This window comes from Asterias amurensis, chromosome 14 (assembly GCF_032118995.1).
Source record: "Asterias amurensis chromosome 14, ASM3211899v1".
Lineage (NCBI taxonomy): Eukaryota > Metazoa > Echinodermata > Asteroidea > Forcipulatida > Asteriidae > Asterias > Asterias amurensis.
The window spans coordinates 17,470,335-17,530,298 of NC_092661.1; the positions used below are offsets into that span (position 1 = coordinate 17,470,335).

The 59,964-nt window shown below is 38.8% G+C and overlaps 1 protein-coding gene across 1 annotated transcript; it reads right to left on the minus strand.

Annotated features, from left to right (window-relative positions):
• Positions 1-372: 372 nt before the first annotated feature.
• LOC139947069 (uncharacterized) lies at positions 373-57,770 on the minus strand. Its single transcript, XM_071944903.1, is given in 8 exon segments — positions 373-3,455; positions 3,457-3,839; positions 4,338-4,572; positions 4,574-5,565; positions 6,850-7,498; positions 26,053-26,181; positions 28,111-28,250; positions 57,336-57,770. Coding segments are annotated over 8 exon segments (5,184 nt in total). The 5' UTR covers positions 57,607-57,770; the 3' UTR covers positions 373-1,070.
• Between the last annotated feature and the right edge of the window lie 2,194 nt (positions 57,771-59,964).

Genomic DNA, 59,964 nt, shown 5'->3' on the forward strand with positions numbered 1-59,964 from the left:
CTAAGAAAACAGCGATGGGTGACAGGTTTGTATGTTTAAAGCCTGGGCAACTAGAGCGACTAGTGTCGCAGTGGCGACTGTTGGTTGTTTAGTCGAGTCGAAACTAATGTTTTTTTGCAACTGGTTAATACGTTGTTACATGCTAAAATAATTTTTGAGTCACTGAGACGGAAATTATTTTGTGACTTGTTTTACCTCATTTCTCAAAAACTACAGCACCTCAGTAAGTAATATTTGAAGGGAAGCTTTCTACTATCATTATCTTCAAACTGCGTAAGTCTAATGAAAATATGTGGACATTTTGAAGAAGTACCTGAATCTTTAACTGACAATTATGACATAAAGAGTGAGGTTGTCCAACTACTTGTACCATAGGTTCTAGAAAAAAAGACTTGCTTTACTCAATAGAGGCATTCTCTTAAATTTTGTATTTTGTTTTTATCCATTAATATAAAAGAAAGTGTTGCTAATGGCTCCCAAATGTTGTCTCTGTATTTAAATAAATATTCACATATGCATTAAAACTCTTAAAATATATCCTAGAGGGATTGCTGTATTCTCCAAAAAGGCGAAATGACAAAATTTGAATACTTAAAATTCTACTACATGAAAAAAAAACAATAAAAAGTAATACATCATTAAAAAATACGAAATTATGCAAGAATGGGATCATGTAGAATAAAAACAACTTTTTGAATCCCTCTTGCAAAAAAACAAAAAACAAAAAATACACACAAATAGTAACACCAGACAAATAGTAAAACTACACCAAAAAGTAATATTAATAATATAAAAAGTAACACCCATTTCAGACAGGTGCGCCAGCGTCGCGCTGAACCAATGAGATTAGGAGCGACTCCAGGTTGACCCAAATCAATTTTGATTTCAGACAGGCAAACTTAACAAAACAATTACATTGGCTCAGCTCATGACAAGATCGATGCCTGAAACCACGGCGCTCCAGAGTCGTTCATACTTTATTCAGACTTTGGTTCGCCGTTATTCTGGAGCGCCTGTCTGAAACAGGTATTACATAACTTAAAAATGTAATCTATTCACCCATGATCAATCTACTCCCACGCAGCTCCGTCGTGCTCATTCTCGCCATCCACCACAGAATGAACCACTGCCATACTCTTGAGGGCGGTCTTCATGCTGTCCAGCAAGGACCCCAGGCCGCTCTTTCCGGCGGTGGTCAGCGAAGGCATGGACGAGGCACTCAGCTTTCGGTGTTCCTGGCTAGTCTCCAGCTCTGACACGGCTTCTTGCCTGGAGTCTCTCCTTGCTCCCCTCCTCCTGATGTCCTCCATCAGGTCATTGCGAGATAGGACGGAGTCAGAAGCCGACTCTGTCAGATGCCGCGGCTTGGTGTTTAGAATCCCTGGACCGTTCTTAGGTGGTGGTGTTTTGCTCTTAAGCTCACTGGGTTTGGTGACTTTCTTGGATGTACTTGCCTGTGAGTCAACCGAATTGTTACTATTTACATTGTTGGATGCTTCTGCGGTACAAAGCATTCCTGAACTGTTTGACATACTTTCATTCTTTGGTCTTTCATGCGGAGAATCAGGAGCTGTTTTAGCTGCTGATCTTTTCTGTTCTCTGTTTGCTTCTGGATTTGCCAACTTGTCAGCACAGGGAACAACTGACAAATCCCCATTTGAAAGCCTTGTCGGGCCTGATGATGCTTTACTCGAGTCGCCATCAGAAACTGCATCTGAGAAATCCAGCTTAAATTTGACTCCTTGATCTTGTCTACTGAGGCTTCCGCTTGGACTTGTTGCTGGACTGCTTCTCATGTTCCGGTTCTGAGCTTGCAGCTCCTCGTACGGTAGACCCAGATCCCCAGTGACGGAGTTAGTAGCAGGATTGGCCATAGCTGTCCTCAAGTCCTTCAAAGTGACAATTGTCCGAGATGGTGCACTTCCTTGTTTAGGTGCTTCCTGTTTGTTACTTGTGCTCATGGACCCTGAGTAAAGCAACTGCGCATTGTTCTGAACACGGTGAGGTCTGGGCTGAACATTGAGGGCACTACAGGCTGACTGCCCTCTCCTTGACCCTGAGTGTTGCTGGAGAAGCATCTTGAAATCGTCCATTGGGGTTTGTGGCTTTCCAGACACGAGGCATATTTTGACGGGTGTATGCTCAACGTCTACCATATCAGAGAAAGTGATACTCCTAACAGAGTTCAAAGAGCTGACGGAATCTGTTGGACTCATAGCCAAGCTGGTGTGCCTGCCTAAAGACCAATGCTTCGTCCCGTTGCTTTTGGCCTCGTTCAGGGATGTCTCTCCCTTCCGCCTCACTTTTAGGATTGAACTCTTTGGTCTTTTGTTTGGGTCATAGACGTAGCTGTCGTCCATGAGCATCGAGGGGACATGACTGAAGGAATTCCCACACATCTCTGTGTCATAGAACGAATGATAAGCTATGCTGTTCCTAGAGAAGGGGGTGGAATTTGGCAACCATATGTTAGCGTCCTCAGACTTGGACGGGGCAGACACGGCAGGCATGTTGTACTTCTGTCTCTTTTGTAGGAGCTGTCGCTCCATCTCCTCAGCAGCACGAATAATGGCCAGATCAGGGTCAAGGTTATCGGCTTCAATACCTAAATGGTATGAGTTCCTGAAAGAGGTTTCTTTGTCCATGTCCTCAATGAGTTTCTGCTGTTGTCCCGTCTGATCAGGAAAGACAACATTCTCATTGATCTTAGTCAATTCATGCCTTTGGTGATCCTCTGGACCTTTACTGCTGGGCTCTGTCAGTGTTGGAGAGCTGCATGAAGCTGCTTTGTTGTTCTTCGATTTTCGCATCATGTTTAAGATCTCCTCTCTCTGCTCTCTGGTCATGGCCTGGGAACCGTTTCCAACCACCGGATCTTTTACACTGTTGATAGCATTATAGTTCTGAGGTGCTTGGTTCTGAACACTGCTGACATAACCCTGAAAGCGCTGTTTCCGTTGGAGGGTGTCCAGCCCCTTCTTAGCGGCAACCGTCAATCTCTCAGACTGCTCATTTAACTGTTCTTCGGACACAGACAAAGGAGTGCTGCTGCTGTGATCCAACGCCTGATCTAAGTTCTGCTTGACCAGGGCTTCTGTTTCATGCCTCGGTCGCCGCTTCAAAGTGTTATAATTCTCAGGGTATACCCCAAGAGGAGAAACAACACAATCTCTATCTAAGCTGTCCTGCTCCAAAGTTTCTCCACCGTCTTGAGGTAGAGAATCAGTATCTTCGTTCTCAGCTCTTGATATTCCAAAAAACCTATCCCGGGCGTTCATGATCTTCACTTTACCTTCATGGGTCGGGGAGGAGGATTGTGAGGAAGTGGGTGATGGTAACAAAAGAGGCTCAGCTTTGGATCCCGCCGGAAGGACTGAACTGGAAGGTTGGATGACATGGGTGGTGAAGGTTGCCACTGATTCCTGGACGGGGGCAGTCCTGACAGAGGTACTTCCCTGAAGAAGTCAAACTATTTGAAGACACCACCTGTTTTTGATTTCCAGACGCCTTACTCCTTCGGTTTGCCTCCAGAATATCTGGCTGCTGTTTTGTCGAAAAGTTCTGCGAGACCTCCGAGGTCCAGGCATCCACCCTGGAAGCTGGACGGCTTCCTTGGATGCCGCTCAACTGACTGTCGAGGCTCTCTAGGGATTTGGAGCTGCCGCTGAAGCAGAGTTTATACATGGCTGGGTCTGTAGGCGTCTGAACGGGAGTGAGGGTTGGGGTTGTTGTTGTGTCACTGCTGATTGTGCTGGTTTCGGAGGCAGTGTCGGTGAGGGAGGATGGAGAGATGCTACGGTTGTCTTCGGAGAGGATTAAAGGCAGCAGATGATGACCTCCTGATGAGACACAAACAAATCAACATTTTCTCTGTGAGAATTTAACATAAAATGTTTAATATGACAATACAATTGTTAAAACAATTTTGGGAGTAGAACTTTAAAGTTTGTCACAGGGCCAAAATTCAGAGAGCTGTTCGGAAGAAAAAGAAGCACAACAAAATAAACATGCATGTCAGAATACTGTTACCCAAGCCAAATGACCATTTGGCATGTAAACATATGTGACCGGTATCCAGCATATTTTTCGCCAAGCAGAATTTATGAAGCAGTTTCTCCTGCTTAAGAAGCTCTATGACATTGGGCCCAGGGCCTGCTTAAGCAGAAAATATTTCTGAACAATTTTCTGCTTAGCAGAAATGAGCAGGATACCAGTCTATATTGAACATGTGACATGGTATTTCGGCTGGCAACCCTGTTCTGGTAAGCATAATTTTGTTATACTTTTTTTGTGCTTAAGAAGCACAATATGCCCATATGTCTTCACTGTACACTTACCTGCTTTGTTCTGATTCACAGGTGTGTTCGGAGTACTGCTCAATTCGTCTGTAACCACAGATTCCACTCTGATTGGTGGAGGAGGCGGCCTCCTTGATTGGTCGATTTGGGCATAACAGGGTGGCGCAACAGCCAATGAGGTCCTTTTGTGTTTAGACAGTACTGCGGGTGGATCTTTACCCTGGTTTAAGTTAACAGACAACGGCTCTTTTGTGAGACTCGACCTGCGTTTTTTTACTAAGGCGACGGCTTGGAAGGCCACAGTCAGAGTGCATGGACGTCCAGTATCCCTCGTGATCGACTGAGTGACCTGATGTGCTGTCAGAGTCGATGTAGTCACTGTTGATGTCTGCGAGGTAGACTTCCAGGTCGATGCTACCGTTATCAGAGAATGCTGATGAGCTGGCGGGGTTCTCAGACGACGATGACGAATCAGATAAGTTATCTGAGGTGAAGATCACTTCGCAGTGGCCTTCCGGAGATTTCCTTACCAGGGACACATTCCCGGCCTCTGGTGGCATTCGGCGATCGGTCGCCGCCCCGACGCTCTGCAGCCACGAGTCTGTGTCCATCTGAGTGAAACCGCTCAGTACGTTGTTTGGACTGTTCGTCGGGGTCGAGGAACCGCTGCTGGAATCCCCCGTCGAAGCGTAGGACAGACTGCTGGGGCGATCCGATTTCCCACGGCTATGCTTCCGATCCAGGCTCCTCAAACCGCCGTTGAACTTGGGGAAACTTAAATTCTCACTCGACAGAGAAACTGCCGAATCTGACGGTGATGTTGTCGTCGAGCTCAAAAATTCATACGAAAGGGCGTTTCCGAGGTCAGAGTTCATGGAGGTCCTTGCACTGTCTGTTCCACTCCAGTTGCCAGAACTGGACTGACGTTCTTCCTTTCTTGCCGATGACTTTAAGTTTCGTAACCGGACCTTCGTTGTTGGGAAGTTTCTCTGTAGCGTGTTTATCGGGAGACCAGTCTCTGCGTCCCCGCTACTATTGTTCGCTGTCCGTGTGTTTATAGTGACCGTAGTGGCATTGGATGAGATGACAGCATTCGGTACTTGCTTATATGAGGAGACGTAGACAGTTTTGTTGGAGGGTTGGGCTGGGGATAGGGGAACCAACGAAGCGATCTGGGATTGGGGAAGGGATCCCGGTGGAATGGCTAATGAATGTGGTCGTCTTCGGGGTGGTCCAGGCCAGATTATATCAGAACTTGAGGAATAACCTGCAAAAAAAAACATTAAAAAAAACACATTATTTACATATGTCTTTAAATTTGAATAACCATGAAATAAATTAAGAAGGGGATTAAGGAGTTTTGGGTTTGGTCCAAACCAGACTGTTGTCTTTCATATCTATTTTTTCAAAAAACAATTTATGAGAGAACACTTAACATCACAAGGCCTGACGACCACTTCAAAGTGAGGGTTACGCTTAACTAATTTGGGCTATCGACCCAAATCAACTGCTACCAGGGGCATGTTGCCACCTACTCCTGGGGATGAAACAGGGTTACCCCTTCACAGTCTGTAAGGATGTAGACATGGATATCATAGGAGCCTGGCTGGTAGAGCAGAATGCACTACTAGACCTTCCCATAATTGCTTTTTACAAAGCAATTATGGTTAAGTGCCTTGCTTAGGGGCACAAGGGTCATGACAGGTTATTGAACCCACACTCTGCTGCTGACAACACCAGAGCTTTGGTTGGGTGAACTCCATGTAGAACACTCGTCCACGACACTCCACTTACATGGAATGATAACTGTACCAAGGAAACTGACCACGGCCTAGACTTACATAGAAACAAAACCCTCTGTTGCCCTCGCTGACCTTGATGCCCCTACAAAAGTTTACAAAAACTTAAAGATTTTCCGATGGAAGTGCCCTTTGCAAATTGAAAATGGCCTTGTCAATTCAAAAATACAATTCCAGGGCTGTGACTGCCAGAGAGTACATGTGGAAATTACCTGTACCCCAAGTTTCTTAACCCACAAGTTTTGCTTTGAAGCGTCCAGTATCCATTCATCAGAATCACTCGTCAATACATGAACATAAAATCTTTTTGAGTTGGTGGGGGGGGGGGGGGGGGGTTCTGTAAATAACAGTGGTGTAACAACTTTTTTCTATTCAGAACCCTCACAACTTGTGGAGAGATTATTTACTCAGGTACGTAGATGGTGTTACTGCAAACCTTACTGATTGTATCTCTATCATGCAATTTGCCAAATCCTCCTGAAAGTCACTGGACACTGTTGGTAATTACTATATAAAAAAAAAGACTTTATGCATCTGAAAGCGCAACAAGGGTGTTTTTTCTTTCATTATTGCTTAACAAACTTTGGTGACCAATTGAGCCCAAATTTTCACAGTTTTGTTTAGGAATATGCATATGTTGGGATACACCAAGTGAGAATACTGGTCTTTGACAGTTACCAAAGGTGTCCAGTGCCTTTAACAAAAATGTGGACTCTGATAAAACCTGGCGGGACTTCATGGATTTGTCGTACCTTGACTTGGACTTGGCGTTGGGACAGAGTCCTGCAGAGGTAAAGCCACCGAGTGTCGATTCCTCCCACCTAACTTTTCCTGTGCCTTCTTCTCCTGATGCTTCATGTGGCTCTCTCTCCACTGCTGGAGACCGGGGAAGATGATGGGACCAGGAAGCCGCAGCGACTTCGGCCTCCGTCGAGTCCTGACAGGTTGAATCACGGCGATGCCCGCCGGCGACTCTTTAGGCTTGACCTGCCGAAATGCCCGCCGGTCAAGACTAAGTGTCTTTAGTTCCTCAAAGTTGCTCTCCGGATCGGTGGAGCGTTCGTCCCCTGAGGCAGACTCGACCTGGAGCTCCGCTTGAACCTCGTCCGGAATCCCAGACACCGTTCTTCGCCAACGTTTCTTCTTCGCCTTCTCCAGTTTGCGACCCATCGCCGTGAGGGATCGACGGAAAGTCTGCATCCGCTCAAAACCTGTCCCCGAGGTGTCCACACTGACAACAGACGACTGGGCGATGTTCTTACGCATGACTTCCTCCGGTGTAGGGAGGGTGCCGCGGTTTGGAGGGATGTAGTCATCAAGGAGGTCACCTTCCGACCGAGGCCTGGATGGTAGCTTAGAGTACGGGAGGAGTGGTTTGCGTCGTCTCTTCTCAAGCGAATCCTAATAATGGAAATAACGACGGAAACAGGTGTTTAGTCAAATAGTTTGGGTTTACAATCCATTTCCATTATTCCCAATCCAGTGAGAAATACAGGAACGTTAGGTATCAGAAGCTCAAACTGGACCCCAATGAAAAGAAAATTCACACAATTTATCACTTTCTTGCAACATACTTGACCCCATTTAGAAGAAAATTTACATACAATGTAATTGAACAATTTCTTACAACATACAGATCCCAAACAAAAATAAAACTCACATAATTAAACGATTTCTTGCAACAACAAAGAAAAGGTTTTAAAGTTGTTATACACATGTCATTATTGGAAAGATTGAACAAACACAAAAACATTTGTTAATAAGGGGGAGGGGATGAGTCGGTCAAACATTTTGAAAAAGAAAAGTGCAACAATCAATTCAGGTGCAGTGTTCAGGTGAAACGTTAAAGATAACACATAAATTGCAACACAGGGAAATTCTCACATAATGCACGAACCGGATCAGCGGTTATTTATGAGACGTTTTTTCGAACAAATTTGTGTTAATGAACTGACAAACAAGCACCCCCGCCCCCCCCCCCCCCCCCACCAAGCCCCCCGGTTATCTGTAGTTCTGCAGTCTGTAACATGCAGTTGGAAAAACAACTTCGCTTTGGTTTTGGGGGTTGATTTTCTTATTCTGTTTTTGTCCTCGACTTGAAGTTCTTTTTCTCCTGAAATGCCTGATTTAGTCAAGAAGCAGCCTGTGGGAGTAACCCATGGCAACTAGTTCTTTAGCCGATATCGTACGGCCACGAAGGGTAAAAAATGTGGTACTCAAATGAATATTACCGAATTGGTAAAAAAAAAAAATAGTGAAGATCACAGATTTTCATAAGACTTTACATGGCCTAATGATGATGATAGTAGAAAACATCCCTTGAAATATTTCTGTCTTAAATATCAGATTTGATGAGAAATAAATTATATTATTTCATGTTTGGAGTTTATCGCTCAGTTCATTTATTCATTTTTTTTTTTTTATTGCCAAAAAAAATATATAAAATAAATCGAAAATCAGATTAAAGCAGGGCAAGACAAAAAATAAGCAAATTTTTTTTTCCAGTCAACATTTTTTGTATAGTTCCAACATCCACATGGCTGCAATTGCAGTTTTGCAATTTTGTTCCCTGAAGTACATATATATGTACATGTACAAGTATGGGGGGACGCCCTTTTGCAAAATGTTCTACAACATAACCTTGATGGGTAAAGCAAATTGGACAAATGGACTTCTTGAAAATTGCTCTAAAGAGTGTTCGTCTCCCTTTTCCACTTTCTTGTTGAAGTACACATAATTTGTTTTGTTGTACAGTGGATTACAGTGCATAAATTGTGAACACAGAACATCCGGAAAAAAGTCTTTGGCTGACCATTTTTATTTTGAATATTCCATCACAAAATAAACCCAACATCTGGATTTGTTAAGATTTTTATTTAATTTTTTCCCCCTGCGTTTTTTTCTTCAAAGGAATGTGTTACGGGTACATGAAACATCGTTTTGCTTTCTCCTGACAAACTGACACCATAAGATGTAAAGACGTAGCGCCGTCAGCATTCTAGCCGACAAGGAGAAGCCCAAGATGTCAACATCTCACTTGATAACCTTATACTACACTGACATGTTCTCAGGCATCTTCCGCTTATAAAACCACTCTTGTCTTCGTGCTCCGAATCAAGCAGCCCCCCCCCCCCCATGACCATCCCGCATGGACTACGCTTTCCGAAAGACGCAACATTTTCATTTTCAAAACTAGCTCTTTGCCAAGGTTGTGGCTTTTGAAGAGATACTTTTCTGTAACTTGTGATGGCAAAAAAAAACATTCCCCATGGACTATGCTTCCCGAAAGATGCAACATTTTCATTTTCATTTTCAAAACAGCTCTTTGCTAAAGGTTGTGGCTTTTGAAGAGATATATGTACTTGTCAGTTGTAACCTTTCTGTAACTTGCAAAAGCCCAAAAAATAACAAACATTTCTCATTGACTATGCTTCCCGAAAGACGCAACATTTTCATTTTCAAAACTAGCTCTTTGCTAAGGTCGTGGCTTTTAAAGAGATACAACATGTATAGTGTATGTACTTGTAAGTTGTAATCTTTCTGTAACTTGCATTTAAAGCCCCCAACAATAATAAACATTTCACAATGACTATGCTTCCCGAAAGACGCAACATTTTCATTTTCAAAACTAGCTCTTTGCTAAGGTTGTGGCTTCTGATGAGAAACTTGTGAGTTGTAGCCTTTTTCCATGTGATACACAGGGTGTTTTCAACACTATGACACGGGTTATAGAGAAGTAAAGTTGAATGTGCCCTGTGCCTCGGAATGTCTCAACAAATATGGGTGAATCACACTTTGTGGTTACAGATACATGGAAAACAAATCTGTTAGCCGTTTCAAATTGCCAAACAACTTGTGCCTCTTTGCTTCTTCTTATTGCATTTTTCTCCTTCTTGAAATCTTTTTTTCCTTTTTTTTCTTCTTCCCGTTTCTTGTTTACAGGCAGTGGACACTGTTGGTAATTACTCAAAATAATTATCAGCATAAAACCTTACTTGGTATCGAGTAATGGGGAGCTATTGATAGAAACGACTCCCTTTGAAGAAGTAATTTTCCATGAATTTCATTTCGAGACCTCAAGTTTAGAATTTGAGGTCTCGAAATCAAGCACCAGAAAGCACACAACTTCGTGTGACAAGGGTGTTTTTTCCACAGGTTTGTTATTTTATGCACATGTTGAGATACACCAAGTGAAAAGACTGGTCGTTAACAATTACCAATAGTGTCCAGTGTCTTCAACTATTTTCATATGTTCTTTTCACATTTTCTTCTCCTCTTTTTTTATTTCCCTATCTTTAAAGAAATAATTGATTTGTTGTTTTCTTTCCTTTAATGAGGGGGGGGGGACATTGTCAGCTAATCATCTTCAACTATTCTATTCTCCCAAAAGCTTGAGCAAGTCTACTCCCGTCTTAAAAAAAAAACAATTCTGTCAAAATAAGCGTCCCAAAATATTGAGGAATCACAACCATTTATTAAATACAGATTCTCAAACACCATACATACCATTGAAACCAACAAGTGTTGTGAGTGTATGATGAACACAGGTATGATGAAACATCGCCATGGAATCATGCGAGTTTGAGGAAAAAGATGAAATACAAACTTGGGTTAGCAACATGCAGGGTCAGTTAATTTGTTTTAAAAGCTGTGGACACTATTGGTAATTACTCAAAATAATTATTTGCATAAAACCTCACTTGGTAACTAGTAATGGGGAGACGTTGATAGTTTAAAACATTGTGGGAAACAGTTCCCTCTGAAGAGACGAAGTATGTTTCCACGAATTTGATTTTGAGACCTCAGATTTAGAATTTGAGGTCTCCAAGTCAAGCATCTGAAAGCACACAACTTCGTGTGACCATGGTGCGACAAGTGTGGTTTTTTTTCTTTCATTAATATCTCGCAACTTCAAATTTCACAGGTTTGTTATTTTATGCATATATTGAGATACAACTGTGAAGACGAGTCGTTGACAATTACCAATAGTGTCCAGTGTCTTTAATAAAAGAAAAAGATGGAGAAAACGTTCAGTCAAGAGGATTTACTGCAATGCGAGAAAATAGCAGCACACCACATAATAAATCATTGTTAGGGAACAAGGTTATTTGACGGAAAATACTGTCACAATTTCAACAAAAGAAACACATGTGACAAATGCGTACGAGTAAGCTTCAAATATAATATTAAGCATTGACCAATATTGAGTAACGAGTACACTGTGAAAATGTGCAGAAATATAAGGACATGTCCGAAACGGCGAGTTCGGCTACAGCTATGGCTAGATCAGTGCGTCTGCCAGTGTTGAAGGATAGGCAGACGCGCGGAATCTAGGCGTAGCTGTAGCCAAAGTCGCTGTTTCGGACATGGCCTAAAACATTCGTACTTTCCCGAGTTCTGTATTTATAAAAAAGAAATTAAAAACTGAAAAAAACACAGGCCTTACTTGGGTGGGATTCAAAACCTTTGCAGTTCTAGATTAGGCACTCTTAAACACTTTATCAAACTTAGTACCGAAGCAGCTTGCAGCTAAGTGAGCGCACAGGTTTCCGATCATTAACATAGACAATCTCTACCCTCATAAGTACCCATTTACTCCTTGGAGTGAGAAGCAATTATAGTTAAGTGTCTTGCCCAAGAACACAAGTGTCATACCCGGGATTCAAGCCAGCCAGAGATTCGAACCATGGGATTCAAACTCTGGGATTCGAACTCTGGCATTCGAGCTCGGGATTCGATCCCTGGGACTCGAACCCGGGATTCAAACCCTGCCAGAGAAAGCTCTCAACATGGAACAGTCCTCCAATGGAGGAAACACATTGTATAACAATCAGGGAGATACTTAGAATAATATTTAAAATTAAAAGTGAATAAAAAGGAATCAATATTTGGGAGGGGGGGGTTTCAAAATTATTCATCAGAACATGGAAGGATTGGTCTACTAGTATTTTCAATGAACTTTCTGCAGAGAGTGTATGCAGCTCTGCCAACACAATGACCAGGAGCACCCCAGGGGCACCCCAGGAGCACCCCAGGGGCACCCCAGGGGCACCCTAGGGGCACCCCAGGGGCACCCCAGGGGCACCCCAGGGACACCAGAGGCAATTGCTTCCATTGACATTGTGAAATACCAGGCCTCAATAAGCCCAGCAAACTTGCCATGCTGCCCACATTGCCACACCTACAGCTACTACGTTGTGATGTGCTCAAAGAAAGTTATCACCCAGTCCACAGTCTCCGAAGTGCTCAAAGAAAATTATCAACCAGCCCACAGTCTGACGACAACTCTGCGGTCAACTCATACACCAACTACAATGTCAAAACCTGGCAAAGGGTCCAACCGCACTAATGTCAAAAACCTGACTACGGGCGGTAAATTTCAAAGAAACAACCACTTTCCCCTTACACTTTTTTTTCTTGTTGTCCCAATCCGATTAAAGAGGTTTTCAATATAGATTCTACATAACCACATCCCATGGGTCTGGTCTCTCTGTACTAGAAACTGACGGTGACAAATAACACTTGACAAATCTGACCTCACTCATCAGCCCACAAAATCCACTTAGTATTGGCTACATAAATCCTGTAAATATAGAGGAGGGTTGGTTTACAGAATCAGTTATAACCCGATTTGTAAATTCAGTTAGCGGTCCCTAGCTCATTGGGTGTGACAAATAAGTATAAGTACATTTTTACTACACTTTGATCCTATTTGAAATGCACCGAGACAGAATTTGACAGAAAGGCTAAGTATCTGACAGAAAGACTAAGTATCTCTCGTACAAGGATGTCAAAAAGACTATAGGGCTTTAATCTGCTATAAGGCAAGAACTCTGTGCATGACATCACAACTCTGCCAAGATGAGATTTTCTTCAATATGAACAAACATTTTTTTATTATAAACATATCGAAATTGATAAGTATTTACAGGCTAGAATTGCCTTAAAGGAACACGGTGCCCTCGATCGGACGAGTTGGTCTATAAAAAGCGTTTGTAAACGTTTGTTATAAAATGCATAAGGTTGGAAAGACAGTCAGCCATTTCTGGGAGTTGACACAACAAAATGGCCGACCGTGTTAGTCGACAAGGTAAAAGGAAAACCATGCAATTTCGAGGCATATTTGTGTGGATCATTGTATTCTACTTTTAATACATCTTTCCAACCATATGCATTTTATAACAAACGGTTACAAACACTTTTCAAAGACCAACTCGTCCGATCCAAGGCAACGTGTTCCTTTAAAGCAGGCCTGGAATAACACGGAGTAGTGAGGCAGTGGCTCCTGTTTCCCTGGTCTTTGTTGTGCGAGGTTGAAAAACCTGTCGACCCCACAGTAAACCGTTTATCAAGTACTATACATGTATGCAGTACCAAGCAGTTCATCGTCCATTGAGTGATTCATGCTACCTGGGCCCAATTTCATAGAGCTGCTAAGGACAGAAATTTGTTGTTACAACTGAAATCAACTGCTAGGCCTACACGTACATCTGTTAAAACTTTTTCTTAGGTTTTTAACATGTTTCCAAAACAGTTTTCTCAAATATGACTCCGTTTCAGAGGGAAATATTTCACATAAAAAAAATGGTTCAAGCGAGAACTTTATAACCAGTAAGATTTCAGACTAAAAATTAAACATAATACTACCTTTACTGGTTTCTTATTTCTCTTGAGATTTTTTCAACTCAAATTCTACCATGGCCAAGCTGAGAAGGGGGGGGGGGGGGGTAGACGACCGTGACACAGATTTCCATAAAGGATCTCCACACTGACTCTAATGATTTACAGCTAACACTTAAATGGTGCATAGCAGAAGGTTTAGATTTATGATGGTTGTAGCCTGGTGAGTTGCCAAGGTTCAAGGGCCCCTCAGAATCGAAACCAGCCGATTAATTCCCAAACAAAACTATAAGGAAACTTCCTGCAGGACAACTAAAATAACTCACTTGTTGGTTCAACTTTAGGGGTTTTCGCAAGTATTTGTTGGGTTTTTCCCTCCAAAACTCCTGTCCTAGGCCCAATTACATAAAGCCTCTAAGCACACATATTTGCTTAGCATGAAATTTCTTCCTCAAGGATTACCAACCAAATTTCAACGTGATTTTCAGGATAAGCAAACAACAGCTGAACACCAGTATCAAGCAATATGGAACATGATTGAAATCTGTGGACATTGTGTTTTGTGTAACAAAAAGTACCCGGACCCTTTAACTATTAATACCAGTAATAAACAAAGTAGCGGAAGATTGAATAGGAGTTGACCCTCACACCCAACAAAAACTAACAATTCCTGTGTAGTTTCGATTGCCATTCAGTCTATATATATGCATGCCTTCCTCAACGACCACAAAACTCCACAGTCTGTCTTTATTTTCCACACATGAAATTAAAGGCACTAGACAATATTGGTATCTACTCACTAAACAATTGTTAGCATAAAACCTTACTTGGTAACAAGCAATGGTGAGCTGTTGTTAGTATAAAACATTGTGAGAAACGGCTCCCTCTGAAGTAACGTAGTTTTTGAGAAAGAGGTAATTTCTCACTCAAATAATAAAAGACTTCAGCTGAAGCCTTTTATTATGCATCTGTAAGCACACAAAGTTGTGCAACAAGGGTGTTTTTTCCCTACAATATTCCCTTGCACATTCGGTGACAAATTGAGTCCAAATTTTCACAGGTTTTATTTAAGGCATATGTTGGAATACACCAAGTGAGGATACTGGTCCTTGACAATTAGCAAAGGTGTCCTGTGCCTTTAATGTTTCTATTGGATCTATTTACATAATTGTGGTGGTTGATTACAGTTTTTCTGGCCTGTTTTTGCTTCGTTTTTGAAAGGGCATCAACAGCCTCTCTGAACAATAATTGTTAAATCGTTGATAGAATCAAAAGTACTGTAAAGAACTACCCCAGCTTGCCAACTTTTGGCTGAAGTTGTGTGCTTTCAGATGCTTTAAAAGCTTATGATCAAGAAGTACTTCATGTACAATGGATGTAGAGTCGAATGCAATATGGTTTTATGAATGACTTTCTATTGCAATTGAATCGTAGCCCTAGGTGACTTATGGGCAAGGAATAAATACATGGTCGCACAGGGGAACAAGGGTTCAACAACGTTTTATGACACCTAGTATTTGATGATATGATTAGGGTTAAGCTAACTGATCCCATATTTAGGATACTTCCCTGATGATGTCAGTCAAGTTTAGGTTTTGATCCACGTACAGGCTAGACTTAGCGCCAAGTCTGTCATCATGTATTGTTTTTTAAAGTCTCATGATAGCAATTTTTTATGTACATCAAAATTGCCACTGTTGTATGCTTTTCGATTGGGATGTTTATTTAATTTTTTTTAATTTGATTAATTTTTTTAATTCTTTTTTATTTACAGAAAAAAACTGCTACCGGATAGCCAATAGTATGTTATTGCCTAAAATAGCGCCCTCTTGTGAACTAACCTCAGACAAAAACTGAGATCCTGTGTTTCATAGGGCATGTAATACAGTCAATCTTGCACAGAGGTGTATTGCACTGCTGATGCAGACAAAATAATAACACCCACTTCAGACTTGAAATCAAGTCTATGTAAAGGCAAGCTCCATCACTGGTCCCAGCATCACATATTATCTTCAAGTACGCGCTAATCCTCCAATCAGATTGGCAGAATGGAGTGGTAATAAAAACCTATATTGCACGGCTAATATCACTACCTGCGTCTTGTGTGTTCTATGGTCACGCGCCAAGTTTCCTCGAAGATAATTCGGCCTTGTTGGATATGGGACGCAGAAGCGCTATATTTTTTCCGTATTCCACCTGTGCTTGTGTGATAACTTATGATATATCTGCAGTATTATTCTTTTTCATCCTTTTTTTTTTCAAATGAAAATATGTTTAATTTTGGTTTTTACCCATATACACCGATGTGTGTTAGCACTGTATACTCAGTACTTTCCTGAGGTCTGTGAAAAACAAAATCACAAGCATATTACTGGAGTGGGATTCAAACCCAAGGTCGTGGGTTTGAATCCCACCGTGTTAAACAATGTCTGTGATTTTTTTCACAGATCTCAGGAAAGTACTGAGTATACTGTACAGTACTTACACACATCGGTGTATTATGGGTAAAACCAAACTTAATATTCTTTTCCCCCGATAAAGAATTCCCATCCATTAGGATTTTTTTTATTTTATTTTTTTTTTGGCTTTGTACTGGCTTTAAAATGTATGAACAATTTAAAATGTGTGTACAATTTTGAGATTGTCTAAAGGTAAATAACAACTATACCGTTCAAAAATAGGTTTTAGTGAAACTCAATTTTTCACAAATACGCACAAGTTGGTTGTTTAAAAGTATGTGAAAAGTAGTAGTTTCAGCAAATTATAATAATGAATGTTGTAGAGTTAAGATTTTTAAAAATTAAGATATTTATAAGTGAATTACAACTTAAACTTTTGTTAGTTGTTAAAAAAAAAGTTACGACTCTACTTTTCATGATACGTAGTTGTTTTAGTAAAATACTACTCTACCTATCACAAATACCTAGTTGTTTTAGTAAATTATAACTCTGCCTTTCACATTATACATAATGGTTTCAGCAAATTACCCCTCTACTTTTCACGAATACGTAATTGTTTCAGCAAATTGGCGACTCGACCTTTCCAGCTACGAGTATACTGCACATGAACGCTTTGCCAGTGCACACTGCACATGTAGTAATGCCACGATACGTGCAGTGCACCAAGTGGGAAACTTAATTGGTAATTTTTCTTAAAACCTGATCTCCTGGTGTGAGAGTAATTCTTTAATGTGCAAGGCTGCTGTGTAAGCTGCGTGGGGTGTTTCCTTCATGATCCAATACTTCCTACATCTGTGCACCAGGGCTGTAATTCAGCTCAAGAGTCGATGACGACAAAATGTGGCACTGCTGCTTAAAGGAACACTACAGAATTGGTTTTGCTAACAAAACAGTTCCTGGCAGTGTAAGCACTTTATGTAATCCACCATATACATAAACTGACAAACTTGTAGAAGAAGTTTGAGATCAATCAGCCGCCTTGGTCACATAAAATAGTGAAAAGCTGATAACACATTTAGCGTGACATTGATGGGAAAAAAAAATGAACAAAACGCTCACTGAGCAATAAACTCCAAACGCAAAGTTAAATTATTTATTTTTCATCAAATATGACATTTCAGGCAGAAATATTTCAAGAGATGTTTTCTCATCATTAAACCGTGTAAGTGTGATGTAAATCTGTGGTCTTCACGATTTTTATTTTTTACCAATTCTGTAACGTAAGTTCTTTTAAGCACAAAAATAACCTATGTATACATGTACAGACAATTATCTTTACCAGAATAAGGTTACCGGCCAAAACACAGTCACATGTACCATTTGTGACTGGTGTTCTGCCTATCCGCTAAGCAAGGTATTAAGCAATATTTTTTTTTGCTTAAAGACAACTTCCTGTAGAGGATTCTGAGGGATTTGGCGGAGGGCTCTGATGAAAAGATTTGGCGTGTGGACTTTACAATATCAGCAAACGTTCAGATTCAAAGTAACCATTTGCAATTTGAAAGTTACAAACCCTGTACTTGTGTCACAAAAAAGTAAAACTGAAAGGGGTGCCTCGATGGAAAATTGAAGCATCACTTTTATAGCCTACGGAAACTTGTCTAACATGAGTACGATTTCACTGATCAACCCTAGTTCAACTTGCCGCACAACATCAGAACTGCTCCAAACGAGAACATTTTCAAGCATCTACTGAAAACTTACCTGTTTACTCATTCGTTTTTGTTAAGCGCTTCAGGACTGTTGTGTGAAGCGCTATATAAGTGCCGTTCGTTAATATTACTATTATTATTAAAGGCAGTGGACACTATTGGTGATTACTCAAAATAATTATTAGCATAAAACCGTTCTTGGTGACAACTTATGGGGAGAGGTTGATGGTATAAAACATTGTGAGAAGCAGCTCCCTCTGAAGTGCCATAGTTTTTGAGAAAGAAGTAATTTTCAACGCATTTGATTTCGAGACCTCAAGTTTAGAACTTGAGGTCTCAAAATCAACCATCTAAACGCACACAACTTCGTGTGACAAGGGTGTTGTCTTCTTTCATTATTATCTCTCAACTTTGATGACCAACTGAGCTCAAATTTTCACAGGTTTGTTATTGAATGCATATGTTGAGATACACCAACTGTGAAGGCTAGTCTATGACAATTACCAATAGTGTCCACTGCCTTTACAACATGAATGCTGTGCACAAATTCACCCGATGCGTGTACTCATTCCACAGCCCTTGATCAGGAGACTTCTATCCAAGTCCACTGGTACACCCAAACAAACAAAACAATTTGGGGTGTTTTTGCGTGCCGGCAAACTGCCCTATAAATTTGACCCACTCAATAAGTACAGGCACACCTAAGTATTGACACACGCTTCAGTCGACAAGTCAGTTCTCATTTCGTCACAACGGACAATGGTTTTCAAGCACAGTCAAGGAAAAGAAAACAGCCAGAGCCCAACTTTGTTTTCTGTCTCTTTTCAAGCTTTGCATAGCCCACATTTTTATAAAGACCACTTGTTAAATATTAACAGAACGTAAACATGGCATTACAAATGGCCTCTCTGCAAACAGACTTTTTATGATCGTCAAGGCTTCACCCATGTCATTGCAGTATCTCAGTGTATATGGGTTATCGAAGCATTCAAAAAGGCAAAGTTTAATAGATTTGCTGGTAGGGGAAGGGAGTGGCTGGTTTACCTTCATAGAAAGGCAGAGGCAGAGTTAACCCACGAATGGTTGAATCCTTTGTAGACCATGTTCTCCTCAATAATCACGGTCCTGCCCAGGATTACTTAAGAAAATGTTTCCCTGGAAACCGTTGTGATATACATGTAGATCAGTTACATGGTAGATCATAGAAAAAAACTAAAACCAAAGAAGTGCTCAAAATTAATGGCTTTTGGATACCATTTTATTGGTAAATAGTATTAAATACCCAATTTTACATTTCGTTGAAACCTTTGAAAGGAAATTGCAAGTATAATATTAAAAGTGTAGAAAATGTGCGGTGGTAGGAAACAGAGGAAATTCTTGCAGTGGTGGTTGGGGAATCATGAGTGATGGGAGGGTTTTCTGGCACCGACAACTGTGGACAAGAACCCTGATAATCAGTCCCGATTTGCCAAGATGAAGTTTAAAAAAAAAAAATTAAATATTTTGTGTGTGTGAAATACACATATCCCCTGGGAAAATGTTAAAATGGGTATTGAAACGGAACAAAAACTTATTGGTTAGACGCGTTAAGCAGCCTTCAGTTATTCAGGGAATTCCATTTATCAACTGATACGTTTTACTAACAGGTTGAATGTTTTAAAGAATTTTTACTCCTATTGTTACAACTACTACATGCCATGTTCAGTGCCCAAGAGCATGTCCACACGACTAAAGGCACTATGTAAGTGTTGCAGACCTGATACTTCACTGAGGCAACGAAGGCGATCGCCTCCGTTGCCCCCTTGCCATTGCCTTGGTGCCCTTGAAATGCTCCAGTAAAAATTTACAATTTCCTCATAGGGTGCCCTTTGCCAAAGAGAAAATGCCTAGGTGCCCTTGCACCTTTCAAAACGAAGCATACAGGCCTGGTGTTGGTATTATTTTATAGATAAAACATTTTGAAAGACATTTGTTTTCATTTTGAAGTACTACGGTTATGGAAAAAAGATACGTTTTTTATAAATTTTAATCTGACTTGGAACCTGAAAAAAAATATTACTGTCAGATACATTTCTCAGATTGTGTATTAATGATATTGATTGGTATTTTTTCTCTAGCTACCATGCAATCTTTGTGGTGGTAAGACACTGCTCTGGAATTGCAAGGATCGTGGGTTCGAGTCCAACCCGAATAACATGCCTGTGATATTTTTTCACAGAAAGTACTAACTATACAGTGCTAACACACATCGGTGTATAAGGGTTAAACCAAAATGAATATTCTTTATCCCCGATGCAGATTTTATTAAATTGTTGCAGTACCCGCTGCTAAAATGCTTTACATACAATATACATATGTAGTCTACTTAAAAGGTCAAAAAATAGTTATATTTTCTGCAGTTTGTACAGCTGTTCTGTTTGGGGCAACCTACACAGTTCATAAAATGTCAGCAACCCATGAAAGTGCACGTACAATAGGAGGGTAGGATGCTCAGTCACGATCCAATCAGAGCTGAGAGTTCAAGTGTGCAGATCATGAGGAGGGCTGAACAGAAATGTTGAAACATTTAACCACAAACAATTTAAAAAAAATTATAAACTCAGTGCAACAGCTGATAGGGAAAAAAATGATTCTAACTTTTACATAAATGTGCCGTATGTTACAAGAACACTCAAAATAACCAATAATTAACTGTTGATTTTTTTTTTCTTCAAACTTGTGACAAATAAATGAAATTTGCAATGAGGCATGGAGGCGCCTGTGTTGCCGGTTAAGTATCAGAGCCCAATTTCAAGGCTCTGCTTACTGACGAATTCTGCGCTTACGATCACCATTTACCGCTTACGCTATGTAAGCATAGAACGCCTAATACTGTGGAGTATGCATGCGCACAAACCAAAACTCCCCGCTAACCAGTGAAATATCTCGACGTACGCACAGAATTCCCTGCTTCTGTAAGCGAAGATTTTGTGCTTACGGTAAGCAGACGAGCCATGAAATTGGGTCCTGGCCTGGTGACAGTGACACAGTATGCAACATCGTTAGTCCAATCCTCCAAACAAAAGTACATGTTATGGAATTTGATTCAACCCACATGCACATAAGCTCTATGCTGGCCTAAACACCGTACAGTTAGAAACTGTGTGAAAAAAACATGGTCTGGGTAGAAACCCAAATCACAACCACGGGCATATGTAATATTCACCCCGTACCCGTTCCCTACCCTTTTTATTTCAGAGCTGCCAACATTTGCATCTTGCAATCGGGGAGATTCATATTGAGCAGACTTTTGCGCAACACTCAAGTTGCGCAAAAGTGATGGCACCCTCTGTTGCTCAGTCACGCTAAGGAATGAGACAGTCAACTCAATATGCTGTACAACAATCAGAGAAAAAGTTTCCATACTCGGGAAGAGTTGGCAGGTCTGCCAAATATACAGTAAAAACAATCCCCTCTTGAACTTACAGGCAGTGGACACTTTTGGTAATTACTCAAAATAATTATTGGCATAAAACCTATCTTGCTAACGAGTAATGGGGAGAGCTTGATGATATAAAACATTGTGAGAAAAGGCTCCCTCGGAAGTAAAAAAAAAAGGTAGTTTTCCACGAATTTGATTTCGAGACCTCAGATTAGAAATTTGAGGTCTTGAAATCAAGCATCTGAAAGCACACAACTTCATGTGACAAGGGTGTTTTTTCTTTCATTATTATCTCGCAACTTCAACGACTGATTGCGCTCAAATTTTCACAGGTCTGTTATTTTATGCATGTGTTGAGATACACCAATTGTGATGACTAGTCTTTGACAATTACCAATAGTGTCCACTGTCTTCAAATGATGAGGAAACGCCTAAATGATGAGGAAACAAACTGCCTGTAAATGTAATGGCTTTTGCTCGCATTCACTTTGATGAGGAAGTATAAACTAATTATTTTATCTTCAAAATGAAAACAAATCTGATAACAACAATATTTCTTGAGGAGATCTGATATCATCTTCAGATTGTTGATCAAGTCGTGAAAGGAATTGAAAATATACAAAACAAAGTACAAATTGTTCTACGTTGTTACGCTTTGTAACATAAGGGATACTGAATGGAAATAAGAGAGAAAAGTGACTCGGAACTTTCTCCAGGTTCAATGGCAAAAGGTTCACCCTCCTAGAAGCCTTGTTTTGGCACATTTCCATTTCTACACGGGCATCTGGAACTGGACCCTAAATTCAGACAAGCAACTTTCTAATTGCAAACAAAAATCAGAGGAAATTAATAGCCGATAACTTTTGTACAGCGTTTTTATTTTATTTATTATTTTTTTTTATGCCACTGTTTTGAAACGAGGAAATCAGCTGATAAGCAGCGTTTTTTTATTTATAGTTCTTTATGGCACTGTTTTGAAACGAGGAAATCAGCGGATCAGCTGCAAAGTTGCATGCCTGTAAATTACATCATGTTGTTTGGAAGAGGATGTGAAGAATTGTAATGTGCACCGACAATGAGTTGGCAAGTATCACACTGATTGCCCACACTGTTTGCATTGTGTCGTCAGTTTGTTTCAACATAAAGGGTTTGGGTACAATGTACTTTTTGTAGAACACAAAACACAATGTCCACAGATTTTAAAAGATAGCGATGGTAGAAAGCTTCCCGTCAAATATTTCTTACTGAGGTGCTGTACTTTTTGAACAAACATGTCATCATTTATGGTCTCAGTGAGACGAAAATTATTTTAGCACACAAGGTAATTACGCAACTCTCCTGAAAACATTGCTCTGTGATTTTCACTTTTTTTTTTTCCCCTCTCAACAACTTGAGGGACAAATGAGGCTGAAACTTTTACAGATACATTAACTTACATACATATGTACATCTCCATTCACAGTGAGTAGGGATCGTGTGATGGCCACAAATTTGATCTACAAAAGGTATCAAACCCTTTAAAGACAGTGGCCACTATTGGTAATTGTCAAAGACCAGCCTTCTTACTTGGTGTATCTCAACATATGCATAAAATAACAAACCTGTGAAAATTTGAGCTCAATCGGTCGTCGAAGCTGCAAGATAACTATGAAAGAAAAACACCCTTGTGAATTGTCAAATTCTAAATCTGAGGTCTCAAAATCAAATTCGTGGAAAACTACTTCTATCTCGAAAACTACGTCACTTCAGCGATAAGGGTGTTTTTTTCTTTCAGTATTATCTCACAACTTCGACGACCGATCGAGCTTAAATTTTCACAGGTTTGTTATTTCATGCATATAATGAGATACACCAAGTGAGAAGACTGGTCTTTGACAATTACCAATAGTGTCCAGTGTCTTTAAAAAAAACCATTGTTTTATCAAAACTACCAAATCTGTATAACACCTTTAAATTGAACTATATAGGACTCCCATGATTGGAGTGTGTTTTAAACGTTCTGAACAGACGCAGAAACTATTCCCTCCATCCATAAAAACATCGTTTTTATTAAGACCTCATTCCCAAACATTCTAAGCATTCAATCACAAATAAACAGCCCTCAAGCGCAGCCTCTTCTATCTGCCGAATGATCCCACATTTTTATAAACATTGCCTGTCCGGTGACTACTGTACCAGGAACGTTGCCTTTTGATCTCCGCTACTGCAGACCTAGAGTGTAATACGCCAACCATTATTTGATATGAGTGTGTTTGACACATGAAGGTTGGCTAAATTATTCCCAGTTGAGATTAATTTCATTTATGACGGATCTGTTTAAGCTCCAACAACAACGGCTCAAAAAAAAGGATGCTGAAAAAAAAACTCTCTTGCTTAAAGGCACTGGACGCTGTTGGTAAATACTCCACGAAATTGTCAGCATAAAAAATTATTTGGTAAAGAGCAATTGCGCGCTGTTGATGGTATCAAACATTGTGAGAAACGGCTCCCTCTGCAGTAATTTAGTTTTTGAGAAAAAGGTAAATTTTCACTTCTATAATAAAACAATTCAGGCCAGAAGCATTCAAGTATGCATCTGAAAGCACAACAAATTGTGCAACAAGGGTGTTTTTTATTCTTTTATTATTCTCTTGCAACTTTGATGACCAATTTTAGTCCAAACTGTTTGGTATTGCAACATACACATTACAACACACCAATGTTTTCCCTGACAAGCCATACATAGACATACAACTTTCTTTGATGACCAATTTAGTCCAAACTGTTTGGTATTGCAACATATACATTACTACACACCAATGTTTTCCCTGACAAGCCATACATAGACATACAACTTTCTTATTACAAAACAAAAAGAGGATCACACTCAACTTTTGTACAGAGTTTTTCAGTTTTCTTATGGCAAAAGAAAAAGAGGAAATCAGCTGATCAGCTAAAAAGTTGCATGCCTGGGATATGACTGGACATTACTCAACTGAAAGTAAAACTAACTTCTGTAATTCTGAAGGAAAATACAGTTCTATGATGTCAGACCAAGACGTACTGACTTTTACAAGGTTCAAGCTCTTTATCAATGACACGGGGGCTTTACATTTGCAATACGCATGACTTATACGCATGACGTACATATATGGACAGTGAATTGCACTGAACTCAGTTCAGGTCTGCATCGAAAGTGTAACCTTTACGTAGTATGTGTACATGTGTTTTAACTGAAAAACTGAAACTACTATTTAAGTATCCTGTTTGTACAAGTCATTGCGTCAAATGTTTGCGTATCTGCTTAACGCCCACGGTTTTTACTACTTCCGACTCTAGAGCTGCCACACATTTGCTTGAAATTTTATCTCAAATCGTTTCATCATTCAAAAGTATTTCTTATACCACAGAAACTTTTAGTTCCGAAAAGACCTTGAAGGATTTGGGTACTTTTTGTAATACATAACACAATGTGCCCAGATTTAAACGTACAGTTTGAAGATAATGATACTGGTAGAAAGCTTCCCTTAAAATATTACTTGCTGAGCTGCTGAAGTAAAACACATCAAAAACTCCCGCCTTAATCAAATCTGGCGTCATGATACGCACATCAGACACAACCATCAAATTCTAGTCGTTACATCATTACTATTCGTTGATCAATTAGACATGGCAGCCTCTTGGGCTGATCCACTCACAACAAGTTCAGACAATCTCGGTGATCTAGTTGGTGAGACACTGCTCTAGAATTGCAAAGGTTGTGGGTTTGAATCTCAACAGAGTAATATGCCACGTTTTTTTCACAGAACTCGTGGAAAGTACTGAGTATACAATGCTAACGCACATCGGTGTATATGGGTAAATGAACATTCTTAATACCCCTGATGCCAATTTAACATCTATTAATCACAGAAAAGTTAATGGAATAGTTATTGAGCCTTCAACCAAAAGAGAGAGGAAAGGGTGCAAGGGTGTGGGGAGGGCAGGAGAATGAACAGAGCTGCCAACATTTCACATCTTGCAATTAGGAAGATTCTGTTTGTACAACAATCAACAGGCCTCCAAATAACCCACTGCACCGGGAGCAATTGCCGGGGTGCCCTGTGCTTTTGCTGTGGTGCATTTTCCCCGTAGAAGTGCCCCCGTACCAGAGGGAAATTGCTGTGCCCCTTCAAGGGCAAAGCCAAAGCCATGAATCCGGGAAATATTTACAATTACACAGACCAGGGCCCCATTTCATAGAGCTGCTAAGCACAAAAATTTGCTTAGCATGAAATTTTTGCCTTCATAAAAACAGCATTACCGACCAAATTTTCACGTGATTTTCAGGATAAGCAAACAACAGCTGAATACCTGTAACAAGCAATATGCAACAAATGGAAATTTGGTTGGTACATGTAGTCCTGTTTTTATCAAGGAGGAAATTTCGAGCTAAGCAATTTTTTTTGCTAAGCAACTCTATGAAATTGGGCCCGGATACTTCACTGAGGCAATGAAGGGGATTGCCTCCATGCCCCCTGGTCATTGCCTTGGTGCCCTTGAAATGCTCCGGTAGAAATTTATTATTTCCTCATAGGGTGCCCTTGACCAAGGAGATAATGCCTTGGTGCCCTTGCCCTTTTAAAAATGAAGCATAGAGGCTTCATGTACATTCAACTAATACACTGTAGGCAAAAAAAAAGGTTCCATACTCGGGGAGATTTTCAAAACATGGACAATTTTGTGTACATGTAGTTTCAAGAAAACTTTCTGCAAAGAATCAAGGAGAGTTGGCAGCTCTGAACTGAGGGGCAACTTGGACAAGACAAAGAAGACGATACTCACTCTTGGAAACTCAATGTCATACTCGGAGGAGTCCGTGTCACAGTTGAGTCTGGAGAGACTGATGCTCTGACAGAGATTGGAGACGGTGACTTCATCTTCATGGTACTCCTTCAACTTCTCAAAGATGTCCTGAGCAAGGTTTAAAAGCCAAAGCACAGAGAGGTTGATCAAAATCAACTCTCCTTAGATTAATTTTGTTCGATTCCACTCTAGTGAATTTGTTTTTGTTCAACACAATAATTTACCCATCAGTCAGTTTCCCCTGTGGTTCATTAATTGATATTAAAAGAAGAAACAAATGTCCACAGATTTACATTCAATTTACACAGTTTATAATGATGGTAGAAAGCTTCCCTTGAAATATTACTTGATGAGGTGCTATAGTTTTTGTGAAATGAGTGAAACAATTTCACACACAAAAATGTTTGTGTAAGTTTTAGCATGTAAAACAAATTTACCAGTTATGGTACATATGGTATATATGTAATTACCATTTTAATACGTTTGACATTGCTATAACAATTTTTATCTCAGTAGGTCTGCACCAGAACGTAAACGAAAACCTAAACGAAAACCAACAATCCTTTAAGATTTTAATTTATCTTTTAAACTGTTGAACTAGGGTTAACATTGCGTTAAAAATCATTTAAAAAAAACCAAATGAACAAAGAACACCATCTTCCCTTTAGTTATAAAAAAAATACACCCTCAGCATTAATCAATTGAGAAAAAAATTCAATCCGAACTTCTTTTTTAAAATGTTTATATCCTGAGAAATCCAAACCGCCCACAAATCCTTTTTAAAAAAATCCATGGTTTGTCCAGCCAAAGTTTGTCCGGTGAAGTTCCTGCTGCAAAGACAGGCTAAGTCTATGGTTGACTCGAGGTCAAACCAATATTATCAGCGTCCATGTGTACAGGTTTGGCAGTTGGGAAACTGTGGTATACTATTGCATTTTTATGGATTTTTTTAATGCGTTTTTATGGGTTCCTTTACACAATTTCAAAACCAATCAATTGCCGGTCACCATAAACAAAGTTTATTATTTTAACCAGCCCCCCCACACACACTTAAAAAAAAAAAGATTTGTGACTCTCTGCTTAATTAGGTGCTTAATTAGATTGCTTTAAAGACACACTTCTTTAACGTATAATTCATGCATTTTTGTTTGATACCTAGTACATCTTGAATCTTGGATTTGTTTTCTGATGTGTTTTTTCTCTACAGCGATTAGGGACATGTTTAATCTGTAGTGGGATATGCACTATATAAAAGTGGTTAAAGCCATTGGACACTTTCGGAACAGAAAACAATTTAAAAGTTCACAGATTTACAATTAACTTACAGGGTTTACAGAAGGTAATGGTAAAAGACTGCTCTTGAAATCATATTCCATGAAATGCGTTACTTTTTGAGAAAACATTAAAACCTTATAAATTCTCTATATCAAGATTTACAGATTTATTTAAAACACAGGAGATACAGCAAGTGAGAAGACTGGTCTTTGACAATTACCAATAGTGTCCAGTGTCTTTAATTATTATTATTTATTTATTATTAGGTGTGTTTTTTCTTCAAACTGGTAAACACCTATTAATATTGTTCTCTTGGTTTTGGAGGTATGTTTTTCCTTATTTATTTGTTTTTATTTTATTTTATTCAACATCCAACAGCTCAAGCGCCAACTAAAGGATGGATGTCTCCATTTTATTCACGTTAGAGACTGTGTTTTGGTAAGATTTTACTAAATATGCTTTTATCTATACTGTCCATAGAGCGATTAAGAGCACCAAATTCAAACTCTGGTAATTCAGATGAGCAGAGTGTGGGTTCGAGTCCCGGTCATGACACCTAACCATGATACTTCGTCCTTTGGATGGGACGTAAAGCCATTGGTGCTGTGTGTTGTGTTAAAGGACAGGGACACTGTTCCCTTTGGCAGACCACAAAACAGCTATTTTAGCTGGAACTCTGCGTACAGCAATGGAGGACCAAAGTGTTCGGAGGGTAGGGCCATCATCCGATGCTCCGCATCGACTGAATCAATGAGTTCTTACCTTCAAATCAGTGCTTGCTTGGCTGTATTGGACCTGGATGCATTGACTCCTAGAGGCTGGGGTAATGAGATTGTTCTGCACTGGTGTACGGTAACGGTAATGATCTCTGAGGGTCTTAAAATCACACAGGGTGGACACAGCTAGACAAAAAAAAGGAAGACAAAAATGAAAAAACAATGGTTAGTTTTATCTTATTCATTTAAAAAAAATTAAATACGGTTTTGCCGTAGACCTGAGAGGAAATAGAGGGCGCACAAGCCTACTTATGCAGCTCGGCGTGCAGCCATTTTGTTAGTTCTTATTTTAAACTGTATGCTGTAGTTTGTGGTAAGGCCAAATAAAAATAAAAACATGTTAAGCGTCCCCACCGCTTCCATTTTAGAGGCACCTCCTTTTGAAATTTTTCTGTTTTGTTTTCAACAACAAAAAACAAATGATTTTTGTTAACAATCTCTGCGGAAAAAAAATATATATATTAAAAAAAAGGCCTAAGCGATTGTCTTTAAAAATGTGTCAGTTTGGAGCATTTTATGTGCACGGTGTTTACAACAATCAAACGAAGTCCAAAAGCCAGAAACAGTAATCATGGAGCCCACATGTAGGTTTACGTCAAGGTTTGGAAACAGCCCCTGGACTATTTCCCAGCCCTCATGACGTAAAGAGCGTGCTCATGCAAGTTTGAATTTGTGTTTAACATCACCAGATGCCCCTAACTGAATTCAAGATTGAAGTACATAATGTAGATCCATACAGGTTGCTGGCCTTCATTTAAATCGCACATTCACTTCATGTGTGTGGCTCGTGCGGCAAATAATGAGCTTGAAATTATTGTATATTATACAATTTCCAACTGAACACAAACACTAAGTTATATGTAAGGTATACATGTAATTAAACAGGCCAAATGAAAACAAATTCCAGTTAACCATCCCCGCCCGCATTCTTTTTTGGGGCCGCATCCTTTTTAAAAAAAATTTTTTGTATGTATTTACAATAAAAAGAATAACAATAATAAAAAAGTTTTTTTTTTATTTTTTTATTTTTTATCCATCCTTTCAAAAAGACTGGCCTAGATGCTTTTTCCTGATTCTAGCGTGATGCTCTCGAACACATGTAACCACCTGTTTCATTTAACAAAATTAGTGAACGCCTATTTAGCAAATCTTTTTAGTGTAATAATCCGACCCTGTTAACCTGGGTCCTCATGAAACAAATTTGCGGTGGGTTCAAACTGAAGAATATTGTTGGCCTGTTTGATTTGAAATACTTAGCGGCCATCTTGAAAAAAAAATAAAAAAATAAAAAATAAAAAATAAAGGCCCTCATCCTTCTCTTTTTGAAAAAATCCGGACGATCAACTGGTATATTTTTTTACTTGGCTTTATTAAAAAAAAAAGTAAATAACAAGCACACAAAGAAATATACACAAATGTACAATGAACAAGTACGAAAGCCAGTCATCTCGCCCACTGGAAAGCTCACCCTGACAAAGTCTCCCCAAAACAAGCTTGCCTTAGTAGCATTCTCGCCCCTAGAAAATGAAGCATCACGTATATAAAAACCGACCATTATTATTATTAAAATATGTACACTTATACATAGTTTACTCCACATCATGCATACACAGGGGTCGAAATTGCCACTAGCCCGCTAGCCCGGGACTACCACATTTACAGCCGCGCTACTCATTTTTCCAGCTTGATAGCCCGACGGGCTAGTGGAAAAATAATGCAAAAATCATCATCACAAACAATAAAGAACTATGTTATTGGTGTATTGTAAAGTTTGAGCCGTGACGCGAGACATAATGTGTCTTTCGGGCTACCAAAATCTAATCAGGGCTACTAAAAATTATTGGTCACTAGCCCTGCTGACAACCATGGAAATACACTTAATTTCGACCCCTGATACATGAATGAACACCACATCAAGGTCCCTCCCTATGGGCATTGCACATCAGGTGTAATCTTTACAATACAATGATGTAAGTTTCAGTTGCGGAATATTGCATCGTGAATAACAAAATCCCTGGTGTATATTTCTGTCCTTTTAATCTGTATCATGTTGTGATCATTTGTCTTTAACTAATCATTGTTTTATTCTTATACAGTGCATGTGGCAATGAAAATTAAATTTCTGTATATTTATGATGCGGATGTACAATGTAGTAGGGGTAGAAAACCCAAACCCTACTACACGGACAATAAAACTCTTAATTTACAGAATGTTTAAATTTATAACATGCAAATTGGGCCCCTGTTGCACTTCATCCTACCATGGATTCTAATTTATTCCTTCATGATCCTATGTACATAGCTTGGTTCTTACAGTACATTAACGTTTATGTTAGGCATCATTACACATGGTCTATTGGCCCATAAAGCAAGGACCAAGGTTGGCCACATCCTACCACCATAAAGTGTCCCCATTAAAAGGTCAACCACCATAAATAAACAGAACCATTAGCAACAGTTTATGGTCTCAATTTAACTCAATTTAACCACTGGATATCTTAAATTACACAGGATTAGCTATTGGGGACCCAATTTCATGGCCCAATTTCATAACCTGCTAAGCACAAAAAATTGCTTAGCAATTGCCTTGATAAAAACTGGATTACCAACCAAATTTCCATGTGATTTTCGGGATAAGCAAAACAGCTGAATAACAAGCAATATGTTTAACAAATGGACATTTGGTTGGTAAACCTGTTTTTATCAAGGCAGAAACTGTATGCTAAGCAAATTTGTGTGCTTAGCAGCTCTATGAAATTGGGCACAGGTGTAATCCCTTATCAGGGTCTGGATCTAAGTGTTTTTACATGTGATTTACATGAGGTTTACCTTAAAAGGATTTCTGGATGGGTAGCTACATGTGTGCAGCTAGCTACAAGGTCCAGACCTGGACAAAATGTAGCGAAGGAGATTGCCATGCCCCCTGTTCATTGCCTTGGTGCCCTTGAAATGCTCAAGTAGAAATTTACAATTTCCTCAGAGGGTGCCCTTTACCAAGGAGAAAATGCCTTGGTGCCCTTGCCCTTTCAAACACGAAGCATACAGAACAGACCTGTATCTATTCATTCAACATTGTTTTATGCCTCTGAAGAAGGTCCGGTTTGGATCGAAAGCTAAGGCCATCTACCCTATTTATTATTCATTCAACATTGTGTATTTCTAAGATTAATCCATGATTCCACAGAGGTGAAAGACACGGAGAGAAAAGTACATAATGTGTGCATATTTTTGTATGGTTTAAACTATCAGTAGGAAAAAAGTGACGTACATAAAAATGGAAATGGAAAAGATGTATGACAAAGCAATTCAGCAGAATGTGGATAAACAAGTATTGTGCAATGTGTGTTTGACAATTAACAATACATGTAGACCACAAACATCTGGTCCGTGATATTTTGGGGAAAAGCCAGGATTTGTGAAAGATGCATGAGCTCTGAGCGAGTGTAATTCACCGAGGCAAATAATAATAAAAACATGTTTAGTAACCAGCCTTTTTGAAAAAAGGAAGGTGAGGGTTATTTTTTCTTCTTCAAAATGGCCGCCAGACACATTTTTTAATACAAACGGTTGGGATGTTTATGGGATCGTTGAAATATTATTTTAACTTTTTGTTTTCTTTAAATGGAGGCGGCCTCTAAAAAAGAAGCGGACAGGGTTGCTTAACATGTTTTTGGTTTATTGGGGCCTAAAGTACAAATTTAAAAACCCACATGCTGTGAGAAATACAAGCAGCAAGAATCCTTCAATCAACAAGTGGCTTTGAGTGCATTTTCAATGCAGAGAAGAAGAAAAACATATAATTTTAATCTCATGTTCGATTGAATATAACTCAAAGGTATAAATTTCCCTTGAATGCTGCCTTGAAGTAAGCCATTAAGAATAGGAGCTGTTGCATTAAAGGAACACATTACAATGTACCTCGGATCGGGTGACTTGGTCTTTGAAAAGCATTTGCAACTTCTTGTTACGAAATGCATTTGGTTAGAAAGGTGTTTTAAAGGTATAATGATCCACACAAATATGCCTCCAAGTTGCGTGGTTTTCCTTTTACTTTCCAACACGGTCTGCCATTTTGTGGAGTCAAAAATTTAACTACACAAATGGGTATGCCAGGTCATGACACATAAGAAAACCGTGCAATTTCGAGGCACATTTGTGGGGATCATTTTTAACTTTTTAAACGTAACTTTTTTACCAATGCATTTTATAACGTATCACTTTAAAGACACTGGACACTTGGAAATTGTCAAAGACTAGTCTTCACAGTTTATGTATATCAACATATGCATAAAATAACAAAATTTGAGCTCAATTGGTCGTCGAAGTTGCGAGATAACTAAGAAAGAAACAACACCCTTGTCAGACGGTGTTGTGTGCTTTCAGATGCTTGGTTTCGAGACCTCAAGTTCTAACTCTGAGGTCTCGAAATCAAATTCGTGGAAAATGACTTCTTTCTTGAAAACTACGTTACTTCAGAGGGAGCCGTTTCTCACAATGTTTTATACTATCAACCTCTCCCCCATTACTCGTTACCAAAATGAGGTTTTATGCTGATAATTATTTTGAGTAATTACCACTGCCTTTAAGAATCAGAATGAAATTGTTGTGAATTTGTAGCACTGTGTGTTAGACCTTGCTGTAGGCTGTGGATATAAGGAACGACACATCATACTGATTCTCAAGTACAATCAATGACTGACCGTCAATATGTATTCTCAAAGCCATAAAATACTGCAAGGTAACTTCAACAAATGAATGTTTGTACGACAGTTACAAACTGGCCTTTGGATTTAATACTATTGATCCATGACTGATGTGATTGACATGACAGAAATAAACCAGCGGAGAGCAACAATATTTTTTTTTAAATATCACACTGGAGGAATATTCAGGGAATTTCCTAGAAACATTTGGTTGAGCTTTAAATCACACTTGAAGAGAAGGTACTGGTAATCACTCATAAAATACATGGCAATAGAAGCCTCACTCACAGGAGCTTTCGATAAAGCATAATAGAGAATTATAAAATGTATTTTACCTCAACGTAATTTGAGCCATTACCCGGTTACTGTGGAACATGACCCCGTTTCTCGGGTACTATGGTACCCACTTCATGGGGCACTACTATGATAATGTTCCCCTTTTTCTGGGCACTATAAGGTACCCATTTCCCAGGTATTATTATACCAATTACCCAGGCACTATGATACCCATTTCCCGGGTACTATGGTACCCATTTTGCAAGTGCTACGGTACCTATTTTCTAGGTACTACGATTATTTCACACACACACTATGATCTTCATTGGAACTATGGTACCCATTTCCCAGGTATTATAATACCTATTTCCCAGGCACTATAATACCCATTTCCCGGGTACTATGGTACTCATTTTGCAAGTGCTATCGTACCTATTTTCTGGGTACTACAATTATTTCACATACACACTATGATCTTCATTGGAACTATGGTACCCATTTCCCACGCACTGTTGCTGCCCTTCCCTCTGGAAGTATGAATATACTCTTAAAAAACCTTGAAGCAAAACACCGCTGGGTGAAGCAAAACAAACAATGACACCTCCTGTGGAACGTGCTTTATAAGCCCCCCCCCTGTATTATAATAATTATTTTTAATTTTTATTATTATTAAAATAGTTTGATGAAGGTCCTGAAACTAAGACTACTGGCGCCTGTAAACAAAAGCCACAGGGGATACGGAACTGACACAAGTTATTGGACATCGGAGCGGTTGATCACCAGATGCGATAGTTGCGATGCGTTTAACCTTCATATATTGCACTGGCCGATCAATACACAGGAAGGTGCTGCAGAGTTCAAGTTTGGCTGGTAGTTTATTAAACATGGTAAAACAATAGCCTACATGTGTGAACTCTAACAAGGTAACCAAAGTCCGTGGAGTAATATACTTTGTAGTATACACAAATATCTCTAGGGATAATTCTAGCAACAAAAATGTATCTAGGGCCTAACATTACACCACTTTTTATTTGTTTATTTAAATTTTATGTAAAAACAAAAATTATTCTACCCTTGAAACTTTTTTTAGGCGTCTGACAGCACACCAATTTTAGTGTTTTTCGTTCATTTTTCTCATGCAACTTTGATGAAAATTGAGTCCAAATTTTCACAAAATTTGTTCTACATGTGTCTACCTGTATCCTATAGTCAAGGATTTTACAAGGAGAGCCTGGCTGGCTTTTGAACATGTTATTATTTTTCACATGATGCAATACACAAGTGATGTGTGCAACCAAATAAACGGGTCATGATTTAAACAAGAATGTCATGTTAATAATAATATTAAGTGCCTACAGAATGTGGGCACTCTGGTTTAACGCCAAACAGCAAAACCCGTTAAAGGTCAACCCCGCCACAAACGAAATATACACATCTCATAATGCCGCAGCTCAGCAAAAAGCACTTCGTATTTTATTCAACAAATGCCCTCATCCAAATCACGTCGAGCCAAAGAATCTGGGAAAAAAAAAATAGAAATGTAGTAAACAAAAAAAAAAAGTAAAAAAAAAAAAAAAAAAAAACAGGCTCTAAAGAAAAAAGAAAGAAAGAATGGGTTTCGGATTTTTCCCACAAACATTGAGTGGAACTCTTGATACGGAAATGGTCTCATAGGTAGAGCACACTGAACTCAACAATGGGAACAGGGGATAGAGTTGATATTTAAATTGCTGTCAATAAGACAGGAGAAAGGCCCCTGCAGCAGGGGACCCATCCCCTGGGTGTTTGCTTAGTGGGAAGTCAGAGCTATTTCAGGGGTCTTGGGGGTAAGGCCAAAACAAACGAAAAACATGTATAGCGACCTCCCTTTTTGAAAAGAGGAAGCAATGAGGGTTTCATTTTTTTTTTTTTTTTCAAAATGGCCTCCAAACACTTTTTTTTTTAGACAAGTTAAAAAAAAAAAATTAAAAAAAACATTTCTGCTGAGATTGTTCAAACATGGAGAAAACATTGATATAAAAAAACATCAAGGTACTTTTTGTAAAACAAAACACAATGTCCACAGATTTACATTAAACTTACACAGTTTGAAGATAATGATAGCAGAAAGCTTCCCTTAAAATAAATATCACTTGCTGAGGTGCTGTAGTTTTTGAGAAATGAGTGAATATAGTTTAAATGTTAAACATGTTTTACATGCTGAAATAATTTTCGTCTCACTGACACTCCCAACAATGAGACAAACATTATTTTTGTGACTCGTTTTACTCATTTCTCAAAAACAAGAGCACCTGTGCAAGTAACATTTTCAGGGAAGCTTTTTACCGTCATTATTTTCAAACTGTGTAAATTTAAAGTAAATCTGTGGACAAATCTGTGTTTTGTCTCCTACAAAAAGTTCCCTGGGGTAGATTTCACAAAGGTAGTCCTAACTTAGGACTAGTCCTAGGCAATGCTACGAGATAGGACTGGTCCTAAGTTAGGACCAGTAACTCATCATAACTTAGGACCAGTCCTACCTCTTAGCATTGTCTATTAAGACTAGTCCTAAGTTAGGACTACCTTTGTGAAATCCACCCCAGACCCTTTAAAAAGGAAGCAGGCAGGGGCGCTAATCTTGTTTTAATTTTTGTTTGGCCTTAGGGGTTGGTTTGTGATGGAATATTGTATCATGGTGTGGTGAAGGAGTATAGAGTGCAAACTTTGGACGGGTTTATACAGTAACACTGTAAAGGTTTCTAAAAGGGGAACGGAATATATGTGCGAGAGAAAATAATTCAAAACCCAGTTCACTGTTGTGCTGGTGTGCTTAAACTGTGCGCCTCATGGTGGAGGGAAATAGACCTTCATATAATGGAGCATTACAGAATTGGTTTTTGCAAACAAAACAGTTGCTGGCAGTGTAAGCACTTGATGTTATCCACCATTATGAATCAACCATGTACAAACAAAAACTGGAAAACCTGTCCGAGTTTTATCAGCCATCTGGGTCACGAGAAAATAGTGGGGGAAAACGATTAGGCCTAAACATTTTACATCACTTTTTTTTTTAAGTGAATAAATAGCTCAATGAGCGATAAACTCCAAACGAGAAATTAATTTTAAAAATATGACATTTCAGACAGAAAAAAGATTACCGGTACACATTTTGCATGACATCGATAAAAATTATTTTAAAAAGTGAATAAAAAGCTCGCTGGATGATAAACTCCAAACAGGAACTTAGTTTCATTTATTCCTCATAAAATAAGACATTTTAGAGAGAAATATTTCAAGGGATGTTTTCTACATATCATCATCATTTTAAAACCATGTTTTTTATGTAAATCTGTGATCTTAGACAAGTTTTGTTTCCGTACCAATCCTAATTTTACTTTAAAGACTCTGGACACTATTGGTACTTGTCAAAGACCAGTCTTCTCACTTGGTAAATCTCAACATATATTAATAAAATAACAAACCTGTGAAAATTTGAGCTCAATTGGATGCCAAAGTTGCAAGATAATAATGAAAGATAAAACACCCTTGTCACACCATGGTCCCAGGAGTACTACTTCCAAGAAATATGCACAAAAAAACCTCTCACGAGCGGGGTTAACTATTTCCTGGTAATAAGTTAAGAGTATTTTTTGTAGTGTGAAAAGATCAACCAAAAGTTCCCGGGAATCTCTCGGGTATTAACTATAGTACCTCTCTCTCTCTCTAGTAGACCGAGGTCAGATTTATGTTGAGGCTCGCCAATCCCTGTCTATCTTTCATTAAATGGGAAGATCAGCTGGAAGCACCCCGATGTCCCTAGCAACTATAGTTTATAAAAAGGGCTATAGTAGTCCTACATGTAGGAAAAGGGCATCTAAGGTATTCTAATTAACATCGCTTGAGAACTAGTCAATGAAATATTTTCCAATTACAAATGACATTCATAGAGTCAAAAGTATTCCTGAACCACTGATTTGAAATCAAGATGCTGTGACAAAGTTACCTGACGTCAGTGTTAAAGTGTTAAGAGATTTACATTTACACTATGGTTGTACATGTACCTGCCATTGAACTTCTTTTATACATTAATCAAATTCGTGTGCATCTTCAAATATCACTTGTCTACAGTGTGTAGTAGTTCAGTTTAAAAGGCACTGGACACAAGTAATGTGGTTATTGTCAAATCTTCTCACTTTGTGTATCTCAACATATGCATCAACTAACAAACCTGTGAAAATTATGACTCAATTGGTTGTCGAAGTTGCGAGAGAATAATGGAAGAAAAAGTAACTTTGTCAAACAAGTTCTGTGCTTTCAGATGCCTTGAATTTGAGACTTCACCTTAGCTGAGGTCTCAAATTTAATTAAAATATTTCAGTCAGAAATCACTTCTTTCTCGAAAACTAAGTTACTTCAGAGCATGGAGCCGTTTTTTACAATGTTTTATACTATCAACAGCTCTCCATTGCTCGTTACCAAGTAAGGTTTTAAGCTAACAATTATTTTGAGTTATTACCAATAGTGTCCAGTGCCTTTAAAAAGCATCCTTATTTGATAATGTGAAATCGGCATCGCGAAAAAGCCGGCAGCCTAATAAAATGACAAGCTAACTCTATTTGTAGTACCGCTGGCAAATCACTGAAGTATAGTTCAGGGTAATCCCTACACACAAGACAATAAGCCCCAACTGTGAGATCTCATTAGCCAGGTAAAGTGCACTGACCTCTTGCCAAACCAAGCCATCCTAATTCCTACAGCGCTGCCCTCCTACATTTGAGTCCAAACAGGCTCTCCTATCCGAGAGTCGGTATCACAGAACAAACAGCCCAACCCCGCCTCACGCACACATTACACAGAAACAGGCAATCATTACCGAGGATCGGCAGCCATTTCGTCGGCTCTCAGTCAACCGGCATGCCTTTGATTAAAAAGGAAGAGATGATGGGGAGAAAAAAAACACGAGTGTTTCTGTAGGATTTCATTAAAAGCTATGCCGCGGGGTCAGATGCTGGATCTGTTCGCCTGCTCTCCCCTTAGACCCTCGGAATCCAAGGGAGAAGTCTTGGTGGGGGGGGGGACTGTAAAGGCGACTTGAGGAACAACGATATCCAGGCAGCTGGAAATGACTGGATCAGGGGGAGGATCTGTAGTCTAATTTCTATGGATTGATGCGGTCTTAGAGCAATTGGAGCAAGTCAGACATGTAGTGAGATGAATCGTGTTGCGCTTTGTATAGTACATGTACTTGTAGATCATGATCTTTATGTACTGGCATTTCGTTATCGGTATCCAATCAGATTCAGACCTCCTATGAAGAGGAATACATAAAATAAACCATATTTAGGAGGATGGGTTTATGTATTACATGCACGTACAGAATTGGTCATGAAGCGAAGATGTAAGAATGTGTACAATGAACAATGATGGGTTTCATCATATTTTTCCTTTTTTCTATTGTAATGCTTTTAATATTAATAACTTCTGTCATATTTTTAACGATTGTGAATTATGTCGCATTTCAGCAGGATGCTGCGATGACATTTAAACAAGAAATAATAAACCATAGTTAACTATGAAAGACATACATGTACGCCCAACTTGGACAGTACATACATTTTGTTTTCTTATTAAGTGATTACCCTTTGTGGAAATAAATGTTCGTTGAATTGAATTGAATTGAATTGAATACTGTACATGTACATGGCTAACGCCTCAGGAATGTTGCACTGGCATGAATTTCAAAATTTGGTGAAATGCTTTCAAATGATTATTTCATGTAAAGTAGACAAACTAAGCTGTCAGAAACCCCTTTTGCTTTTTGTCCCAAGTAATTTGATGTGCTTTTATGACAATTTGAAGTTTAAGCAACTGTCATTTTCGTGACAATGTTTTACTCATTTCTCAAAAAAAATACAGCACCTCAGCAAGAAACATTTTAAGGGAAGCTTTCTACTATCATTGTCTTCAAACTGTGTAAGTTTATGTTAATCTGTGAACATTGTGTTTTGTGTTACAAAAAGTAACCCAATCCTTTAAGAAAGTGAATTGCATTTGTAATTTCCACACTTAAGTTCCCAGCAAGAAAACACAACAAACGAAGAACTTTTTCTTTATCAAATAAAATCTTTGCTTTACATTATTCTCATTATTTTTTTTTTTTTTTTTTTTTTCTAAAATCATAAATCAGACTGGATTAGTAAGAATATCATTTCTGAATCAAACAATTAACACTTTGCCTTTAATGTTTTTGATAAAATAAAAATCAGATATGATTGCCCCAAAAACCCTTTTGTTTTTAAATTAGGCAGTACCCAAATTTATTATTGTAAATTTTGATATCATAAAGCCCGGTTCATACTTTCCTGCAAATGCGAATGCGAAGCGAATTTGACGTGAATTTGACGTCACACCCTCCTTTTGCAGCGATTATTCGCAAGGGAGTAGAGCAGAGGGCAACTGCTGCGAATTGTTCGTTGCAAATTTGTGACGTCAAGATTCGCTTCGCATTCGCATTCGCAGGAAGTAATGAACCGGGCTTAAGTCCATTTTATAACTTTCATTCAGCTCATGCAACAAAGGAAAGTTAACACTGACATCTGGATTTAAAAAAATCAATCATACGACAGTCAAAGGATCTTTCCAATTATCTCTTTAAAATGTGATGATCTGGAACTGGAACCATGGGTTGTTCAAGGTTTTGGTTCCAACTAACGAATCATCCAGATCCAAACTATTTTTATGGGGCCATATAAAGAGTTGACGAGCCTTCCTCACAATGAATCCCAATGAACCATTGACGTTTTATTTTCACTTAATCACAAAGAAGTTCTGGCAAGATTTTGCCAGCACAATTAGTAGAGGTTGACATAAAAACTTGCGTGTGAAACAAAATGTGGGTAGCGAATATTTTTTTTTTTACACACTAGTACGACAACATTTCTCCATGTTTGCAAATAGTTTAAAAGGAATGGTGGACATGTTTTCTGCTACAGTAAGCACAAAAATTTGCTTACCGTTCAGCAGCGCTATGAAATTGGGCCCGGGTGAATTGGGTCAAGATAAGAACTTGTTATTATTATTATTATGGGTACACAATCACTCATTGTGTGATGAGGTGTAATCTACAATTAGCATTATGCCACATACAAATTAATAATTAACCAGGATCTGTACCAGGACGTTCACATAAAATAAATATGAATCATAAACCCATACGTGTATAAAGGATCGTTAAACCATTTCATTACACAGTTTAAAACTGAGGAATGCAATACTTTATTGCAAGGCATTTTAATTTTGAATGGATTAATACTATTAATCTGCAGTATATTAGTTCACAGATGAACTAGGTATCCACTTCACAAAGATACAGTCCCAACTTAGGACTAGTGCTAGGACTCTTCAGGAGTTAGTAAAAAATTGCTCTCTTAATGTAAAAGAGTGAAAAACCACTTGTTTTGTTCGCCATATCACTCTTGCAAAGAGCCATATGGCGAGCAACTCTTCTCGGAGTGAAAGACGGGTACTTTCAACTCTATTTAGAGTGAAATTCGTTCCAATTTCACTTAAAAAGAGTGACACAGACTGACTTTCACTCTCAAAAGAGCTAAACTGACACCACTCAGACAACAGCATGAAAGTTTCACTCGTTTACATTAAAAGAGTAAGGCTAGTCATAAGTTAGGACAAGAAACTTGTCCTAACTCTTTGTGAAATCCACCCCTGGGAGGAGGATTGAAAGAGAAGGACGGACGGATGGGAGGTGGGTAAGGACCAAAAGTGGACAACCCATTTTCCCAAAGATCTGGTGGAGTAAAACAAGAATTTCTGTTCAAATACAGGACCTTTTAAAAAAATTTCATTTATTTTCTGCCATCAGACATTTGAATTTTTACACTTCATTATACACCAGCCGTCTGAAAGTGAACAACGCAAGTTTCCAAATTGGTGGTCGAAGTTGCAAGATAATAATGAAAGAAAAAAACACCCTTGTCACATGAAGTTGTGTGCTTTCAGATGCTTGATTTCAAGACCACAAAATCTAATTCTGAGGTCTTGAACTCAAATTCGTGGAAAATTACTTCTTTCTCGAAAACTATATTACTTCAGAGGGAGCCATTTCTGACAATGTTTTATACTATCAACAGCTCTCCATTGCTTGTAAACAAGTAAGGTTTTATGCTAATAATTATTTTGGGTAATTACCAATGGTGTCCACTGTCTTTAAAATACAAACAAAAAAAAGCAGCTAGTTTATAACATTTTTTGTCATTGGGTAATGATTGATCCAGCGAGTGATTCACACACACTCTCTTAGCCCTTTCCCCCTATTACTTTTTATTTTAATCACATGAAGTGTTTAGTAATCAACTCTCTGATGACAAAATAGATCAATACGGCACGCATGTTAACGCTGTCTTTGTGTACACTCTAGTATTGGACGTGTCCTTTGTAGGGAATGTGCACGTGTTATTGTGAGTGTTTCTTCTTTATCAACGTACGGTTCATGTTAGTTCGGCACATACAACAAAGAAATCATCCACCATTAGACGTCTTTGTGCTTTACAATATTGTGTATATATGAGGCCATTGGCTGATGGAAATAAGAGGGGAATTGTGTTGAGTACACAGGCTGCCGTCCAAATTCATAGCCATAGGTTTTTCCAAACAAGAGCTGCCAGCATTTACATCTTGCAATCAGGGGGATTTAGTCCAAGGCGCACACGTAATTATAAAAAAAATATGAATTCAGATAAAAAGGTCTTAAAGTTCTCAATCCAGTGACACTTCATTCTTGTTGGGTTGGGGCAGGGCTGTTTTTTTCTTGATAAAGGGCACCTCTAGGAGGCAACGTATACATCTCTAATGGAACATTTAAAGGGGCACCAAGGCACTGACCAGGACCACATTTTGTACATGTAGCTGCGTAAAGCACAAAAAGATGATTTTAAAGCACAATAAAAGTACCAGAATAAGGTTCTAGCCAAACTACCATGTCACGCATATATGGTGGCAACTATGCATTTTTGGGTACTGCGTCATGTCCGCCGAGCGTCTTATCCTCAGGAAATTACGGTACACTCTAAAAACTAAAGAGTTGAATCCAACACTTGCATTAGTTCGGTGAGTGACTACACTTTGAAAGTGTTGCATCCAGCGTTTTGTATGTTAAATCTAGCATTTTAAATGTTTGATCCAACGCAAAAAGGGTTAATTCAACAATTTAAGTGTTACGTCAACCTGATCCAACAATTCAAAGGAAAAAGGTTGAAGTAACACTTAAATTGTTGAATTAACCCTTTTTGCGTTGGATCAAACATTTAAAATGCTAGATTTAACATACAAAACGCTGGATCCAACACTTTCAAAGTGTAGTCACTCATCGAACTAATGCAAGTGTTGGATTCAACTCTTTAGTTTTTAGAGTGTACATAAGAAATACATGACAAATTCAACACCAATATTGTGTATAAACATTGTTGTACATTGCGTAATTTAATATCATTGCACCTACAGGAGACTACACTTGGATTCCTACGAGTTGTACAATCCCATGAAGGCAAATTTGTAAAAAAGCTACCGACTGTAAAAGCGTTTTTTTTTTTTCTTTTTCTGTGACTTCTTTGTCAGATGCCAGCACAAAACTGTTCCACCTAATGATCACTGAGCCCAGCTCTCAACAAAGTCCTTTGTTGAGGGTACCATATTGGCCTGTGTAGGAAATTATTTGTTGATGTACAGAGTTAGTGGACCATAAATTGGTGAGAAAGTCACCATTGTGAGAGTTCTAGTGAAAGGTTGCCGCACAGGATTACCACAAAAATAAAATATTTGTGATGCGTGACTGTTTTGCTTTTTACAGTTAAACAGAAATATAAAAAATCAGAGAGAAAAAAAAACATTTTCAAAAGACACCAAATACATAGATTACACCACACACCAACAGTCAACAGATCATTTGTCTGCTGCACCTTTTCCAATATTTCCAAAGTTCTCCACCCGTTTCCTTTTCGAATCCTTTCAAGCAAGCCTGGAAATTTCATTTTTGAGATGGCAAGGCCATTTTCATTTTGCAAAAGGCACTTCCATTGGAAAATCTTAAAGTCCATAGGAAACTTTTGAAGGGGCACCAAGGTCAAAACCAGGGACAAGGGAGGCCCGTGAAAGCCAGGCTTTGGTGATGACCCCGACAAAACGTTTATGTAATTAATTTTTTCGGTATTTTTTGCTGACAAGCTGACACTTTCACATGTGACTTTCATTTATTATTTCTTGATAATTTTGACGATAAATCAGCATCACCAAACAAGACCCTAGATAAACGCTTTAAAGGCAAAGTATACATTTGGTTTGTGGCAACGATCGATTGTTTTCTATAGAAATGTAAAACTTCATGTCAAGAGGTTGTGGCGTTTTTGAGATATTGCCAAAAATCCAGAGAAAAATATTTCCACTCAGGAAGAATAATTCAGAATACACAATCTAAGAAGCCTTTTGTGACCAGTAACATTTCTCAGATTAAAATTTGGGCATAAAAAATGTGTTAAAGCCATTGGACACTTTCGGAACAGAAAAAAAAAAGTTCACAGATTTACAAATAACTTACAGGGTTTACAAAAGGTAATGGTAATTAGGACTTCTCTTGAAATATTATTCCATGAAATGCTTTACCTTAAAACAATTATCAATTCTCGATATCGAGAATAATTACAGAAAACACATGTCATGACACGTCGAAACATGCAAAAACAAGGGTGGGTTTTCCCGTTATCTTCTCACGACTCCGATGACCGATTGAGCCTAAGTGTCTTAAGTTGTGAAACACGAAGTGTGGGCCTTTGGACAATACTGTTTACCGAAACTGTCCAATGGCTTTAACAAAACCACATTACTTTGTAGTGAAATGTTTCTCAAAATGCTTTATACTGCTATAGGCTCCTAACCAAACTTTTGTGTTGCCATTAATTGTAAACGAGTGATTACCAAATGTATACCTTCACTTTAAAATTCCTTTGTTTATTATAGGGAATTGACACTGGCAAAGCCAACCACACAGCTGTACTGCATGTCACTTCCCTGATCCCCCCCCCCTCCCCCAAACACACTACGGAACATTCCCATCATCTTATTAAAATACCGATCATTCATTCCGATCTGATATCGCTGCCTGGACTCGATTTCACAAAGAACTCAAATTCATCGTAAGATAAATTGTCAGTTCTACCATAGTGGTTTGTATTGTGACATCACATTTTACTTAGCAACTAAGATTAACTTGCAGTTAAGATCGGTCTTAGCACGTTGTGAAATCGGCCCCCTGGTCATCAACACATCTCCTTCTGATTCCTGGGGGCGATTTCACAAGAGTTAAGACTGTCTTATCTCGAGTTAGGACGAGTAACTCGTCTCGTCCTAACTTAAGATTAATCTTAAGGTCTGCACACTATAGTGCAGGGTTGATCAAGCCCTAAGATTAGTCTAAAGTTAGGAAGAGTTTTGTGAAATCGACGGCTGATCGCCTAAATGCTCATTCATGTATCATCATAGACACTTTTCAGATATATCATGTTGTCTGCAACCCTTGACAAAAAGAGATTTCAGCATCTTTTTGATTTGAGTTCTTAACCCAGGGCAATTGCATCGATCATACAGGTAGCTGTCAATCAGAACTACACTAGGGGTAAGCGACATTCTATACCTGTACAAGATGCCAAGTAGCGAGTTGTTCCTGGCAATAGCATTTGTTGCCTCCATGAAGTAGGCCTGTACTCTCTTAGTATCTCTGTGACCAGTCTGTTTCACAACAGAGAAGCAGGTCACATTTCTTGGTGGGGTGGGTTTTTTTTAGGACAATGATCAGACTGTGAATACAACTCCCAAAGGGAGTGCTTCCAAGGAGCCACAAGGTGCAACAACTTGATCCATGAACCATACAAGGTAAACAACGAGCTTAGGTACACCATGGAGAAAATACAATGATTATTTACATTTTACAGACACTATTTTGGTCTGTGTGTTTTTAAGTAATTTGAACACAGAACTTTCTTTTTACAAAAGAAGCTTAGCACAACGTAAGCACAACTTAAGCACTATGCTTACAGTACAAGTAAGGTTGCCAACCAAAATACCACACCCTACATGATGTACATGTGTGCCCTCTCTATGACTGGTATCCAGCTCATTCTTGCTTAGCAGCAATGCTTATTATGTCAACAAAGCAGAGGGGCTATAAATTTGGCCCTGGGATCTTTTTAACATCTGGATGTTTAGTTTATAATATGTAATGTTTTATGATGTACACCAATGTGTAAGCCCAACAGTGGTTTTTCTTCCTTTGTTGAAACTAAAAATAAATTAGATTAAATAAGATTTGTAAAGTTTGTACATGTAGGCCTACACTGCAACTCCATGAGTAATTATAAATCACAACCAACGAAGGTCCCTTCAGATTCACGCACATAAATATAACCTGAAGGCCTATGTTTATATTGCACAATGAACACAGTACACTAGAATTTACCTATTGTAAACAGTACAGTATACAGTATTGACAACAAGAAGAAATCCAGCTAGTGCTGATTTATTCCACAACCAAGGTCTTCTAATGTGATTCCCAAGTTGTAAATATCAACCTTTTTTTCTCCCGTCAACAATAAGATGGGGCTAAGCCAACCCTGTACAATGACTGACATTTGTAAGACCGAGTAAAAAAAGAAACATGTTTAGCGTCCAGGATTCAAAAAAAAAGGAAGGAGGAGGGGCTTGTTATTTTTTATTGTCAAGTAGCCATTGGTTTTTTTTACTGTTCAAACACACAATAAATAAATGAAACATGTCGGACAACAACATTGAGATTTTTTTGCTGAGGTTGTTAAAAAATCATTTTAACAAAAACAATTTTTCAAAAGGAGGCAGCTTCTAAGAAGGAAGCTAAACATGTTTCTTTTTTCACTCGGCCTAAAGCCCGGTTGAGCAGAGCTCTCCTTCGCCCCCGCTTCTCCCTGCGACAAGTCCGTCAAGGTTACCTGTTATACATCATTCTGAGCTTGCGCTTGCGTCAATAGAAAGTGTGAAAGAGGTTGGGGAAAAAAACTGGGACAAAAACAAGCAACAATAATACCTCTGTACTAGGGCTTCAAGATTAAAGTGGTTTTGAATATTTTAGTATATTTTACAAGGATGTGAGAGAAAAATTACAAAATCGCATACATATACAATTACAAATGGGTAATTCTTAACCCTTATCACGGACTTCTTCCGTTTGTAAAAGACAATTTAGAAAAAAAGGAGTCTGTGATTTGGGATAGGTAATAAGCTTTATCCATTCTGATTGGTCAAGAGGGCATCACGAGGGGTTGTTTGAACGTATGATTAAACACCAGTAGAAAGTGTTGAAACATGGGCGTGACACGCAAGCTTGCACCTGCTGTGCTTATCAGACAGTTCCTTCATTCCTATTGGTCGAGAGCAACGGCTGGAACAACGTCACTGCAAGCCTGGAAGTACATTCAGGCTACAGACACCATGGACTCCGCTGCCCCTGGTCTTGGCCTTAGTGCCCCTTCAAAAAATTTACTAAGATTTTCTAATGGAAATGCCCTTTGCAAAATGAAAATGGCCTTGCCCTCTCAAAGATGAAACTCCAGGCCTGTCACTCCACTGAGATTTCAAAGGCAGGCCACTACACTTGGGTTTTTGGGGTTTTTTTTTTTTGTGTTTTTTTTTTTGGGGGGGGGGGCCATTTTACACAACTTATGAGACTCTGACTTTGCAAAGTCACTCAACCCGGCGGTGTCCATTTATTAGGAGCAAGTCATCATCGTGGGAGTTACATTACTGAAAACACAAGGTTCAATCACCTGAAGCTGACAACGCACCAAAAAGCAGGCAGACCCCGCTGGGTCAGCTCTCATAGTTGGCATCGGCTGAGACAGATTTATGATCAGCGAACTAATTCCAGACGCTAACAGGTCCGCTAATGGCTTGCCAGTTTACCGAGTAATTCACGCTCCCTAGTTTCTAGTATCTAAGATAGAGATATAAGGCACCGAGTGAGTGAAGCTACACTACAACAGGCTTTGGGTGTCTGGCGACTTGCATAAAAAGAAGAACAAATTCAACGGTCTCAGTTTTAGCGGAGGGCCCTGGAGGATGCAGTATCCTCGGCAAGAAACATCTGCAGTGTCAGCTTCGATGCAAAGCACATATAAAAAAAACTTTGTTGCGCTGAAATCTGAGAGCTGAGTAGGTGCTTAAGTACCACGTAGCAGGCTCCCCACTAGGGGGATTCATGTTATCATGGTTATTTGTGAGGCACCTACAGCACTCAATATTATGCAGATTGTGCTATTTCATCCATTATGGATTAGTAGAGGGGCCTAGAGCGGTTTACAACCTGGACAGGGTTTATGCTCGTAATATGGCGAGTGAAGATACTCAGTGCACGCTACGCCAATTTGGGCTGTACGGCTTATTTTAATCAAGGGTTGTGTACAGCGTGAATTAATGCAGACCACCAAGCTGAGGCCAATTTTGATGCGCTTTAAAGTGCATAAATTGTTAACGTTTGAAATCAATTTGTGATTTAATTAGCAAGCAGTGTCAATGCAAATGCAGCATTTCCCACACTGTGTACATTATCCACTATTGTACATGAACACTGTAACTGAGCATCATGCAGGCCTGTGTTCTTGAAAGGTCAAGGGCACCAAGGCACTTTCTCATTGGTGAAGAGCACCCTATGAGGAAACTGGACATTTCTACTGGAGCGTTTCAAGGTCACAAAGGCAATGATCAGGGGGGGCATAGAGGCAATTGCGTTTGTTGCCTCCATGAAGTAGTAGGCCTTGCACAGTGTTGCCACCCTGGAAGGGATTGGTCCATTGGTGCCCAAATTCATGGCCCTGCTTCGTTGGTTAGCGTTAGCGGGGAATTTCCATCCAGTAATGGTTTTGCTTCAGCAGCAACAGGTTTTTCAAGCAATGTTCAAATTAAGTTAATTCGAATTTTGGTATCACCCCTGTTTCTCCTGACAGCAGCGTACATGTAACTGTGTATACTGTAATGTTAGAAGCATCGAGACCATACCAGCTCTTCTCAGAGCCAAAACCTTATCCAAAAGGTTCCGTAAGTTTCTAGAGTTTTTCTTTAAAGCTGAATTTGTAGCCTTAAAGATTTTATTTATCTTCTCTCATGTTTAAATGTCTCTTGCCAACGTTTTAAATGTTTCATTTTTTATTTAAAAAATATTCCTCTTTGTGATTGCTTGTTTTTTATGTTTTAAATATATAATAGGCCTACTTTATAAGAGATTGCTTATTTAGGTAGTGATTTGGTTCACTTTTGGGCAATGCGCCAGTTTGTTCTAAGTATTTTGATACGTCCTTAATGATTTCATAATGTTTTTATATATTTCAAGTATTTTGTTGCTGTGAGGTTTTGATGTTTTTGAATGAATAAATGAATAATTGAATAAATGAATAAATAAAATAAAATTATTCCATTGCCCTGTATGTTCTATGTATTTTGATACGTCCCTATTGATTTCATAATGTTTTTTACACATTTCAAGTATTTTGTTGCTGTGAGGTTTTGATGTTTTTAACGCCTGAATGAATAAATGAATAAATGAATAAATAAAATAAAATTGTACAGGTAACTCCCATTTCCGTTGTCCTCATTATCTCATCTATAGCCATTCAACCCGATACCACTAGATCTCAACCAAAACCACAACCAATCATCTAACATATCCTGTGATTAAAACCACGGTAAAAATCAGCGGAAACCAAGATAGTCAACTACTTCCCCCCCCCCCTCCCCTGACTGCAACCTTAAAACCCTTCCAGGGCAATCCAACATCAAGATCGATTCTCCTCAATTCTAAAACTGTTAAAGGAACATTACAGAATTGGGAAAATAGAACGCTCCGGGGATCACCTCGGGAGTCGTAGTTTTAACCATACATGTAGCACTCGAAGCAGTCAATATTTGTATACTATCAACAGCTCCCCATTACTCCTTACCAAGTTAAGCTTTATGCAATTTATAATTACTTTGAGTAATTACCAATAGTGTACGCGACATTAAAGGAAGCTTAAGAGCACAAAAATCATGTCTGTCAGAGATGGTCAGAGAGCAAGATCGCATCAAGGATCAACCTTGGAGTCAAACACTAAGAGAAGACTGATCTCTTTTGTTAACGGCGATACTCTGCAGAACTGAGAGATATTTGTGAGACTCAGACTCGACATTTGAGCATTTTTTTTTTTGAGACAAAGATGTTGAATTCAAAAAATAAAACGAGACTACCGGACTTGTCTTGTCATGAGTTTACTGGCCCGACAGTGAAATCACTGGCCTCTGGCCCCAAGGCCAATGTAACATTGCAGGCCTGTATGCTTCCATTTTGAAAGGGCAAGGGCACTAAGGCATTTTCTTCATGGTAAATTCGAGCCCTGATCTTCTGGCAGCGCCTGAATATCATTGACTAAGCGCTCCTGGGACAAAGTTACATGTACATGTCAGCACTCAGAGCTAGATCAAAGAGCATTGCTTTAAATATATTCATGTCTGGGAAAAAAAGAAGAAAAAAATATTTACAGAGTAGACTAAAAAACAGCTCTGACTTCAGATAAAAGGCTGAAATTAATCATTCTTGATTATTCCTGGTAAAAAAACGTTATCGATGCAAGAAACTGTTGGCCCTAAACCTTTGTACTTTAATTTTTTTATAGAAAACCAATACAAATGTAATCAAACCGTGATCTGGCATTCTATAAAATAAAAATTGTAATAAAAAAAAAATTGTTTTTTTTTTTAAATGAACTGTGCATTGAAATGCTTGACAAAATGTATGTTATCTTTTATTTTAGATAAAAGAGTCTCAACACTTTTAACTTTATCAAACCGTCAATGATGCAAGAAGTATTTTATCAGACAGTGCAGTGGAAGTTCACTGGATTCTAAATTCTAAATGCTTGCTCCACGTCACGAACAAAAAATCTCTTATCGGACAGGAGACAAATGAAATGATGGTCAGGGCCATCAATCTTCATTAATTATCATAGGAGCTCAATGGCGCTGATAACCGGTAAGCCTTAAAGGCAGTGGACACTATTGGTAACTACTCAAAATAATTATTAGCATAAAACCTTACTTGGTGAAGAGTAATAGGGAGGGGTAGATCATATAAAACATTGTGAGAAACGGCTCCCTCCGAAGTGCCATAGTTTTTGAGAAAGAAGTAATTTTCCACGAATTTGATTTCGAGACCTCAGATTTAGAACTTGAGGTCTCGAAATCAACCATCTAAATGCACACAACTACGTGTGACAAGGGTGTTTTCTTCTTTCATTATTATCTCGCAAATTCGATGACCGATTGAGCTCAAATTTTCACAAGTTTATTTTTTTTGCATATATGTTGAGATATACCAACTGTGAAGGCTAGTCTTTGACCATTACAAATAGTGTCCACTGCCTTTAAATAACTGGCTCCTCTCTGCTTGTCACTGTCACTGTCACTGCTGTACAAGTATGCAAGATTACAGACAGAGCAAAAATATAATTTTTTTTTTTTTTTCATAAAAGGAGGCAGCCTCTACAAAGGAAGCAGGCAGGGACGCTAAACAAGTTTTATTTTTATGTTGGCCTTAATAGAAGATGAAGATCCTTGCTGAATGGTTTAGCCTACACAGTACATGAATTTGGATGCTTTAACGCCTCTCCCAACACTCTCCAATCCTATCATTACAACATGACACCTCTTCACATATAATTTGACCCAGGAGAGAATAAATAACAGCATGGATTATTGATTACACTTGACATGCTGTGTGTAACGTATGTATCCCAGCATAGTATTTCATCTGCTAAAAATGCCCTGGGATGTACATATGTACAGTAATTATGTACGTCAAGGTCAATCTTATTGTAAACAAAGGTTTACAAAATGGCCCAAAACCAGTTCATGTACATTGTTTAGTTTAGTTTTATTATACTTCACACTGGCATAAAAACATAAATCAAGATACACATACATGTACGTACAAAGAAACAAAATAGATTCTAAAGTAAAATACATGTACCAAGCCAGTGAGTGGCAAGGAGGAACAGGTGACCAGCACCACTACAAGCATAATGCCTGAAAGCAGACACTAAGGGGTGAGAGAAAATGGCTTGATCATGCTTCATGTTTGAAATGGCACTTTCTCCTTGGTTACATGTAAGTGCACCCCATGAGTAAAATTACAAATGTCTACTGAAATAGTAAATTTCTACTGCAGAGCATTTCAAGGGCACCAAGGCAATGACCAGGGGGCAGCATGGAGGCAATCGCCTTTATTGCCTCCATGAAGTATCAGGTCTGCATGGAGGGAGAATTCCAACACAGTGGGGAAACCCCCCTCTCTATTTCTCTGGAACTTAACACATGAGCCCAGGTAAGCATTTTTCCACACGCAGTAACGATTTTAGTATCACATTTCCAAGCCTGATCTACTAGGCTGCAAAAGGACCTGTCCTCCTCCCCACCCCCCCCCCTGGCAATTTGATTAGCAGATGGCAGCCCATCGATTAGACACTGCCATAATTCAGAGATAATTAAATGAGGTTCGTATGAACTTGACCTTGTATTAGACCCAATCAAGTAATTAGTGACTCTGGTACTAATAGGGAAACATCTCCACCGGACGGACGGGTGTTAAGCTTGCTCTGATGAATAGCTGAGTCTAACTCAATACAACGTGTACAAAAAAAGAGAAATCATGTTTTTCTGTGACAAAATTTTGCAGGGCTCGGATTTAACACTGGACCACAGGCCTAAACGCCGAGTCACACTGCAGCGATAACGAAAATGATAACGATCACAACGCAAAGAGAACGCATTGTATTGGTTGAATTGCTCCACGCAGAATATGCACACGCTCATTCAACCAATAGAATGCGTTCTCTTTGCGCCGTTATCGTTATCATTCTCGTTATCGCTGCAGTGGGACCGGACCTTTAGGCCAGTCATTTCAGTGTCGGGCCAGTAAACTCAAGAAAGGACAAGTCAAGTGGTCTCTTTTTATTTTTTCAATTCAATATCTTTGTCTCAAAAGATTGATGTTCAAATGTTGAGTTTGAGTCTCACAAAGATCGTTCAACCTTGCTCAGTATCACCCGTAAAAAGAGAGCTGAGATAAATCTTTTCTTTAGTTGCAAAAAGGCTTGAAAATGTACCAGCAGACAGACCAGCAGGTTTATTTTTCCGGAGTGAACATAATAAGATATGAAACAATCTACCAGTGTTCACTTACACTATCGACACCCCAGCCGATTAATAAAGTGTAACGGAGCTCCACAATGAACAAAGCCAGTTTTCAACTTGCCCAACAGAAGAAGAAAAAAAAAAAAATTTTTGTCATAAATCAAAGTTCATGTTCTGAAGTAGTGGATGTTACATACTGTGAGGGTTTCCCACACACCTGCCTGACCTCTGACTCTATGATTGTAGACTCAACATGAAGCCTAAGGGTTGGGTGCCAAATCTGGGGCTTTTACTTAGAGCTTTGTTGTCACACGAGGCAAAGGCGACTTGGAGACGACCAACTATGGTGCTTGTTACAGGACCAATGTGGTAGCACATGAGTAAAGCCTGTTTCAGACTTTCTGCGAATGCAAATGCGAAGCGAATTTATGTGACGCAATAATCAGCACGCACCCCTTTTTTTATTGTGACGCAATGATATTCGCTTCGCACGAAGCATTCGCAGGAAGTATGAACCGGGCTTGACTTTTACAGGCTAGCACATGAGTAACTTTTAGGGAAATTACAGGCAACATCATGGAGACAACCAATCTGCAGTCATGCTGCCGGGAGTACTTTGGTACATCTTACATGTAGCTCATAAGACATTTTTCCAACATGGTCTTATGGTCCACAAGAAAAATAGGTACTAATGTAAACAGTGAAATTTGAATGGCTTATCTTCTTCTTGGAGATTGCCTGAAACTGGTCGCCTGTAAATTGCCTCATGTGACGTTTAACATAAAGACAGTGTAAATTGTGTTGAGTATCAATGATCCTCCAGAGATATCCAAACTTTGGCTCAGCTTTTTTTTCGCTGTGTATTCAAAGGAATACCGCCATTATGAGATTAATCCACAGGTAAATTGTCCCGTGACATTCTAACCACTCATAAAAACCAGTCTTTTCAACTCGATGGCGATTGTGGAAGAACTATTAGGCCAAATAAATTTTAAAAACATGTTTTTGTCCTGCCTTTTTGAAAAAAAAAAGGAGGGCCTTTTTTTTTCTTTTCTTTTTTTCTTTCTTTTTTTTCAAAATGGCCAGCCAACACATATCTTTTCTAAACACAACTGGCTGGGCCTTTTTTTAATCAAGATTCTTTTTTTTTTGTCTGAGGAATAATTAAAATGTATCTTTTTTTATTCTTAAAAAAATATATATATAAAAAAAAGAGGCGCCCAGGACGCTAAACAATTATTATTATTTTTTTCCTAAATCCCTGATCATCAGTCTCAACATGGCCCATTACATCACCTCAGTTGAAGACTTATCATCTTACAACGCAATCCTCTCAACAGGCTTTATTCCTAAGAAGGTGACAATACCCCTACAGCATGGATTTTGAAACTTTAATCAGAGGGTCAATTCACACGTCTAGCCAATCTGATTATGCCATGAGCACATACCTTTGTTAGGGTATTGGAAATAATTGCCACACTGTACATTTTACATGTATGAGCAAAATCATTTCAATGCAAAATTCTTTTTCACAGAACTACATGTGGGGGAAAGTACCGAGTATAAAACACAGTGCTCTACACAACCAGTGAGAGGGCAAAAACCAAATAATATTTTGTATCCCCTGTGCCAATAATAAATGGTTAAATGTAATGTACATGTACATTACATGTCAAAAGAATGTGTGTGTTGATATTTAAGATTTTGCTAATCTGGAATCGACCCATAGAACACATATTGTAATGTACACTCAAAACCGCACCGCATTGCATGAAAACATCTTCATTCAACTCAAAATTCTAACTTAAATACAAGTTGATTTTACCAAGAAACATTTGTTGTGGACATTTAATTCGCCTTCTACTCAGATCAATGTGTACAATGGTAGTCAAACCGAGGTTGGAAACTAGTCAAAATACAAAAAAGGGAAGTTTTTTTTCTTCAAAATGGCCCCTCGAAACATGTTTCTTAAATACAAAAAACATCTCAAGCATTTTTTTTGTTTTTTAAGAAGCAAGCAGGCGGAAATATTCAAAACATGTTTTTATTTTTATTTGGCCTTATTAATGATAATAAATCATGATTGAATAAGCCAGAGCTCGAAAAATAATTTTCATCTCAGTTTTAGAATGCAGTGAACGATCCCCCTTGTATAGCATTAATGTATCAGTTGCTACTCAAAAGTCATCAGACTTTGCCAAGAACCTCAATTATTAGCATTCACTGTGCACAAAATCTGTTCAGTCAAAATATTTTGTTATAAATGCAAAATTGCTGGATGAAATTGTTCCCTAGAATGTAATAAACGTATTAATTTTATTTACCAGTTTTGGTATTATGTCGTGCAATATTTTACCATTTCTCAAAAACTACATCACCTCTTGAAAGCAGGTAACATTTTAAGGGAAGCTTTTTACCATCATTATCTTCAAACTGTGCAAGTTTAATGTAAATCTGTGGACATTGTGTTTTGTGTCACACAAATAGACAGTACCCAAACCCTTTAATGTTCTGACATTTTGACCCTATTTTAGAGTCTCTCTTGAAGGCTTAAGTGCAGGAGCCAGACCATCTATCTTTTGCATTAATATAATGAGGAAACAAAACAATTTTGCTCACTCAATTGTGTGTCAATTAATGTACATAATGATAACCACATGTATCATTTCATTGTTAACCAAATTTCAATGACAAATTTGTACGGAATCACAAGGATACCATATGGCACATTTCATTGTACATTTTTGAATTTAGAATTAGCCCAAAGCCACTCAAGTTATTGATTATATTCCTTCAATATAATTATTGGGTTGTAAGTCAATTAATAAAGTCACTGTTGTTAACCCATACATGTAGATGTCACTGTTAGCTTGATTAATTTTACATTATCAACACGCATGTAATCCATCCAGTTACATCCATGGACCTTTGCAGCCAAATGGGCCACTTCACTTGGTAAAATAACTCAAGCCTGCTACACTTTTTTACTTACAAAATTGAAAAATGTGATTAAATAAAAAAGGTTTCTTGTGGCTGTAGTGTAATTCCAAGCAATTGCAGGCCTGAGTTTTAAAGATGCTATGTCAGATTTTTGGCCCCAAACATTAACAAAAAAAAGTTTAACATTTACTTTTAATGGTCAGGAACCATGACAAAAATTTAAAACGTTCACGTGATATATTGTCGGGATCCCGACTAAAAACTAATTTTGAGCACTTTATTTCACTGCTACTAATAATTGGCAGACTTTTTCGAGCAATGGCTCAAATGAAAGCTTGTAACTTTCTCGACCCCCATCAAAATACCTATTGAATTTTAAATCAAAAGTTTTGGGTCAAATCGTCCAAAAATCTGACATGGCATCTTTAACATTATTGTCAAGATCGGAATAAAAAATAATAATTACATTTGTGGTAGCCCGTCTAGTCTACATAAAGGCTAGCCAACATTTGTCACAAAATTATATACAGAACCATTAAAAAGGTAAGCATTTCTGATAAAATAACGAGTACAAATGTGGCACTTGGGGATTTTTCCTCCCTGATTGTTACTCTCACAGAAAGGGAAACAACAAAAGTTCATGGTTACAATCAGGCCTGAAGGGGGCGACTGGTGCGACTAGTGCAACTAGTGTCGTATCCACGATATTTGTTAATTGCTCAGTCGAGTCGCAACCTCCCTACCGTTTTTCAAATACCTGAATAACCGTGCCGCTACGACTACTACAAAAATCGTCTTGATTACCTACACGATAGTTGCGACTAACTGTTTGATGAACCAATTGTGTCGCTCTCAACTATTCATGACAACATAATTTACTTTACGAAAATATCACAATCAGACATCAGTGACACAATCCTTTCAGCGTGAATTTTTACTATTACACCTGCGGTAAACATTATTATTATTGTTATTATTATTATTTATTTATGCCACAATGCATATTGGGAACTAAAAAATACATTGTAGTTGCGACTAGTGTCAAAGCCGCGACTATTTGAGGCGCGACTAGTCGAGTATTAAATTTCACTTGTCGCCCAGCCGTCGATTTCACCATGGAGGTAGGACCAAACTCTTCCTAACTTAGAATTAATCTTAGGACTTAGGATGAGTTTAGTTCCGTATCCAAAGACGTTAGGGACACATTTAACCATCCTTAGGTAGGACGGGTTACTTTCTACCTTTCTACCTTTCGTGAAATCAGCTGCTGGCCTAGGATTGTTAACTTTTGGTCCCTGACTGCAGGAGGCTAGATGATTATTATTGGACTCCTTATTATTGCACCTATTCCCTTATGTACAAATGATGTATACACCTCTAGTTTCTTCCCATCTACTAAAAAGAGTGTAGAAAAGCGATCGCTAAATTTTGTCACTTTTTTTAAGATGACCATCAATGAAAATGAGAACACCCAGGGCCGGCAAGACCAAGGGAAGGGACTCGCAGTCACACTGTCACTAGACCCAGCAACTGGGGCGCTGTACTCCTTTTTTTTTAATTTTGACATTATTGGTCAAAATTCACAGGAGTACAGCGCCCCAGTTACTGGGTCTACACTGTCACAGACTCTCGTTTGGTTGGATACCCCACACAAAGCCAAAACCACAATGTGCCCTCAAAATGACTCATTTACATTGTTAAATTTAAAACCTTGGAAGTTTACTTCTACATGTAATTCGATAAGGCCTCTTTTTCTTCCAGCAGACACCCCCCACAGTGCCCACCTTCACCACAACCGCATCCCAAAACAACACGTCCCCCCCCCCCCCTTTGTATTGTGTGTACAAAACAATGCACATTATTTTTGCCACACGTTCAACACTAAACCAAAACACACTTAGCAATTGTAAATAATTCGGCCACCACCTGCGTTGATCGGATTAGTTATGGTTATAGCTCCGTGGATGGGTTCCGTTTAATTTAACTCTAATTTTCGAAATTGCTTAACAAAAATTAAGATCTGTTGTTAATATAAAAATAATAGTGTTTTTTAGATACTTACGAACTTTCACAGCCCTTGCATCAAGAGTTCCTAATATATCCTCCAAGTTGGCTGCACGGACCGTCAGGCGGGTTGAACGGTCGTAAATGTCCCGGGACTCGGCGCAAATCTCATCGAAAATACTGGTGGCGTGGTCGGCGATATGTGCCAACTGTCTGACCAAATTTGCCAGGCTGTTATTGGAAACATTTTCCAACTCCGTGGAACATCCGTTCGGTAGGATTGTGTTGCTCACGTAAAGAGGCTCCACTCTTCTGTTAACGAAAGGCATCTTTTGGGGGGACGTGGTCTTCCTAACATGGATAAGATGCCAAGTCAAAAAATGGGTGTTTACATGATCGATTTGGGGTTCATTTTGTCTACAAATGTCTCTCGTGCCATGCCATTATTCCTTCTGGTCCTGCGTATGTACAACAAAAACAGCATCATGTGTGTACGGCGTACGTTGCCAATCCGATCCTCACACACAATGTACACAAGTGAACGTACACTTCAGTACGCACAATGCTAGATTCATACACTGCACACTGCAATGAAGTACGAACTACACGTTCTGTTCATGGAATCCCTCACAACTCGTCGATCGTGTGTACAATACACACACGCCACCTGTGTCCTCTCTCCACATCTTATAATTTTTGTGGTAAATTTCACTTAAATTTCTCCTTGTTAAATGTATTTCGAAAATATTCCATACATGCTGTCTCAAGACGAATAATTAAATTCAGAGAGCTTCGGTTAACAAAGGATTCCATTGTGCGCAATGTATGGACCAATCAGGGGGCGTGAAAATATTGATTTAGATTTCATAATTATATATAATAATAGGGTAGAACCAACCATTCACAAAAGCTCATTGATGGGGGCGGCGCGGGAAGGTGAGAACCAACGGCAGATGGGCCATGGACTTCGGTCTCTTGAATTAAATATATTTTAGGCAAAATGGACGAGAGTTTCTATCTATCTAGCTTTCAATGAGTATACACATCCCTCCGGAGGAGTATAGTCGTTCTTGGTTAAAGATGCAGTGCCGTAACGTATCGCCGTTGGATGGAGAAAAAAACTCGTCTAAGATCAAAGATTTACATAAATCTTACACGGTCTAATGATGATAATGGTAAAAAACATCCATTGACGAAATATTTTTTATCTGCAACGTCATTTTTGGTGAGAAATAAATAAAACTAGTTACTTTATCGCTCAGTGGGCGCCATGTCTTGCAAAATTTTTAATCGTTTTTTCACTATTTTCTTGTGTGGCTGATCGATCTCAAACTTCTACAGGTTTGTCAGTTTATATGTATGTGGTGGATTACATAAAGTGCTCACACTGTCTTGTTAGCAAAAAACAATTCTGTAATGTTCCTTTAAACTTTTTGTTTTGTTTTTTAGTATTGGGTTGCCGTTGATGCACAAAAACAGAAAAGTATAGTTGCCGAACGAAGCCCATCTCTTTAAAGTGTGGTACATATGCAATGCATTGAATGACCAAAATTTAAAAGGAGTAAATTAGTTCAATGATGTGTGACCTTGTTATCATTTCTTGTGAAAGCTCCCTGGTCAAATTTTGGCCGATTTAACCCGAACATTTATTTAAATTTAGTTATAATAGATGTTAAATTTGCATCGGGGATAAAGAATATTAATTTTGGTTTTTACCCATACACCGATGTGTGTTAGCACTGTATACTCAGTACTTTCCCGAATCCTGTGAAAAAATATCACAGGCATGTTACTCGGGTGGGATTCGAACCCACGACCCTTGCAACTCTAGAGCAGTGTCTTACCAACTAGACTACCGAGGTTGCCCGGAAGCTAGAGGCAGTTCGAATCCTATGTTTTGGCAGCGGGTACCGCAACGATATAATAGATGTTAAATTTGCATCGGGGATAAAGAATATTAATTTTGGTTTTTACCCATACACCGATGTGTGTTAGCACTGTATACTCAGTACTTTCCCGAATCCTGTGAAAAAGAGTAACATGCCTGTGATATTTTTTCACAGGATTCGGGAAAGTACTGAGTATACAGTGCTAACACACATCGGTGTATGGGTAAAAACCAAAATTAATATTCTTTATCCCCGATGCAAATTTAACATCTATTATATCGTTGCGGTACCCGCTGCCAAAACATAGGATTCGAACTGCCTCTAGCTTCCGGGCAACCTCGGTAGTCTAGTTGGTAAGACACTGCTCTAGAGTTGCAAGGGTCGTGGGTTCGAATCCCACCCGAGTAACATGCCTGTGATATTTTTTTTTTCACAGGATTCGGGAAAGTACTGAGTATACAGTGCTGACACACATCGGTGTATGGGTAAAAACCAAAATTAATATTAAATTTAGTTATAATAAGCTTTTGGTGGTGGAATGCGCGAACCAATCCGCCAACATTTAACAAAATTAATAATAATGTTAAAAGACTTCAGGCCTGATGAAGCCTTTTAATATTAATTTGAGCAAGAAATGATCCTCTCAACAAACTACGTTACTTTAGAGGGAGCCGTTTTTCACAATGTTTTATACTATCATCAAACTCCCCATCACTCGTTACCAATGGTAACCCTGAACTTATAATTGTGTGTAAAAAAAACAATCATTGCGAATATCCTTATCCAGTGCTTTTCTGA